The 72,089-nt window shown below is 36.8% G+C and overlaps 2 protein-coding genes across 8 annotated transcripts; one reads left to right on the top strand and one right to left on the bottom strand.

Moving 5' to 3' along the window:
* Positions 1-27,026: 27,026 nt before the first annotated feature.
* LOC148673348 (vasculin-like) lies at positions 27,027-45,853 on the bottom strand. 5 transcript variants are annotated; one of them, XM_088629717.1, is made up of 12 exons: positions 45,018-45,327; positions 44,169-44,337; positions 43,457-43,854; positions 37,590-37,704; positions 37,212-37,335; positions 35,225-35,445; positions 33,826-33,892; positions 32,836-33,017; positions 30,532-30,690; positions 29,772-29,971; positions 29,208-29,310; positions 27,027-27,515 (listed from the first exon to the last, which is right to left on the bottom strand). In XM_088629717.1, exons 4-12 carry the CDS (start codon positions 37,647-37,649, stop codon positions 27,363-27,365), a joined length of 1,269 nt encoding a protein of 422 aa, XP_088485843.1. In that variant the 5' UTR covers positions 37,650-37,704; positions 43,457-43,854; positions 44,169-44,337; positions 45,018-45,327; the 3' UTR covers positions 27,027-27,362. The 5 variants fall into 5 exon arrangements, with proteins under 5 accessions (XP_088485843.1, XP_088485841.1, XP_088485839.1 ...); XM_088629715.1 differs by lacking the exon at positions 45,018-45,327 and adding an exon at positions 45,713-45,853 and having other exon boundaries at positions 43,457-44,337; XM_088629713.1 differs by having other exon boundaries at positions 43,457-44,337.
* Positions 45,409-71,865, top strand: LOC148673347 (mesoderm induction early response protein 3-like). Of its 3 annotated transcripts, XM_088629712.1 has the most exons (14): positions 45,409-45,511; positions 45,866-45,986; positions 58,448-58,472; positions 58,792-58,937; positions 60,701-60,835; positions 61,664-61,784; positions 62,202-62,275; positions 62,568-62,640; positions 64,344-64,495; positions 65,640-65,721; positions 65,816-65,910; positions 66,523-66,650; positions 66,936-67,081; positions 67,708-71,865. In XM_088629712.1, the coding sequence occupies exons 4-14, from the start codon at positions 58,839-58,841 to the stop codon at positions 68,142-68,144; spliced, it is 1,542 nt and encodes a 513-aa protein (XP_088485838.1). In that variant the 5' UTR covers positions 45,409-45,511; positions 45,866-45,986; positions 58,448-58,472; positions 58,792-58,838; the 3' UTR covers positions 68,145-71,865. The 3 variants fall into 3 exon arrangements, with proteins under 3 accessions (XP_088485838.1, XP_088485836.1, XP_088485837.1); XM_088629710.1 differs by lacking the exons at positions 45,409-45,511; positions 45,866-45,986 and adding an exon at positions 57,451-57,699; XM_088629711.1 differs by lacking the exons at positions 45,409-45,511; positions 45,866-45,986 and adding an exon at positions 57,460-57,699 and having other exon boundaries at positions 64,347-64,495.
* The last annotated feature ends 224 nt before the right edge of the window (positions 71,866-72,089 follow it).

The raw sequence follows: 72,089 nt of genomic DNA, 5'->3' as shown, positions 1-72,089 counted from the left end.
AAAGCTAAGCTCTAGCTGGCACCTTTTTAAATCCAGGGTTGTTAGTCATTCATCTTTCTAGATCATCTCAATCATTATCAATCAGCGTAGTTCCACTCCAGTTGTACCATCACCACTCAGGAAAGGGAAGAATGGGTTTAAGGACCCTGCATGCTTTTTCTCCAAACTGTAAAATAGTCCGAGGTGCATGCCATTTTTTATGCTATGAGTCCCAAAGTAACTACAGCTATGACACATCACTGACAACACTGCAACCCCTCTCATCCACACAGGAAGTCAAAGTGCATAACAAAGTGAGCCAGTCCCAGAGGTAGCCATACTTTCCCAGGCCATGCTTCACAGATGAGGTGGTGTTCATTGGAGCATCTGCAATTCCTTTCTTTCTCCACACTTAAACCATTCTTTAGCTTTGTTATCTTTTAGGTTGATCTTGTTTTTGTTTTTCCATAACATTTCCAAAAATCTCCAGGCTCACCTTTAGACTTGTGAGCAAATTCTGAAGAACAGTAGCAATGATGTCATGGTTTGGAAAAAATGGTCTGTCTCTGGAACAGGCACATGCATCTTTATTGATGATGTAACTAGTGATGGCAGCAACTGAACAAATTCTGGAGTTTACAGAACTAAGTTCTGCTTCTCTAAAAGTAAATACTTCCATATGTATTTGGCAGCACTCCACCATGCAACATGAAAATGACCCAGAACATATTGTTACAAATAGGAGTTACAAAAATAGAGAATGTCAGAAAATGACTGAGCATGTTAGTCAATATGTACATTAAATTATCATAACCCCTAATTTGTAAAGATTTGTCAAACATATACCCAAGAGGTTCGGATAATTAGAAGCACCTGATTTTTTGTTCTTTGTTCTCTGGCACTGCTTTGGTGCAAAGAGTAATAAATAAAACACACTGGATTACAAAATTATTAATTAATGACAATGACACACTAAACAACACACAACATACAGTATGTATAAAACATGCAAGTTTACACTAGTTACAGACAAGGCATCCAAGAGACTCTTGTCCTGACCACCCCAGAAAGACCCCAGACTACTACAAAGTATTCAAATCCTGCAGGGGTCCACAACAAATAAAAAGCTGCCTTCTAAAATAACAGAATATGACCTACAGTTAAATCTCTCTCTGTAAACCTGACTGCTACAAAAAGAATAGGAATCTTTCTCCCTATTCTAAAAATGCACCTGTCAAGGTCCTCTTAAGGGCGCTCCAGCTCTTTCACATTTTGCTGATTACATGCACCTGCCCCCAATCCTGCCCCTCCTTATTTAAGCCTGGCGCTCTCACTATTCTGGGCTCAGCATTGGGAGATGGGCGCCCAGAAGCCCGCCTACCAGCAGGTCCAGGAGAAACCCGACGGCATAGGCTTCATCACGGCATCCTCGTCATCGTGTTTTTGTTCCCTGTCCCTGTCCCAGATCCCGTTCCAGTTTTTAACCATGTCTTGTCCCGTCTCAGATGGATCACCCTTTTTTGGACCATGGACTTCGCCCTGGATTTCCACCCTGGATCTGGACTTGTTTTCCTTGGCTACGCCTCCCGAACACCAGTTCACCATAGTCAAGCCCCCCAGTTTGTCAACCTGCCCTGATCCTCGTCGTCTCCTCCATGTCATTCTTCCCCACTTACTTCCGGATTATACTGTCTGCATAGGGTCCTGAACTATGTTTTTACAGCACCCACAACCAGAAGAGACTTTTTTTAACCATATTACTCTCTATACAGCAAATCAGTTATCTAAAAACAATAGAATGGGAACCTCTATTAACAAGGTTCAAATCCTTAACTCGAATCTGGTCATGGGTAATCTGGACAAGGACTTCTTTCCTTATTTTCTGTAACCTCCTTTCTCCTCGGTCCTCTCAGTCTTTCTGTCTTTTCCCATGTGTTCTTTCTTTTTTTCCAACCCTTGTCTCTCCGTACCTGCCTGTTTTTATGTTCCCAGACTATTAATTGACACTTAATCGTTTTCCTAGAATATAATTAACCAAGGTAAACCAGACAATCCCTTTGATCAGTGTTTCTCATACCCAGCACACCCAAGTAACCACTATAATTCTTTCCTTGCTTTGAAGCTCAAAGAACTTCAAATGTTTTATCCAGGTGTTAACCATTGTATCTAGATTCTTAAAGACATTTCAACAGTCATAATAGCTGTAACAATGTGTTTGATTCAACCAAATTATCCAGAAAAAAAGTAAAAAATCTCTCCAAGTTAATATCCAGATTCAAATCAAACTGAACAGGTTGACATGCTGAAGAAAAATGCTGTCATGAACACCTTGACAACAGACAAGAGACAACAGACAAGAACTCAAAATGGTGGCAGCAAAGCATCAGAAATGATTACACAAAGAGTTTAGTCAGCCCAATGGGTGGCTGATTTCATGCACCTTTTGCTTTAAAGATATGAAACCTTACAACTGAATTTTATATTCTGAATGTTACGACCCCAAGTGTCTAGGGGTAAAGGGGTGTAACATTTAGGATAATTCTTTTGGAAGCAGGTGGGTTTCGGTGAGGGACTAGGAAGCGTGATAAGAAGGGTAAGGAACTAGAGTGGTGCCAAAGGAAAGAAAATAACAAACAAAATGGAGCTGGCTAGGACAGTGAGGGAAAGCTAATCTGTTTACAAAAGAAAACCCAAAACACACGGTCTTTGGCGTCTTCAACACCCTAGCTAACCTGCACTAACTACCCAAAAAAAGACAAATGGCACTCACCCATACTAAACTAGTGTACTAATACAAAATCAACTAAGTGTGTAAAGTGTACCCAACAACCTAAACTAACCTTATATACAAAAGTAGTTCAGGTGGGTAGCTGCATCAGCATGCATAGGCTGCAAAGGAACAAGTAATAGGTTTATTCCATGCTGAAAAAAAGAAGAAAGAGAACACAACGTTTCGGCCGTGGAGCCTTCTTCAGGTGTGAGAGAGACAGGGCAGTAGGCAAAGGTAAAGTAGTGGGAGAACAAAGGTTGGGAGGGAGGAGGAGTGAGAGGCGGGAGCAGGGGACAGAAAGAGAGGCCAATCAAGAGGTGTGAAGTCAGAATGGGTGCAGAGAGGTGTGAAATGAAACTTCCAATGAATGGAGAAAATTTAAAAGAACAGTAGTCTGTCGTTAAGGGAAGGCAGAATGTGCGATCCTAGCTGCAGAATAATTTTAGTTTCGGTGGTCTTTCTGATGTATGAGTTCGGAAAACCGTCTTTGAGAACACAGACGGAGAGATTAGAGTGGTCGTGGTCGTCAGAGGTGAAACGAGAAACAATGGGCTTGGAGAGATCTTTAATCTTCACAGCCCTGACGTGTTCTCTGAAGCGGTCTCCGAGTCTCCTTCCTGTTTCTCCAATGTAGATGGCTGGGCATTTACTGCAAGAGATACAGTAAATAAGGTTGCTGGAGGTACAAGATGGTGTCTGGGTGATCCGGAATTGTCCTGAGGGGCCTTGAATGAGTGTGGTGGTGGCTGTGTACTTGCAGGTGATAAACCGTCTCACTCCTCCTCCCTCCCAACCTTTGTTCTCCCGCTACTTTACCTTTGCCTACTGCCCTGTCTCTCTCACACCTGAAGAAAGCTCCACGGCCGAAATGTTGTGTTCTCTTTCTTCTTTTTTTCAGCATGGAATAAACCTATAACTTGTTCCTTATATACAAAAGCACAAGTGAACCAGGAATACAAATAAGGGAAAACAAGAGTAATTCACAGAAGCAGGGTACAAAAGAACACAAAAGTAGAACATGTAACACTGGGGCAAGGTAATGACAAAACAAGGATGTACACACAAACAAACAAAAGTACAAAGAAACTAACAAAAAACCAACAAAACAACAAAGCCGAAGCTAAACAAAAATACACACACATAAAGAAAAACAAACCAACAAACGAAGCTGAAGCAATAACCAGAAGCGAAGCGAAGCGAAGCGAAGCGAAAACCAAACGGGACCGAAGTCAAACGAAAGGCCCCTCCTTGCTGAAAACCTCCACGTTATATAGTGTATAAGATGTGTTCTGATTGGCTGAGAGCTAATTAATGATGATATACTGAAAGTGTGGTGTAATGGTGGGCCAATGGGGAAGGGAGAACAATCAAGGGTCAGCAGTGTGGAACATAGAAAAAACACACACAGAACACACACTGGGACGTAACACCCCCACCCATAAAAACAAACATCTAATGTTAGATAGTGAATAAGATGTGTTCTGATTGGCTGAGAGCTAATTGATGATGATGTCATACTGAAAATGTGGTGTAATGTTGGGCCAATGGGGAAGGGAGAACAATCAAGGGTCAGCAGTGTGGAACATCACACACAGAACACACACTGGGACGTAACATGAAATTTACATAATATGAATGTGTCATTTTCAATTACTTGAAAATAAAATGAATCTAACAATCACATAATGTATGTAAATTGCTTGACGGTAATGAAACATCACAGTTTTTACATTGCTGTCTCAATACATTTGTATGCAGTTCCTTCTCTGACAATCACATTTTCTGTTGGAAAATGCAAGCTGTTAACATTTTTTTCTTTTTCTTTAGTTTTATCTCTACAAAATCTTCTTGAACAGAAATCACAACAGTATAAAACTCTTGAGCTGCAGCTGGACATAGACCTGAATTCTGATAAACAGCTTTAAGCACAAACAGAAATATAAACAATAGTAGCATCATTTGTGTACAGTAACTGTTTAGATTGAGCCAGATCCAAGTAGATTTTTGCCAGCATTTAAATATGTCAGAAAATTCAGCATGATAACCCTTACTCTTTTACAAGCAAACAGTTTTTAGAGAGTGAAATGCAAACCAATGGTACCAGTATCCACCCATTATCAGAAAGTGGCTTATTCCTGGTAAATACCATACCATCCCTGATAGGAATTGCAGGGAGCTAACTTACATGTTTACTTTTGACAACACTTAGGCTTAGGCTTTTTGGGGAAAGATATATTCAAAACTAGTTCTCAGATGCTACACAGTATAAAAATAAAACACTATAAACAACTTTCAGTTTTTTTGGTGTTCAGTGGGCTTAAAGGAAACTATTCAGCTCCAAACATCCAAACTTCTATTTTAGTTAATACAAACATTAGAGTGCCTTCATGCAGAAAATCTTCTCAAACTACAGATGACAGATTACTATAGGCTTTTATAATGTTTTTCCATTTTGTAGCCCACAAAAGAAAGAAATGTGAATACATGAAAGAAAACCAGACCCATCTCTGTAGTTTGATTTGTGGTGTTTATACTGTGGATTTGACAAACGTTCAAAAAATAATTACACTTCAAATTAACTGAAATCAAATGCATCACAAATGGATATAAATAACTGAAACCTTAGGCCTGTATAAGAAATAGATCAGGACAGAATAGTGTTGTATTTGCAAATAAATTAAGGCTTTGACATTCTACTGTTATTGCATTAATGCTGATTTAAAACAACTTCTTATGGTAAGCAAAACATTATGAAAATGGATGGTTTTCATAACTGTTGCAAATCAAAAACAAATTGCTTTGTAAATTAAGGTTTGAAATGAATTACAACTTAAATAAAGGAAGGCACTTCAATAAAAAATCTACTGATTTTTGTTCAATTTTAACTAAAGTCTCTCACTTCACATTACAAAATAGTTTTCATAATAGTTGTTTAGTAGTAGTAGTAGTAGTAGTAGTAGTAGTAGTTTTGAATTTCAGGTGATATACCTTGTTGAATAATCTGAAAAGCATATTTTTTAATATGTCTGTGTGTATTTAATCCAAGCCCCCACAGACCCTTTTCAATGTTTAGAATTCTGTGCCTTAATTGATGCTGAATAAACAACTAAACGTAAACTGTTATGAAACTTCAAACTTTCCAAACATAGAGTGATGTGACACTTTCAGCCCCCTCAGATGAATGTAATGTTTATCTTTTTTTCAGTCAAACATGATGACTCACATATCTGAATTGAAGTTCATGGAGAATGGTATTAGTTATGCATTTACTGCATTTACTATCAAAAATATGAAAAAAATGGAACTGTTCAGAATAATTGAGAGTGACCAGACTGAACTGGATGGAGAAGGTTCACTTTCACTTTTGATGTATTGTGGAAAGCGACCATTTCAAATGTATGGATGTCAGTTGCTCCAGCAGGCATACCTTTTCTGTCATAACTCAGCAACCATTAAAAAGCTCATCATTCTTACTGGATATGTTTCTTTAATACTCATGTTTGCAGTATAAGCCTTTCCTGGATGTGTACTCTTTTCTCTCCCATGCAAATGGATATGATTTTTTTTTCCTCGGCATTATTCATTATTCATCAATGATTTTGGGAACAGCTTTCCACATTATATCAGAGGGGAATCAGCAGTCCTTAGTTTTGGAATGGCTGAGGTATCTTCTTTAGGTGCTCCAAATACTCCATTCAGTATTTCCCAAATGGTCCCGTATGTTGCTAAGACTTGTACAATTTGAATTATGTCTCTTGTCATTGTACAAGATATGAATCTCTGCTTTGACCTAGCAATCATATCTTTGCCACAATGAGTGTGTAGTTCAAACAGTGACAACTGAGCCATTTTCTTCTGGTTTTCAATTTTCCTCGGTTGCATTTGGTTTACCTTGCGGTCATTGTTAAACACATCTTTTGCAATAGTGTTTCCCCACTCAGTGAATTTGTAAGCTCTAGACCAGGCAAAGTGGCATTAGGTTCTTGGTGACCATGGATCAGGGAAGGTCCAACTGCAGTTCAAAATCAAACACAAACAAGTTTGCAGAATTAGTTTATGGAGTTAATTAGTTTCTTGAATAATAAACTGTGGAATCACAGTAAATGTAATTCTTTAGCATTTCATACAATCCTTATTGTCACCTAGTATAAAGGTTTTACAGGTATTTTGATTAACTTTTAACAAGAGTAACATTAAAGTTATTCTACTACATTACCATGATAATAAATATTTATGTGTATTCAGAATAGAAATGTATTGCAGCAGGTAATGCTGAGAGAGAAAGATGCTGCAGGGTAGTTGAGAGAACAAAATGCCAGCAAATTTTAATAACAGGATTCAGGCAAGGGTGGGTCCATAAAGGACGCTCAGCACTTCCTAAAAGATGCAAACAATGTGTTTTTAATCCACAGGCCCAATTTCATTTAGAGAGTTCGTATCATAGCCTTTAATAATGTTTATTTTACCTTTTGTTACCCTGTAGATTTGATATTATCTTTAGAGTCTTTTAAACACTTACATGTGTAAATAACAGTGCCTGTTGAAAAAAAAAACTTGCATCCCTACAATCTTAATTAATCTATTTAAATTATAAATTTTTCTCATTATATTATCATTTGATTCTTCTCTGGTTTATTCCTATATAAAACAGTATAAATTATTTAAAAGATATCTATGGGAATTACCTATTAAAATTGGGTTTAGTTTGAGTATCACAAAGGTAATGATAGAATTATAGCAGGGAAGATCAATCTGGAGGTTCATCATTATAGTTTTATCACTTCCTTTGTTAGTGTTTCAACTCAGTACTTGTGAGCCAGGTGTTGGCTTCAGGACAACTACTAATTAAAGTGTCTGAAACTAAAATGACAGAAACACAGCATACAAATGTTACGAGAAGCATTATCAGGTTAATAAAAAAGAAAAAAAATAACATTAGCACCAGTGACAACCAAAAAACTATGATTGGCAGGTATGCCAAGTATACAATATATATGCAAGTGTTTAATTACAGAAAGTGGCACTTCTGCCTCGGAAACAGGATGACGTGCATATATTAAGTTATGTAAAATGCTTTCTACTGCATTAAATTTCATCCTGTTGTCACCACCTGGCAGATTAAAGCAGTTTTCAAAAGACGTTATATCCCAGCCCAGAAGCAGTCGTGCTACTCTCCCTGGAGAGATTACTGGTTTAAACACAAACACACAGGCCTGAAGAACAGAAAATAGCAGCCTGACATCTTTCTCCTCAGATAAAATTACAGCTCTGCTGAGGCTTTCCACTCAGACATCAGCATTCTTTGGAAGAGGGACACTAAGCATATAATGACCTGAAATGCAGAGACAAAGGATTAAGAAATAATTCTACTTATTCATGCTTTGAGAATGTATTTGAAAATCTTCAACAGGCTGGAAAAATGCAGGGCTTGCAGGGCAAGCAAGCACAATCAGTAACAATTTAGAGATGCCATTTCACAAAGCATGTCTTTGGGAGGAATCTGAAGCAGTCTCAATCAAAACTGGGCAAAGTCCTGGCAAATGATGTTTAATGTGGACAAGGGTAGAGTTTTATATGCAGGTAGAAAACACAGAAACTATAAATACAAAATGGGAAATGCTAAAACTGAAGAGCCTACACTACTGTAAGTGTTTATATAGACATATAGGATATTTAATCAAAATTGTAGACTTTTAATCAAAGAATCTTATGATTAATGGACTAGCAAGGCCTGATTAGAATATTGTGCATGTTTTGGTCCCTTTTCTTAGAAAAGACATTGCTCTGAAGGACTCTGGAAACTGCAGAAAAGAGCAGCAAGACACATTCTGAGGTTTTAGTTCATGCCGTACACTGACAGGCTAGAGGAGCTTTCCTCGTGGTCTTGAAAAGAGAAGACTATGAAGGGGAGCTATCCAAGTATTCAAAATCCTCATGCGCACTGATAAAGTCAACCTACCAGATGACTTCAAACTAAACTGAGACACAAATCACAAGCGACTGGTAGAAACAACATGGAACTGCACTGCACACTAAGAACATGTGGTATTTCCTTATTAAAGAGTTACTGTATGGGAGTGTGTGACTCTCATCTCATTTATAATCATTCATATGTTCACCCAGAGAAACAGAGAACAGGCAAATGCCACGCAGAAGCAACCTACAGTAAGCTGGAATAGAACCAGAACCCAAGAACTGTGAGGCAGTAGTGCTAACTGGCAGACCTGTAGAAACTTAAAAATGTGACTGACCTTTATCTCACTTTCGTTGGATTCATCATGTTGATTTATTAACATTTTGTTATAATCAGTATCCCTGTGACACCTCAACATAACATGAATGTGTTTGGCATTAAATAGCTGTGACAATAACAATGCTGAGCAATTCTATTTACTGCCATTAACATTTGATGTATTTATTATTCAGGAACCAATTACATTTTCAGTAGTCTACTGTGTTAAAGGAATTAAACAGTGCTTACTTTTTAATGAGAATTTAATGTGCTTGACGAGCAGTCATACCACATCTAATGTTTCCAGAGGCTAGTGTAATTTATTCATTGCTACAGTGCCTTCATTTTCAGCAGATGCACTGAGAAAATGCTAATTGCAATCTATGCAATGAACCTTGAGGAGCCTTGTGGTGCCATAAACAACTACAGAAGACAAGGCGGGACTCTATAATGAAAAGTGCCTTTGTATAGTTGCTGATGCTTTCTGTTTTTAAAATCAAAGCGATTGCCCATGGTGCTCTTAACCAATTTTACTTGCAGAACTAATTTCCTAATTTTTGTCAAGATTTAGCATAAGGAGGTTGGGACCAGAAGAGCCTGTCACATTGAAGTAGCTACAGTCCCACATGGAACAAAATATCAGCTAGTGGCCAACAATTCTTACGATTGTTGCCTCTGGTTGCACCTGAGGTCCAGGTGTGCCTTTCTAAGTAAAAGCTCTGGACTTGTCAGGCTGGAAGAGTACTGATTAGTGTTCTGGATTTATAATTAGAAGGTGGTGGGTTTAAATCCCAGGTGAGACGCTGTTGTACCCTTGGGCAAGGTACTCCACTTGAATTACTCCTATGACACTGAAAATGTATTTTCCTTTGGATAAAAACCTCAGCCAAATTAATTAGAAGTAATAAAGGCACTATTTTAGTGTTTTCTTCAGAGCCTGCAGTGACTCAGTAAAAAATAAAAACTTTAAAGAAATAACATACTAATAGGTTAATTGGGTTCTGGGAAACTTAGCCCTAGCATGAGTGCATGTGTGTTTGTGTCTGTCTCCCCTGCAATGGACAGGTGTCCTGTCCAGAGTGTATCATATCTTATGTACGTTTGCACACTATCCATATTTCAGGAAGCTTAAAAATAATAAATAAATAAATAAATAAATAAATAAATAAATAAATAAATGTTTTAGTGGATGTTAGATCCAGCACCTTTGGAAATTACAAGTTTGTGAATCCCCTTAAGGGGTGACTTTGTGAACTCCTCTGCAATAACAACATGGTATAGGAGAACTCCAGAAAGCTTAAGAAGTTGTACATTATGCCAGATGGTCTCACAGGGAGAAAAGTCCAACTATCATTGCAGCCATTTTCAGTTTTTAGTTTCTTTTCACATCTGTTTTGGCTAGTGACAGTTAGAGTGTGCACCACCCATAGCTCAGATGAAAATGGTCCAGTTAAGTGACACTTTTCAGCAGGTGTTGAAGTCGTGATATTGAGATGTTTAGTAGGGAGATGCATTCTGAGATCTTTGTCGCATTGTGAACAGAAGACTATTCTTATTCTTATTCTTATTCTTATTCTTATTCTTATTCTTATTCTTATTCTTATTCTTATTCTTATTCTTATTCTTATTCTTATTCTTATTCTTATTCTTGATAATACATAAAGCAGCATGTTAATGAATGTTGTCAAGATAAGAACTGAGTGGGCTTTGAATGACAATTTAAATATTTTTGGCCAAGGTCAGTGAGGTTAAATGGTACATCATGAAGTTACTCAGGTGGTTATTTCCTTTACGTAACTCAGCAGCCTATGAACAATACTCAATTTACTGGACATTTTCTATTTTTATTTTTCTCTCAAAGCAGTAACACGTATATGTGCGTCATCTGTAGCACAGTTTATTCCACAGTTGTCTGATTATGTAAGCAGACATACTATACTTTAACTAGGATTATGAAAACAGATAAAATCCCCTGCGGCCTTCTCCCTTGTGACATCTGCCTGAGTTGCCATTCTCTAGTGTAGCATTCTCCTGAAACTCCCACTACATTGCAATATAAACAGGAAAGTTTCACTCAGAAGAAATATGGCTCAGAGAATAAAATACAAATAAACAAAATCACTAAGGGTAGAGTCACAGAACTGGTTTACTGGAAAGTCACAAATAAGGAAATATTTAAGTCTTACGTTTTACTAGAAAATAGCCATGATTTACTTAATTGTCAGCCCTGCTGTGATAAAAGATACAGTACATCAAAGTAAGAGTCAGTTCCTTTCAATTATTCACCAGTAATGCTAAAACCTACAAGTGGAAAACTTTCCCTAATGTCACAGAAATAGTGTTCCAGTAGGAAGTTCTAAAGTACTGGCTGCCATTCTTTTCTTTGTTGCATTGTGCTGCTTTTTTAATTTTGATCAAACTAGATTTCAACCTCATTTTAAGTCAAATGTCTCAAAATGTGATGAGACCAGCCCAAATTAAAGGGGTTGTGGATTCCCATATTTGGTGCACACTGTATTTTCTTAAATTATAGAAACAAGTGAATTTCGATTCTCTTATGTGGGAGTGTTTCATGTACATTCTGGCTTCAAAGCAAAAGAAACAATTAGGGTTATAGAAAAATTAATAAGAGACAAATCCATCTTCAATGACCTGTAATAAAAGTATGTGGATGTCAAGTACAGTAACTCCAGTTAACATCACAAAAAGTAAGTGTGTGGTATTGAGATCAGTGGCCATAGTGGTTTAAATTACTTGACTTAAGGGCCAATAGTCTTTGGAAACCGTAGTTCTGGTCAGGAATAAAAACAGACATGTTATTCACTTTCTCAGTGGATAAGACATAAAACAACTGCAGATATATAATTTTAGATAAGACTGAGAAATACACTAATCGGTTTATTAAGTAGGTTCAGCTGAGGTGAGGTAAAATGCTTTGCTTTTTGAACAAAACAGTTTCCAAGTCTATATTTGAAAAAAAATAGAACATTAAATCAGAAAGAACACAATGTTTATTGAGTTCACTTCACTATTCTGTACACTTTTCCTTTAGGAATGCCATTTCTGCAGCTGTTTTTGTTGTTATACCACTGGAGGTTCTGAGTGCACAAAAAGTAGTTGTCATTTTTGTGTTTGTTTACTTTAACAAGTGCAGAAGTTGCTTACATGAGGCACCCTTCTTTTACTGAATAGGAGTCATTTTACAGTAATACATTTCATGGTGGAAAAGTCCATCTTTGAGTGTGGAGTTTATTCAAGAGCTGATGAATCACAGAGCATTAATTGAACACATTACATTATATTTCTTTTCATCCACTTCATTTACATTTACCTCAGTTACAGTATGCTTATCTTTTGTCACCACTGAAATATTAGAAATGTTTGATTTGTCCTTATTATACATAGTCCTTTTGTACCTGTAATGGCTACTACAGAATTAATTTGCTTTCTTATACCTAATTAAACCTAACTAATTACCTAACTAAACACCAGGTACCATTCTTGAAACCCAAACAGCTAAACAACATTTCTCCTTCTCTGTGTTAATTATTTTCATATTACATTTTATTCACCTTAGCTAGTTTGACCACAAATTGTATATACATCAGCACAATAAACCAGTCTATTGATCAGTCTGATTAAGTCTTACGTTTAACATTTGGGTGAGTCTTTCTGAGAAAACTATAGAAAAATCTAGAGAATATAAAAAGGCCAAAAACATTTGACTGCTTGTCAGAAAGTATAAAATAATCATTTTTTCCAGGTTCTGAACTGTTTAGAGAAGAGTTATTGTTTCTTACACGATTCTCCATTAATCATACAGTTCACTAATTTATACATATATGTAAACCTTTGTATATTTAGAGACCACTGTACATTATATATTTTGCTTTTGGTGCCAATGTTAGTGCATTTGTAGTATTAAATGTTTGTATCACTACATCTCTCTTTTTTACCATATATTAATTGTTTTAAATATAACAAGGGAAAAATAAACAGTCATACCATTTACCAACATCATAATAACACAATATAATTATAATAATGATATATATATATACACACAAAAACACTTCTACAATATAATATTATTGTGTTATGAACAGTGATGACTTTAGGAGCTGTCTTTGGCACTGCTGGGGAAAGGCTTCTCATCTTCCTCACTTATTCAATCTGTAGGAAGTGGGGAAGGGATGTTCAGTTCAGGGCTTTCCTAAGGTAAGAAGGATTCATACAGCTTTCATCACATTTTGCTTACAGAATGTCACCGTAGTCCATGTCCTCCCACCCCCTCACATGTCCAAAACATATCAGCCAGCTAGAGTTAACACCGGCAACAAAATCAACTTGACACAGGCCTTACCTAAGCACTCTAGCCTGGCTCCAATTATATTTATCTTATATACTGCTTCAGTGGCCTACCAAAAAACCCTGGTTGATCTGTGTACTGTAGATACAGTAATATCTACCTGATCATCTGATTGAGAAGACTCAGTGAAATGACTGAGACATTTGTTGACTTTGACACACATCATCAAGGAATGCCCACAGTCCACACCGGACTTTAAACTCTCAGAGCTCCAAATGATGGTGCTATAGTCTGCCTTGACCACTTAAACATACACGAATGACCTACAGTATATGGGAAATGGCTGCAAGACAAAAAAGAACAGGCTACAAAAAAGTCTAACTCTGGATTTAGTTTTGTATGAAACTCTCTGGACTTGCCAAAATTGTAAGCACGTGTACGCAATGCCGTGTCAACTTGGCCTGTTTAATTTGCCTTTAAGGTAAGGTTGTTCAGATCAAGGACAAAGTAATTTGTTATTTTATAAATGTTGATTTTATCTCTTATTTCAGATGTAGTACACAAATGCAGTTAACTGGCATAAATGAGTTGTATTCTGGGGGGCTAGAACAGCAAAGACTCTGTGTTGGAGAACATGTAATGGGCTCTCATTATCTGATTATGGTTAGCCTTCCCCAGGTGATGGCTGGACCTGTCCTCAGCTCTGCTGTGTGGCATGTGTGGGGCCTGTGAATTTGCAGTATTGTTCATGAAAGCCCCATCATTCCATCTGTGGTAACTCTCCTGAAGGCACTATGGATGTTCAAGGGAATATAGGTTTGAGGGAAGGGTCTCCTTCATCTTGGTGTGTTGGTAGACAGATTAGTAATGGAGAACTCCCAATGTGAGGGTATTAAAAGAAAGATAATGGACAAATACAGTATATGTTCTAGAGAATATACAGTATTGTTTTAGGAAATCATACTATGCTAATGTTCTCTTGCTGTCATGATTTTATGGCATTGTGGCAGGCCAGTAGTAGTAATATATTAGTTTTAGCTGACCTGCCACAAGGGGTTGTTTGGCCCCCAATCCCTTGCATATATATTCACATTTGTGAATTAGCATCTTAACTGGAGAAGGGTGAGAGTAACGTTCTCACTTGGGTTTCTATTATCGTGGGTTTAGTATAAAAAGAAATTCAGGAGCTAGTTAGGTTTTCAGAGTAGGTGTTCTTTTTTTAGTAAAGAACTTTACTGAAATAAAATCACTTTGCACAGCATTTTCCTTTCATTGTGCTTTGTACATTTGTTCAGGCCTCATGAGCCACCCGAGATGACAATCTAATCCTTACTGCAGCCCATAGGGAGCAACAGTATGTAGTAACTGTGTTACTATACATTATACTGTATCTTATGTACTATCACCAAATTCTCAAGTTAAATGAAACTTCAATAAAGAGTTGAATAAAATGTTGGTGGTAAATATGTTTAGTTTTTGCCTATGTTTTGAAGGTCTTCTTAATTTTATCTTCTGGTTTCCTGAATCACCAATCTTACTCTCTGCACAATCTCAAATTCAGTTTCAAAGGAACTGTTATAATGTTGGGGCTGTGAAACAAAGCTCTGTTTCTTAGATGCTATGATAATATCTGACTTACTCTGCTAATGAGAACAACTGCTGACATCAAACAACTCTAAAATGGTAATGTGGCTGGAAAATGTGGAATTATGTTTACACATTGTTTATTATAAATAATAATCCAGCTATTTGGTTTCTTGTGGAATTTTATGGATACACAATAACTTCTAGCATTTGTAAAATCAATATTGCTTAATCGCAACTCCCTGTTTTGCCCCATACTGTAGTTTATTTTTCATGGTTTGGTTCAACACAGCGTGACCTGCCTTCCACCCACCACAACAAACAGAATTATATTAAGAAACCTTTTAGCCTGCCTAGCTACATATTCTACAAAAAACAATGTAGGAGTGGAGTGTGCTAGCAGTGTTTCTGTTGTGCAAAACTTAATGCACTTTTACGGTGTCATTAATAGTATAAACAGGATATGATAGCTCCTAAAGAATTAGTAGAGAAATTATTTTTGTGTAGGCCAGAAATGTCAACATTTTCTCTCATGCAATTGCATGCCACATTATGCATTTTAAAGATTATTAACATTAAGAATAAAAACAACAGGATTGTTGCTAATAAAGTAATAATAAAATGATTCCCTGAGCTGTTATTGTAATTTTTTTCTGTTTTATTTTTTCTGCTGATTCACTCAGCCTTTAAAATAACTTGTCCCCCTTCTTTTGAGATTCTATTTGTTTGGTAATTTTTGCTTATTTACTGTCGTGTTGCTGTCTAAATGAAGATCAGTTTTTAGTTGCTTATGACCCCTTACAAACTCAATGCTTGAATCAGTAACAGGTTAATATAGCTAACAATAATAACAAAATACAAAAGAAATGTATTTTCCTGTGTAGACTTTGAAGTGCAAAATAGTTTTTAGCAAGGATCAATAATTTCTAACCCATAGATTCCATAAACAAGGCATTATTTGCAATGGTGTTAGTATGAACATATTGGTTTAACTGTCTTAAATCAGCAGTTTCTCCTACAAAAACGGACATAAAAACAGACATAACAATGGACAGAACAAATGGGGCTTCTGAAGTTGTGGCAATCCATTGCTTTCTAAGAAACACACATTTCGAGCACTTTATATTGTTGATATTAACATTCAGACCAAAAACTAAACTGTATATGAAATTAAATCTTGTATAGTATAATGCACTGACTGTTGTAATAACAATAAGTCTATCTTTCATCTATTATTTAATAAAACGTTTTTTTTCCAGCATGTTGTATATGATGTGTTATAATAATATGAAATTTTATAAATATTTCAAATATATTTATTATATATATATATATTTCTTTATAAAAGAAGATAAGTTTTAGAGAGTTTTAAAGAAGATAAATGAAATCTGTTTACAAGTGAATTGCTCAATTGCTTTTGACATGTTAAGAGCAGCACAAATGAATAGCTGTCATTTGCTGCCTCCTAGTGCTGTTGTTATGAACAATCTTTTACTAAACTGAGAAGGGAAAATATTACACTTGTAAAATATTAACTAGCTTCAATCAATCACTTTTTTTTCATCGTTTTCAGGGCTTCTGAATACCATATCAGACAATCTCGCAAAATCTTGTCACAGTCAGATGCTGCAATGCAAGATCATACAAAATAAATCAAGTTGCTGTTTAAGCCTATTGTTTTCAAAGGAGGCAGTGGGGCTGAATCTTATATCCCCTCTTGCTCCTTCTGACGATAGACTACAGCAGGAATAGATTAATAAATAAAAACACCTATGATTTCCACTGGTGTCAAAAAAACAACTGACTCATCTCAATTTTGCTCACAGCAGACATGTAGCCAAAACCACAATCAACCTGGAGACACTAGCTAAGAGTGTACAGAATTAACTACAAAAACCATGAGCATTACATGCTAGTCTTTTAATTAGTGAGCAGCATGATTTAATTAGTGAGCTGAATTAAAATAAGTGACAAAGCAAATGATTAACCTGCCATGACAATATCACCAATGACATCAACATTGAAAGGAACACAAACAGCAACAACAGAAACTAAACTAAAACATACAAATTAAACAGACTTTGTCTTAAAGTCATGTTTTAGGACTACATCTCAAACCTATACAATTATACTACATCTATGTGAATCTTGGAAAATCTGAAATATTGTAAATCAAATTACTCTTCACCAAAAATAACTATGAAAAGTGCTTAAAATCACATTCAAACACCATGTAGTAAAAGATTTTCTGCAGATGACAAAGAAAGCTAAAAAGCAGTCACAGAAGAAATGTACAGTATTCTGGTACAAAGTCTGCAACAATGTACAAGAGGTTCAGTGCCCTTGGAGGAGAGGTGTTCCTTTTGAAAATAACCTAAAGTATTCTATAGAAATCTTCCAATACAAACCTGTAAGATTTAACCTGTATAAGGGGTGGCACATGATAGTTGACAGTATATCAGAAGAATGGCTCAATGGGTGGGTTGTTCAGGTAAATGTGCCGGCTATCCTACCCTGTGTACCACCTCACTGTGTGACAGGATATACAGTAACAGCACAACTAACAATTCCTAATTGGGTGCTTGTATAAAATAAAATATGAGGAAACTGGAAATTCTGAATTTTGAGGAAAAAAAACTATTTGGTGATGCAAGAGGCCGGTACATGCTGTTGACACTAGCTTGGTGAAGTGAGTTGTAAGTATGAGTGGTCCATGTCTTTAGTCATCATTGGTATTATCATGTTGAATCTTCAAGAGGTTGAGCTGTTGTTGGTTTTACCAGAACAATGTCTTTAAAACATATATCAAACTCTGTCACAACATTACTATTAACACAATCTGGACTCCTAAAACTGGTATGAATGGTACCACTAATAAATTACATCATTTCATTTGCAGGAGCTTATGCAGTTATCAAAGAAAGTGAAAGAAACAGTGATGATTGCTTACTTACACCTCAGCAAATATTCTATGATTTCTCCTGCATGTGTGATCTCAATCCATCTAACCAAAATGCTAACCACTGCACCACCATGTTGCACTAGTAAAGGATAGAAGAATTTATACATCGGTTTGGTAGACAATTAATGCTTAATGTTTCTTACTTGATAATAATAGCATTCATTCCCAAAAGTGCATTCATGAACCTAAGAAATCCACTTAATAATTCTGAATATTCCACAGTTTCCAAAAATTAAAATTAGTATTTGAAACTGCAGCATTTTAGTCATGATTGTATTATTATTAATAGCAATGATCATAAAAAGAACCAGTTTAAATCTCAGAATCCCAACGTAAACATCCCTGGTCTCAGTTTGAGTTTAATTCATTTCACTGTCTCACAGAAGATGGCGCTATTGTGCTTTTAATAAAATTCTTTCGGCCTTTTCTTTTTACCATTGCTGTTTTAAAAAAGAAATGTCAATACAAGAATGCATACGAGCTCATGTGACTTTCAGGCTGCCATTTTCTATGTATCTGCCATTGGATATCGCAATGGTGGCTAGAGGTGTAAAACTTGATGGTAAGTCCGCATAACAAACCAGGAAGGAAAAAATAGCACATAGGGTTATATAAGAAAACATTGAAAATCAAGTTTATCATATGACATTAAATGACATAATGCAATTCATAATAATAAAATTAGAGCTGCCTTCAGAATGATCTCACCCCATCTACATTGTTACTGAGTGTGCAAGCACTACAGTCACTAATAAAGTTACTGTATGCTGGACAAAATTTAATACATCAAGTTTCTGTTTTTTCTAGTCACTTTTTATAAATGTATTGTAACGCTACGGGGTTCAGGCAGGCGTCTTTGCCGCATCAGGTCGGCCCCGCAACATCAGGAGCTCGAACCCAGGACTCCCGCATCATTCAACAGGGACCCAGCCCAGTGAGGTAAAGAGAGATCTCTCCACAGCCCAGTGGCTGTGGTCCTGCTATTACAGGGAAGGGTGGTGACGTCACCGCTCTGGTAAGCCGGCTCTTATACAGTGCCTGTCGGCCGTACGCGTAACAGTATTATTTCAATTAACTTTAGTCCATCTTAGTAAATATAAACAAGTTCTCAGTCTTACATCCAACAAACTATCCTTTACACAATTTAAACTTAAAGTTAAGTTTTACATCAGTATCTAATTAGGCACACAGATAAAGTGATTTACATTTGAAATATAGACTAGATTGGTTTGTTGATAGTATTGTTCCCTGAGATTACAAAATATTGAGCTCATGTCTTGTGATTTCATAAAAGGAAAGGTGTTTATGATTTGGTATTTTAGCTGAGTCAAAACAATCCAATTCAGTTGACTATGATTATCTGTATAAATAGCCACTCAAAACCATACAAATTCAATTCACACAAAAAAAGCTAAATCCATAGCCATGGCCCTGGTTGAGTATTGAAGATTGTTTTGATTCAGTTTGACTAATTTTCTTTATCCTTTAAGAAAGCAGACAGTACACCTGTTGTTATGTTACTCTGCAATTGATAAATCTTTATTTAGACTGACCACGGTCCCTAAGGAATGTTTGACAACATTCCTGACATTTGACAACAATCAGAAAAATCACCCTGTGAGGAGTCAACTGTGTTTAGGAAGGCAAAGGATTCCCTGACTGGCCCATGACTGGTCTGTCTCATCCATCTACATCTGCAGAGCTGCAGTGGTGACAGCTCAAGAAATTCCTGCAGGAAGTAGCCCTCACATCAGCAGGACAAGTGTAGCACGCCATCTGCATGAGAATGATCAGTATGCTCAGAGGGTATTCGGGGTTAACACATTGATAGACAAGCTACCAAAGTGAATATCTGAGTTGGAGGCAGAGAAAGTGAAGGAGTGTTTTATTCACAGATGAATGCTGTTTTGCCTTCAGCTAATTAGATGGAATACTGTGTATTAAGATATCATGATGAGAAATTTGGTGACCGGTTAACCCCTGTACCTTTAGTGCAAATTGAGGGTAACCTTAATTGATTTTCTACAAATGCAACAATGCAAGGAGACACATAACTATTTTGACCATGGTATACCTTCATGCAGATAACCTTGTCATGCTAGGATTTTCTCCTGACCTGAGCCCAACAGAACATTGGTGAGACCAGATGGGCAAGGCTATGAACAAGAGACAGTAGTGACCAGCCTGACTTTACCAGTTGTTTCCAGTTTTAAAACAAAGGCTGGGGTACTTCTCCGGATTCTGAGCATCAAAACAACCACGGTTATACTAATATAAGTAATATAATATAAGTTATAGTAAGTCATATCCAACCAAACTTCATAATGTTTTCATTCTCATAGGTCAGTTTCATGACTCATTCTTCTGGATCTTTCCAGACACTTTTTGACATGCATGTTGAAAATTATTGATGAAATCTGTTGGACCGAAGTATTGTGCTTTTTTGTGCTTCAGTGTAGTCTGACAAGCCTTTTTGTATACTTCACACATTTTAAACCAAGTTGGTTTTTGAATCCCACTTACTTGTTACGATGCAAGTATTCTTAGACTTGCTGTCCTGGTTGAAGCATTAACACAAAAATGAGTGAGCTACATCTTCTGCCAGGTCCTCCAGAAGTGAAAAAGTTGATAACATGTACTCTTCACTCTAAGTAAATTATTTACTTAAAATGTTTACTTCACATGTCAAATGAATGAGTATAAGTTATAAGCAAATCAATTTTATATTGGGCACACAATGTAATTAATAATCTTAAATAAGATGATTGCACTCATTTTAATTTTGATGCATTTCTGAAGTGCATCAAAGGTGCATTTAAAAAAAAAAACAAGAAATACTTCTTTACACAAAGGGCTGTAGGACTATAAAATATTTCACCCTGGCATGTTGTCAATGCCAATACCCTGGCTTCTTTCAAGAAATAGCTGGATGAGATCAGGTAGCTACTAACTACTAATGACCTGTTGGACATTACTTTGACAATAATAAGACTGGACCACATGTGTTAGAAGCCACTCACAAAGCCAGACATTTAGTTAATTTAATTGTTCGACTTTGTGAAATGATGTTATACAGTATGTGTGTCAGAAGCCTTCTGTTTTCAAGATGAAAATCACATAATTGGGTAACACCTGGACAGATGAAACTTATATTGACATATAGAAACAAAATATTTGATATTATCCTCATTAAGACAACATTATGTCATATTGATTTTTCTTCCCTTTATGAACACTTTCTTTTCAAAATTACTTAAAATACTGCTTCAGTGGCTGTGACATGAAACGAAGTCTGAACTCATTAAATCGTCATTCCATTTTAGAGCTACTTCTCTGTACACACCTGCACACCCAATTGGAGGTGATTTTAAGACACATTTTGAGAGATTTGCTTACAATTCGAGGAATTAACACACATAGTATTGACTGTTCAAACAAATCCCTTTGTAGACACCTAGTTAACTTTATTTGATACACACTAGGCATGTATAAAATAATTTTTACAAACTATCATCAAGGTTTTAAAGCTGTCTTTATGTTGAGCCCAATCTGTCTCTTTCTTGCCCTAAACAAACATGCAACTTCACTTATTGATAATCAGTTAGCATCCATAAAGCAAGCTAAATAAACTAAATGATTTAATCAGATTTCTTTAAAATGTTAAAGCTTTTACTGATTTCCATCGCCGTGCAGTGAATAGATGCAAATCTAAAATCCTTTCCTGTGTTAAAGTTTCTTGGCATTCAGAGACAAAGTGCCAAATCTATGGACCTGTCTAAGCACATTGAAGACACTGCAAGCTGCCAACAGTGGCCTGCTTAAGAGCTTTAAGATGGTTTATTTAAAGAGCGGTGTATAAACAGACACAAACAGCACTTTCACAGAAGAAAATGAATTTGAGTTTATATACCATGACAGTAAAAGGATTTCTAGGATTTCTTGTTCACCATCTACAGACACAGGTAGAACACATTGTCCAATGGACAAAAAAGGATGACGTTGAGTTCACCCCCAAAGACAGATACATTAGACTTCAGAGAAATGCGGTTAATAGAATCATTCATTACTTTCCATTCCACCACTAATGTTCTCACCACATGAAATGTTCACCATGTTAAATGGTAAACATTTTACTGACTCCAAAGCAAGACCATATAGACATTACGGAAAGTATACACAAACTGAAATGTTAATTGTGTCTACTATCATGCACAGCACTATCATGGTTTAAACTTCACACTTCAGGAACTTGAAACAGTGACATGACTGAAGGAAGTTAAATGCTGCAGCATATTGAGACACTCCTAATTCCAGTGATGCCAAATGGTAAAATGCTTATAATAGTTTCAAATGCCCAAAATAAACAGGAGCACAGTATTCAATCAAATAGCTTCTCAAGATTAAAATTCAAAATAAGTGATTTGCCATCACAATTATGTGTTATGTGTTTTTAATTATCCGAGTTATGTGTAGCTCCAAATGCTCTAGAGGTAGCGAGGAATGTCACCCTTCAGAATGCTCTGAACAGCTGTTTGAAACAGAAAAAAGGAAAAAACTCCTCATTCACAAAAAAGTTCACTATATAAATTATTACATACTGGGCATCATGGTGGCACATTGTTTAGCATTGCTAGCTTGGAGCACCGTGGGCCTGGGTTCAATTCCAGACCTCCCCGAGTTCACATACTGTAGGTTTCCACCTGGTCATCCGGTTTCCCCCAACAGTCCAAAGACATACTGGTAGATTCATGAGCTTATGAGAAAGTCGGTCCTGGTGTGAGTGTGTGTCTGTCTGTGTCTGTATGTATCCTGTGATGGACTGGTGTTCCATCCAGAGTGTACCCTGCCTTCTGCCCGTTGCTTGCGAACAAGGCTCTGGCTCTCCCACAGCCCTATACCAGATAAAACGGCTACAAAATGGATGGAAGTAGGACAACCAATCACATTTTTCACATGAAAGTTGGTGTCAAAGAAAAGTTTTCAAACATGACTTCTTAAAATCCTTGTATATCGAGTTTATTTACTAGATCATGTGAACTAGGTGTGCAATATTCAAGAAGATATGCCATGCCAGCATACATTTCAGAAAGTGTATGTCACACTATCAATGCATTCCTGAGTTGTTACAATGTCAATCATAATGTCAAAAGACATTAACATGCACAGGACTGTGGAAGGAAGAGGATTTGAAGTTGTTTTTTCAATGATCTCTAGAGAGACATAACACTGCCAACCTAAGGTAACTCTAGTCTTCATTTAAAATTTTCATACTTGACCTGGGCAGTTTAGAAGAGGCAATCACACTTAACCTAAAGATTTTAGGACATAGCAGGAAACTAAACCACCGATCAAAAATTCACACACACATTGAAAGAACATGCAAACTCCATGCAGATGGGTGCCAGAGATTCAATTCAAACCCAGAACCCTACAATAGTGAGGCAGCAGTACTAACCACTGTGTCAGCATATACGGCAATTAGGTGAACACCATAAACACGGCACTCGTTCTACCAGATGTTGCAACAGGAACAAAGTGAGTTCCTGAATTCTCCAGATTTGTCCCTGATTGAACATGTGTGTGACATGATGGACTTTTGTCTTTGCCAACTTATGAATGCACTATGGACACATCGAGACCTGTGATTTGGAATAATTTTCCATACCAATGTACAGATTCTCTGCAGTCCTAATGCTTATGGTAGCCATACATTAATGGCTGTGACTTGCAATTTCATGTCCTGCGTAGGGTAACTGCGACAAAAAAGTTTTTATTATATATTAACAGTCCACCACTGTGCCATTTCATGTTCCTTTTCACAGGTGCTTTTTATATATTGGGCATGCAGTAGGACCAAATGGGGTAATCATATTCTGAAAGCTGATTTTTAATATCTTTCAGCTTCTTTTCTGTTTTATTTTCACAACTCTCCAAATTAATTGAGAGAAGCAGGATCAATGCATTCTGCAAGATGCTTACAAGAAAGAAATACACCTCACTTGATAATTAAAAACCAAAACTAATTATCCACCTTGCTTCCTATTTGGGAAACCAATGTGTGTTTTGGTGGCTAAAGTGTCAAGCTTAAAGAAGCCCAACTGAATGTGAAAAGTTTTCTGAGCACATGAAAACAAAAATGAAGGCAGAACTACCAAGAGTGATCTTTTTATAGAATGTTTCAATTAAAACAGGATTTTCTGATCATAATCATTAAAATTCTCATGCACTTAAGTTGCAAGAGAAGAAAAAATTAAATGCAAATTAATTTGTCTTTGCCCAGTATTAGTTTGTCATTTTATTCTTGGAAATAAACTACTTTACAGTGATACTGAGAACAATCAAAGCACATTTAATGAGATGAATCAGGCCGTAATGACAGTTACGAAGATCAGATAAAGACAATCTTTGAATCAGTCTTTCCACCACCAAAATCCTAATAGAAATCCTAATAGAAAAGCATTTATATAACAGAATGAACAAAATTCAGAGAAATAAAAAACAATTTAAAACTATAAGTTTATTTTATGCACATTAAAAACAATCAACTTACCAGGCTTTTGACCCCTCGTATGGGCTTCATTTGCACCAAATCTTAAAAACCATAGAACAGTTAGTATCATTATAAAACTTTAAGGCACAAAGGCAACTTCTTTCCTGCAGTAGTCCTGTGTATATTAATCTGTTAAATGCAGAAGAATGTGAACGCAGTTCAAATGGGTAAAATTACTGTAAATGCATTTCTTTGGTGGGCGTTGTGTGCTGTCTTGGTTAAAATGTTTAACACAGTTATTGTCCGTTTGGCATCAGAAACTACCTGAACAAAATGTGGTCTGAGTCCTGCAGGACCAAATAGGTACATACTGTGAAACACTATCCTCATGTTCAAGGTGTCACCTTCAAGACTTTAAGTTCATCAGTTGATATCCCTTTACCAAGTGGTGCATATTAATTTACAAAATAATTTTGGTTTGTACACTTGTAAGAGATCAATAAATATATACAATATATCCATCTAGGTTTTATATCTATTCATGTTAAACCAATAGAAAATGTACAAGAAAAGTTTAAGAAAATTACAGACAACATTCCTTATCTGTTTTTCCCTTTCACTTAGAATCGTCTCCGCTCCTGTAGGCTGCATGATGTGAGCCTCACTGCTCTGCAGGCAGTTTCAGTGTTAACCATTAGATGAATGAAACATGAACTAGGGGACACAAGTGGAAACCATGTGGAAGTGCATTCATAACCAAGAACAGGGCACCTCTTCACCCAGAGGGTTATGGGAGTCTGAAACAAGCTACCCAGCCAAGCTGTTGAAGCCAATACCCTGACCTCTTTTAAGAAAAATCGCTGGATGAGCCATTAACTACTAACTACCAATTACCCATGAGATGGCCTAAATGGCATCGTCTCACATTCCTGTGAGAGGACGTTTTCTATAATTGTTAATTAGAATTAAGCTTCTAATCAAAGTTCACACAGCACCAGGATCAAATTACAACCAGGATCAAATTACAGACTCTAAGTAACCTAGCCAGTATTGCAATACTAGTCTTCGAAAAGGCGTGGGGAAACCAGAACGCTCAGAGAAAACCGACATACTGTAATATACAATAAGATATCGACTCCGCACAGAAGGACCTCATGTCCAGAAAATAATCCAGGAATCCAGGAGCTGTGAAGTAGCAGCACTAACTGCCACAATGCTGCTGTAAGCTGACAAGCACCATGTGTGTTTAAGTGAACATGGTGGTACTCCTTGCCAAAAGGGAAAGGTAACACTTTCAACAGAACTAGGAAATAGAAAGATCCAGAGCCCAAAGAACAGTAAAACCCAGAAATCATCAAACACAGCCGACCTCCTATTTAGAATGTCAAAAGAGAAAAATGTCACTATACACAGACTGAGCACTAGGAACTCATTTTTTCAGGTTTATGCTACAGTGCTTGTTTTTAACTTGTGCAGACCAGCAAGATTCTGAGATATTATGAATAATACCCTCTTCTTTGAGAAATATTATTCATAAGCCACTGACACAAATTTTCCGACAACTGCTCAAGGCATGGGTAGACGTAGAAACAACGCATTGGAGACTAACATTAATATGTTAAAAAATGCAGACATTTCCTAGCTCAAAAAAGCAGAGATAAGATGTTTTTTGGCCCTGTATCTAACCATTAAAAAGGTTATGGAGGATTACTGCTTCTATCAAAAAGAAGCCCTGGTATTTCTTTCAGATTATGTCGACAATGTACCTGTTGGAGTACTCAATTACGAAACTTGGTTTGGTCGTGCTATATGGCCCTGCAAAGGAAGAGGGAGTTTTCAGATTTGTGCAGGGTAATGGTTTCTATAGTCTTTAAAACACTGTTTTAAATTTTGACATTTTGATGCACAGTATTACATTACCCAGTAATTCTTATTCAATGGCTATTTACCAAAATGTCTTGGTCTCACCATTGCAGTGAAAACCTTCTAAAACCACAGTGGAAAATGCTTCTGTATTTACCATTGTTCAATCTGCCCTCATTTCAAATAAAAAAAGCCAGTGATTATTTTACCACAGAATAAAAGACACTTGGGATCAGCCAAAAAAAGAGAAGGCTGGGATCCTCAGTAGTCTGAGATTCTTAACCTCTATTTTTGTCTCACTATAATTTTTAAATGAAATAAACCATCACAATTGTGTTCAAATACCAGTTTGCAGCAACTCATTAACATTTCAAAAGGGGGTTCAGTCAATTTCAATACTTCTAAGACATTCACCTTACATACATTCATTTTAAGTCCAGTTTTACTGTGCGAAATGTTGACAGACACAGCATACAGTATGTGATTTTTACCTTTCTGTTACTTGTTCTTCCACACCTTTTCTAAATAGCTCCTAATAGACAAGGATATTTTCCGTTCTTAAGTTTGGATTTGTTTATATTCCTACATTATACTACTTATAAAAGGAATTATGATGAGATATATCTCGTTCAGCCATACCTGTAAGTAACTGTCCCAAGGGAGACATAAAAAAGAAATATGCCTTCTGATTAGTTTGCCATGAAGCTCAATTTCATTGTAATACAAACCGGAAGATTTAGTTTGATGGGCATAAAAAACAAGCTTCAAGTTGCTCTGATGCTCCCAAATGCACACATCTTAACATTTGTAAGCACAAAGCTCCATAGAACAGACAACTTTTAAATTGCAATCATTTTATTGATTCTTTCCAAAATGGATTCTTTCACATTGCAGTTGACAAGTTTGTTTGTTTTTTTAGTGACAAAAGCAATTCCAACATGAAATCCAACCCAAAATTCTCTTCTCTCTACAGGGGCCATTTACAAAGCAAAAAAAAAAAGCAAACATTCTTTCGAGTCCCAACGATAGCCGTATCTTCAGAAAAACGCTCCTCTAGCATCTCAGCCAGCTATTTTGCTCAAACTCAGACTGGAGTCCTTTTATTTTCCTAACTGCTGAAGCTCGCTCCAGAACGGATTAAAGTGAAGTCGCAACTGTGGCAATCCACACCTTTCAAACTTCGTCATCCGACGTATCGCTGCTGCTCGTTTCCGTGTCGTCGTTCTCGGCGGTGGGTTGGAAAGCGTGGTTTCTCCAGGTTCCGAGAAGGTCATGGGGAAGGCCGTTTTTTAGAAAACCATTCTTCCTAAGGCCATTTTTCTGCAACTGATGATAAAGAAACAACATGAGAGGTTAGGCAACCCTGATCACCTACAGTCACAGAACAGTTTTCATACAGAGGATGGGACCAAAGCTACAAAAGACACGGCTATCTGATGGTGTCAAGACAACTGCCTGCCAGCAGTTACTTGGGTTTACTTCCTGAAGTAAATGAGTGATATACAGTAATCATGTTTAGCACACACAGTTGCCAGACACTGAAACACGGGGATCTACAACTATTGTTCTGGAGAGCCAAAATCCACCAGGTTTTGTGGGGCACTATTATCAATGCTTAGAGATATTAAGTAATTTAGAGATCATTTAGGACTAAAATCTATAAATCATGAGCCCTCAAGAGCCAGAGTTCTCATATATGAACAGATTGCAGTAAACTCCCAGTTTAACCGATCAGCAGGGGGAGGGAGGTTTCATCCAAAGAATGTAACTGAATGAGAAGAATTATTTTTTATTTTATGAAATTTTCTTATTTTAAGAATCGCAATCAATGTAGTCAATAAACATATTTGTGCCTTTATTATCATAAATATACAACCTCTTTATTTAATTTCCCATAAATAAGATGCTTTAGTGAATTTTATACATACAACAACAATGCTCATTATAAGCAAATGACCTACCCCAATAGGGAACTGTTTATTTTCCTGAATTTCTAAGCTGTGTAGTACTTATTTTATTGCATTTCATCTTTATTGTAGGAATAGCCCGGCATTTCTGATTTTAGACAAAATCCTCTTTAGCAGATATTGTTGGTTTAATCTATAGTCCGTTTAAGCAAAGGTTTACTGTACTAGCTTGATTCATCAGAACTTACAGATGTCACCAATTTTTAAAAACAGAATCTGTTATATTGGATTTTTTGGATAACTGGATTGGGACTCTGCAGGAAGGGCTGGCAAACCTTTCTATAAAACAAACGTAAGTATAATTATCAACACTGTTTTCTCTATGGTTTCCTCTATTAAACCTTTGCTATTTTTTCTACTAACTTCATTTTAAAATGTAAAAAAAGTCAATCACAGCTACAAGAAAATGTATTCTCTATTCCACAAAGCTACAGTACATACAAACACCATCACATATAATTTCTGTTTTATATTGCTTTTTTAGAGCATGTTATTGTTCATGATATGCATACTGCTTCTTTGTCCTTCTGTTTGTTTCTTTGAATTGTTTTGATGGAACACAGATATCAGTATGTACTCTTGAATGCTCCCTACTTACTTCTATTGATTAGATAAAGTAGTAAACTCTATCATGCTGATACATCTTTGCTTCTCTGTATGCTACATTTGGAAATGAACTCTTAACAATAACTTTCAACTATATACCAACACAGAAACATTATTACCCTGTATTTCATGAAGCAGTGTCTAAATTGAGTGTTGTTTTCTACATACACAGAATTCATAGCAAACCTAAAAGGCACTTTGATGTTTAAGAAGTTTAATGATGTTTTTGTCACAGACTATAAGAACTGCATGCCAGAATACTACAGAAGGACAGATTTCGAAACTAATTTATTAAATGATGGAAATTAAGTACAAAAAAAACTAAGCAGAATTTATTACTCAGGGGTGTTCTAACTTCTTGGGTGACCTCCATGCTCTACACAAATTCCTCAAATGTCTGAGCCAACTAGATGAAATTCAACCAAGTTACACAGCGCACATGTACCTGTTCGCTTATGGCTTGGAATTCCCTCATCTCATCCTCTGTGAGGGGAGCACAGGTCTCGTCATTCTCATTCTCTTCCTGCCAGCCCATCTCTTTCAGGAGCCTAGGAGAAATAACCCATAATAACCATTTCTTCTCTTCTTTGTTTTTGCTTTTCAGCTCAGAATATTCAGGAATACTGAGATACTAAACGTGATCATAAAGGTTACAAAACAATTCTTTCTCTAAATACCTAACTTGCGATGTACAAATTTAATCCCTGTGGATTAGCACTGATATTTCTTAAATAAAAATATAAATATCAAGTTTTTTCTTAAGGGGTCCTCTTCTTTTTGTATTACACACTTCCAAATCTTTGTTTCTCAGGTTTGAAATTGTAAACGGAGCAACAGCAACGCTAAAGCAACCATCCAACAGGACGCAATAATAACTTGATTTTTTTTTTTTACAAAGAATTAAAATTCGATGCTGCCAAAAACAGGATCAATTTATTTTAACCCGCATGAAAACACACTATTAGCCTCCTTTCACGATAAGAGTGAGAGTCCCTTGCTGGCTAAGCACCTGTGCTCTGCTTCCAGTGAGCTGGACAGCACATCCGCCTGGGGAAACGCCGGGGAGCAGATGACCTGCTGGGTCATTCCTGGAGCTGTGCCGTTCCCATTCCCATTCTCCCGGCGGGCAGCAGGGTCATAGGAGTTGAGATTTTCATCCCTCTGCCGGAGGCTGTTGTTGCCGTTTTGCATATGGAGGATTTCGTTACCCTTCATTTAAAAGACATTGAGATGGCAGAAAAAAAAACCTGAAGGTTTCTCAGGAAGATAGCTGTAGTTCGCAGTTTATCTCAGCTGTTGCTTGTTTTCCATTTTTACACACATTTGGAATCATGGGTCATGGGATCCTTACATGCTGGAACTCATCAAATGCAGAGTAAGAGTTGTAGTAAGGGCAGAAACCCAAAGTGCAATTAGAAATCACAAGGAAGCCCAAATATGACATGAGGGTGTAGGCCCAAGATTTGTTTTAATCTGGGTTTAAGTTTAACTTTGTGAAAAAGGCAACATTTTACATTGCAAATGTTTTTCACAGGATTGCCCATGACCATGACATTCAACATCTGCATGTTCTTTGTTAAAATGAAGGTACTCTAAATACAAAAAACAGTACACCTTAATATCCTTCAAGCAGTTTTTGCATTGACTGTAATCAGGTCAGTCAGTCTCAGATTCAGAACCCCTACATTTATGAAAGAGTGATTTTCTGATAAAGTAAAAATCACTGCAGTGTTAAAATTACTTTAACTCACAGACAAGACCAGAAATACCTTGCACTGACTCCTGTCATCAAGATCTTCGACATCCCCTCTGTCCTGTTTCAAAGCTTTAAGGAATTCACTCTTCTTGTCTGTTCGCACCCGGGTCAGTTTCATTAAACGAGGCTGACTCATTTTGTCCACAGGTGAAGAAGAACTGGAACGGCTGCCCTGAAGAAAAATAGTTTTCATTGCCTGCACTGACAGCAAGACTGAAGCTCCTTAAGTTCAACTGAAACAGATTTTACAAAGGAAATGCGTTTTCACTTAGACTAAATATTCCACCAAACGTGAAACCTTCAGATTGTACCAAAAAGATTTTATGGAAGCTTCATCTACATTCATGGAAAACAAACTATATTTTTTTTACTGAATCTTTAGAGGGGCAAGAATCCTAAAGAGAAAGATTACAACATGTAATTACAGCTTACATGTCCTTAATCATGAAACAGAATGCTGTTTTTGTGCTTTTCTCATTTACCACTGGTTCAAAAAAAGAATTCTACCTGTAATTAGTTTAGTCGCAGCTAGTACTGTGCTCTTCTACAACTTTTCTCTTTTTATTCTTGAACTGTGCTGTTCGGACAAAATCAGATGCTTCTACTATACCAAGTAGTACACTTGCAAGGCAAGATTCCAAGATTATCTTGGGAGTGTTTCTGTTCTAGAACTGAATTAAATTAGCATGTATTACCCCCATGCTTTTAGGCTTGTTTCACATTTCTTCTGTTTTTACTCACCCACATTTAGCTAACATCATAAATTATCCAATCCTACTAAAAATAACGTCCCATATTCATTAACACCCTCCAGTATTTCGCAGCTTAGAAGAAAGTCCAATTTACGGCTAGTTTTAAAGCAATTAAAAGAAGTAGTGGGGAAAAATTTTGACAGTATTTTTTTACATAACATTTTTAATCTTTCAAAAATCAAACTTTTTTGAGCTGAGGCAGGTTATCCTATTACAACTACAACACACTAAGTATCAAGTGTTGAAATCACCCGTCATCCAGAGTGGTTGAAATTATTTTGGAGGTTTACATACAGTACATTCAACATTCATTGCTTTCTGACTCAACAGGTTTTGAAATTTTGATTATTTTTCATTCTTTTGTGACCCATTTTCAAGAAAACTGAACTGGTTCATTTTCTGTTATACAAACCTTTTGAATTATTTTCTCATGACTTCACTATACGAACCAAAACCTTACACCTCAGTTAACCAACGTATTATTACAACACATTGGGCGATCTTTAGGTTGCTTCAATCCAGTCAGAAATATATTACATTTAATTGTAATCTGCAATTTGACAAGGAATGGTAGTAACTTATCAAATATAATTTAAGGAGTCTAATTCACTTTTGGCCAAAAGAAAATGTGATGGCAATTTCATAACTATACTACTTTCTTTCAGGTAATTGAATAAAACATAAAATATTATTTCATTGAAACTAGGAATGCACTGATATGGAATTTCTGGGCCGATAACGATAACCGATAATTAACAGCTTGCTGTGGCTGATACAGATACCGATGACCGATAATTTTATTTTTTTGCATTTTAAAACGACTTAACGTCAGAAGTCCGTATGTTGGTTGTGAAGCTAATGTCTCTGATGATAGCTTTGATAAGGCTGTGTATGTGTGGCGACCAGAAAAGCAACACCAGCGGCTTGGGAGAATATACCAGGGTTCCAAATGCTCAATTAGTTGGCGGATTCCTCGATCCTTCACAATCGAAAAGGGTTAGTCATCAAGTGCCATAAACTCCATGATTTTGTCGCTGATTGCTTTAGCCTTCGGACCATCCTTGGCAAATGTTCTGCGATTTTCAAATGCCTGTTGGATAGGCAATCGCTGCACTTGCTACTTTTTTTTGTTTTCTTGTTAATGCTAGCTGCCTCATTCTTTAAACAAATCATTGGAATGACAAGCTTTCAAATTACTAATTAGATTAGTGGTACGGAAACTCTCTACTTTGTTTCCTCCTCGCTGTACTTCGGCTGAACATTTGTTGCAAATTGCAATTCTGTTGTGAAAAACTTCCACAATCTGACATTTTCATTCTGCAGTAACTGTACTATACCCAGTGTAGTGCGTCAGTGCGTGCACATAAAAAAGAACTAGCTGCACAAACAAAAATGGGGCGCCACATTATCAGTTGTAATTATCGGCTTTAAATCCAATATCGGACAGATGATAATTCAATTTTCCTATTTATCCGAGAATAATATATCGGCCTCCGATACATCTTGCACCCCCAGTTCAAACAAATCTGGTTTTAGACACAACAAGCATTTCCACTGGCCAATACCTTTACAGGCAGAGCAGATGGCTTGGGCACCAGGCCCTTGTAGACAGTGAGGCCAGTGCCATTCTTCGAGGAAAGATGCTGGGCAGGACAGGTGGCAGGATATGCAGAGGACTGATCTTCCTTTGGGATTCTCTTTATAACCATCATTTTGGAAGTTCTTGATTTGGGGTTTGGTGGGTGTTCTGTTTTGAAACAGAAAAAGACTTTTAAAAATCATTTAACTATTCATCCTTGAAATAGTCTTTCTATTGATTAGCAATAGTAAACTGTGGGCAAGAGATTATTTAAAGCTTTGTAACAATGAAATTAGGAACAGTATTCATCATTAATTCTGGATCAATCTTAGGAATTTTTCCTTTCCCGGTGGATCAGAATTCTGCTCACATTTGCTGCAACACTACGGAAGTACAGTAGCAGAGACATTGTGCAAGCAAACTTCCAGCTAAAGTGAAGAAGATACCTTCTGACAATCTTTATGACAGATGGCATGCGTGACCTGAAGTATAATCCATGGTATATGGTACAGCAGTGAACATACATCTATGACATCTTTCTCATACAAACAGTTGATGTTCTCACAAAACCAAATTATGGTTATTGTCGGCAAAACTGTTCAGACAGTGACTGACACGGAAATATTTTACAGAGTTCCAGAATCGCTGTGTAAGACACAGTGCCTCCTGGCAGAAGCAGTTGAGTTTCAAGCCACAAGTGCGGGCATGACAAATAGTTGGTCACTTAATTTGTTCAAAAGAACCGTAGCCACAAATAATCTGAAAGTATGAAATGCATGCATGAAATTCATTTGCTGAAATTCTGTACTTCAAGAATGGCAACAAAGGATCTACACGACAGAGTACTAGGACAAAAGATGGAGAATATAACAAAAGATGCAAATGCAAGAGCTAAATGAGTAAAAAAAAATCTTAAACTCTAAAAACAAATCATTTTCTTGCCTTTATTGAATGTTGAGCAAACATAATGGCTTACCCCACACACCGCCGGCAACAGCTTTGTTCTGGTTGAGCTCTCTTTCGGACTCTGGATTAAGAGATGGCTGGAAGACACATGAAAATGGACTGTAGTTGGCATTAAGTGCACTTAATGGAAAGAGAAACTTAACATTTCTAGTTTCCTGGTAGTGTACCTTATTATTGCCACTCTGTACAACTCTGTCCAAAACCTATGATAGAGCAAGATATAGAATCATCTGGAAGGACAAGCAAACAAAAAAAATCCTTACTTTATATTCCCAAGGATCTCAAAGCAACACACATATAGAAGAGGCCATTCAACACATAGAGCTCATTGGTTTAAAGGCAGCAGCCTTCCAATCAGGGAATCAAACCCCATTTTCCCACAAGACAAGTGGGGATACTCACTACTATAGTAACAAGGATTACTCCAATTATACTCCAGCAGCCACTACACCGACGTTCAGGTACAGATGCATGAACGCTCCACTACTTTAAATTTAGGGAGGACACATTTTCTAAGACCGTATTTCGCCAGAACACAAAGGAATGGAATTTCTGGTTCATCCGCTGGTCCACTAAAAACCAGGTAGCTGCTGCCAGTGGTTTCATTAGAGATCTCAAAACCCAGTACTGAACAGGCCAAACCTTAAGTTACCAATGAGGTCAGGCACACAAGGTGATGACACTACTGCTGAATGCTTTAAGAAGAAAGCAGTTCATTTTTTAAGCAACAGCTTTAAAGTGTCGCATGTAAAAAAAGAGGTGACTTGTTGCATAAAACTAAAAATTAAACGTTTCAAGCGGTTTAAAGTAAACAAAATATATATTAAACTATAATGTGTCAATGTTCCATCCACACTATAAAATGCCTTATATTTTATATCAATAATACGCTAGATTAAAATGTGACTATAGCACTTAAGACTACTCACTATCTTACAGTAGACAAATCAGAGAGGTCTGAATGCCTCTGTAGCATAGGCAAAATATGTCGATTTTACACAAAACAGTATCAAATATAACATGACTTTACAGATAAGCAGAATCAGAAGACACGTATGCTTGCTCCCCCCTAGACATTAATTAACCTAGACTAATGACTAATCAGCAGCAGTTTTAGATACACGCTCTTAAAAAACCTGTGTGTTTTTAGTCACCAAGCTTTTGCTTTCCAAAATTAAAAAGGAAGACTGAAAAGTGAATACACGAGCTAAATGTGTACAAGTTAGGCAATCACAACCCACCCGAGAGACCATGAACTAAAGTTAGACTTGCAGGTATGAAAACAGCGAGTTGGAACATATGGCTTTTGCACCCATGGGCCCAAAACCGATGCCGCGAGCAAACTGAGCCGCAGGACATGTCAAACAGAAAATACAACCTTCACACCTAAATGCATTTCTGAGACTTACAAAATCTTCAGCCCCAAACTGCTTGCGCGTGTCCCCTTCGTCTCTCTTCCCATGTCCATTCTCCCCAGAGCCATTCTCGTTCAGAAGCTTGGTTTTTGCCCCGTGGCAGGCGCCAGGCCTGGAGCGGGAATGACCCCCAACACGGACGCCCCCGCGAGTACCCCCACTTTCGGCACCACTTCGTCCTCTCCAGCCGTTCTTTTCTTTCCTTCCGAAACCTCCTGCAGGACAGCATTCACAAACAACGCTCAACAGCCGCTCCAAAGTGGCTTATCCAGCAGATGTCTTTCACTGTAGTGAAGAACAAAATCCCACGGCCTAGACTGCATTTCCAGATTCTCAAACCCCCAATGTGTTTTACAATCCAGTTTATATCCCACTTTTTTTTGTTTCTAAATCAAATTTCAGTCTTGCCCTTTATGCTGTACTGGGCTCCTTCATTTACTCTGACCTGCTGCCCACAGCAAGAAAACGTAGGATGAATATGTTATGTGATGTGAACAAGTTAAGAGCAGGAAACAGCATAAGCGCTGGGAGCTGCAAAGGAATTAGTACTGGTTAATTCCACTTTGAAAAGTAAAAAAAAAAAGATGAAAAAATATTTCAGCTCTGGGTTCTTCTTCAGGTGTGTGGTGGAAAGAGGGAAAGAGAATAAGAAAGCAAAGGCTTGGGTATCCTGAGCAAAGGAAAGAATATGAGAATAGCAGCCACAGCACCCCGCAGCTCACAACAGGAAGCCCACTGAAGCTAAGCAGAAGTGAGCTTGGTCGGTACCTGGATGAGAGACCTCCTGGGGAAAAACTTAGGCTGCTGCTGGAAGAGGTGTTAGTGGGGCCAGCAGGGGGTGCTCACCCTGCAGTCTGTGTGGGTCCTAATGCCCCAGTATAGTGACAGGGACACTGTACTATAAAAAAGGTGCTGTTGTTTGGATGAGATGTAAAACCGAGGTCTTGACTCTCTGTGGTCATTAAAAATCCCCGGGCGTATCTTGAAAATCGAGTAGGGTTGTAACCCTGGCCAAATTTCCCCTAGGCCCTTACCCTAATAATCCCCATTTATGAATTGGCATCATCACTCTGTTTTCCTCCCCACTGATAGCTATATGTGGTGAGTGTACTGGTACAATCTGGCTGCTGGCACATCATCCAAGTGGATGTGACACATTGGTAATAGTGGAGCGTTTTGAGTAGAATGTCCAAAGTAGGCAATTATTATTACTATTAATATCTAGTGCATGAGGTATTAGCAGGTGAAAATAGTGGAGTAAAGAGATGGAAATGTAATAGACAAATACAAGGAAAGTGGGGAAGGCAGAGATCTGTAACTGAATGAGGGGATTTAGAAGACAGTGGACTGGAAGCCGGGGGAAGGTGAGAACCTAGTTGAAGGATAAATTTGTCTTTCTGGATTGGGAGTCTTTGAATCTGAGTGAATCGATGCAGGGAGAAAAGCTAGCATAATCAGGGCTGGAGTGGGTAAAATGAAGAATTTTAAGCTTGATCTTTGATCTTCATTGCTTTGACTGACTCCAGAAAAGGGTCAGCCAGTCTGCTTCTTGTTTAGCCGCAGTAAATGGCACGGCATTTTCTGCAAGAGACGCAGTGAATGAGACTGCTGGAAAAGCTCACTATTCTTTGGATGACACCCTCTTGAAGTGGTCAGTGGGTATTAATGAACAGCAATACCAATCTATAGCAATAAAAAGCGCCTGGTTTTAAAAGTGGCTGTGGGTGTTTACTAGAACTGTGGACGAGAAGGTGGTGTAAATCATATGGTCAGCAGTATGAGGTGATTGGTGGATTTGGAAAAATGTTTGGTTATTACACCTGAAGCATAAAATGTTTAGCACCAAACCCGACAGAAATAAGTTGTATCAAGACACTAAACAACACCAATGAAAGGTTCTACTGCTTGTTCAAACAAAAGTGGAGCAATTATCACATCTCTTAACAGAAGAATGCCTATCACAAATATAAACTGAACATACCTCCTCCTGGACAACCATTGGTTGATTCAAACCCATCTGAAGAATTATGTCGTCTGCGATTCACATCACTGCGGTTGTCCAGACGCACAGAAGCTTCAGGCAGCTTCTCACAGTTCAGAGAGGGCTACAGAACAATACAAATGTGTCACACTTTTTTAATTCTTGAGTATTACCATAACATCACAAACAAGAAATATGAAAGGATTCAGTCTAACAAACTTAACATCTAAAGTCCTGAAAGTAATATACACCAGAAAGACCCAAGGGTATTCAAGATTTCTATTTCACATTAAAACACGTACTCGGTATTATGCGATTTCAATAGCTGCGGGGCTTAATTTTAAACTATTTTACGTAATAGAACCATAAAAGCATTACCTTTGATGATGGTGGAGTAGGAAAATTAAGCCAGGCAGGAGCAAAATCATGCTGCGCCATTTAGGTCTAGGTCTCCAGAACTGAGGATAAGGCATTAACACCTCATCGCAAGTCCCTGGGAAAGAAGAGAGAGTTACAGAGCTCAGAGCTTCTGAGAGAAAAAGAAGTGTCTGCTGTATGATGATGCATAGCAGTTGCAGTACCTTGTGAAAGAAGACTAATACCACCTGGCCTTCTTAACAGTAAGACTCCATTTAATAATAAATCTATTAAAATTTAAATATTTAATTAGAGATGGTGACTACACTACTGCATTATAGAACAGAGAAATACTGCAGGGCAAACATTTTGCTTGAAAAGCCATGACCTTTCACTTTAAAGTTGTTCAATTTAATCCTATATGAAGTGAAGAGAGCAGAAAAGGTGATTCAAAGGAAGAAACCAAAAGTGAAACTATCTGAATACATCTACTTTAACTTAAACATCACCTCTTCAAAAATAATCTTGTTTACTGTATCCTTATTTCTGTTTTTGTTTTTTTTGTTTCCCACAGGTTTGACATATCTCATTACTATGCACTTTTCTCATATTCATAAAAATGAATGAATATGTAGGCCGGATCTCTCCAGATCCGGAGAGATCTGTCGTACAATGGTGATCTGTCAATTTTTGAATAAAAAGTTCGGACTGATTAGATTTGCGGCCTACAAAATTTAGAATAGGGAAGACGTGTTCTTCTAAAACACTCTACGGCAATTTTTGGTGTAGCTGAAAAAAGACTTTTATAAAAAACAGATAAAAGAGTAGACAAGGAGTAGAAAAAAATTGCCGTTTAACAGGACACGAAAGACAAAGAGAAGAACTGGGTACTGTTCCTAGTCTAATTTGAGCTCTTGTATCAGGCTTTGATACTCTCTCAGCAGGTTTCTGAAACAGTGGCTGCACCCAGTATCACCTTATTGGGGAGTTTTGGCTTGGACTTAAGTAGTTCATCATCACTGCTGGGGCTAGATGGAAGATACCTTTGTCATTTTTTCTGCTGTGTTTGCACACCCAGTGTGCAATGAACTTCACAGAATACCTTTTTAGATGACAGGAATGAAGAAAAAAAAGACTGGACCTATCATTGAAGAATTGAAGCTGAAGAATTCATTCAAAAGAGAAATGTAGGAACACAAAAAACATAAGCAAAATGGAACTGTTAGCAGGGGAAAAGACATAAAAAAGAAATTCCATTACCTTTAGGGGAGCTTTATCTTAAGCAGTGTTTTCAACTCTTAATCAGTTGTATTTCATTCCAGCTGGAGTTGTAAACCTAATACTTTGTTTTTCTGGATTTTAGTTTAAAACCTGGTGATTTGGGGTTTGTTGAATTTAAAAATAACTAAAGGCTCAGACAATTCACAACTCAAGTACAGAAAAAAACAGTAATATCCAAGGTTCCCCCAAATAGGATTTAAAGATACTGTATCACAAATATTAAATGCTAAAAGAGCCAAGGTGCACTTTTTCATATAATTACTTTGCACCAGAGTGTAAAAAATACAGAAATCTAATTTAAGGTAAAAGGAAATATCATATCAAACCAGCTTAGCTTTAAACTACTTATTAGATCACTGCAAGTCACTTCTGGAAAAAAAACTGTCAATTACTTTTCCTACATTCATCTCAAATTGGTTTGGCTGATGCAATCTAGTGCAATAAGCAAGCATCACTTTTAATAATAAACTCTCAGAATCTGAAATTATGTACCTCTAGAGTTAAGCTATGTCTCTTTTTGTTATGGTTCGTGAATAGAGGGAAACCTCTGAATGTCTAAAAAGATCATCAATTACTTATGCCTGTATTTCTCAAACTTGTGATCAGTTGCCTGTCTTCTTCAGTCTTAGGGGACCACTTGGTGTTGGAAAATCACCAAATTAACAGACGGAGAAATTAAAAAGGCCACTGGCCTAAGTGGCTCTCATGCAGTGCTGGGAAATTGCTTTGAATTACATGACACACCAACCTGTGCTTTTGCAACAAGGTAAATGCGACTGAGCACCCTACTACAGACTTGCACTATATGTCGTGCAGACAAAATAATTACTGGCATGTACCTGCATAGTAACACATTCCTGAATGAAAGATGGACGGATGGTCCTAAATCAGTATTCTATATATTTTCTAGTTACTGCATGCATTGAACATCAGCTGCTAAAGCAACACCTATCAAACAACAACACAAAACAGTTCTCAATATCATAGTACTAACCAAACTTTTACTTTACCTTAACCAAAGCAGATTAACAAGGTACTGAAGGAAAATCCAATACAGATCATACTTAAATATACCCAAATAACAACAAACAGTGAAGAGACAGATTCACAAATCATTTGGCCAAAACTTCACTTTAACAGGCCAGTTGGACAGACTCAAATCACGTTTTCTACGGATTCATTCTGTGCCACACGCTGAATACAAGCCAGAAAAAACAGCATTACGTGTTAACATCTGACAATACTGTATATAACAAGCACAGTCATATAAATGAGCAAATAGGGCAAAAAATAAGAAATACTGGCCCTATATAAAAGTAGGAGAGGATTCTTCCGTTCAAATTTTATTTAAAAGCAGAGAATAACATAAGCTTACTATGAGTGGCGAGTAAGAGTTCACTCGACTCACATTCATTAAATATAAAAACGGCTTTTTTCTCCTCATTTCTCCTCATAGCAAAGACACAGCCTAGTCGTTAAGAAACGGTATCTTATAATGCATGATATTATCCATCCATCCATCTATTTTCTAGCCACTCTAAATCCAATCCAGGGTCGAGGAGGAGCTGGAGCCTAATCTGCCAACCAATGGGCACAAACCAGCGTACACTCTGGATGGGACGCCTGCCCATCACAGGGCACACACAGACAGGCACACACTCACACCAGGACCGATTTTCCCAGAAGCCTATTAACCTACTAGTATGTGTTTGGACTGCGAGTGGAAACCGGAGCTCCCGGAAGAATCCCACGTGGAGTCAGGGAGAAGATACAAACCCAGGGCCCCAGCGCTGTGGAGCAGCAGTGCTAACCACGGTGCCACCCTGCTGTCTCCCATATGATATTATACATCACTTAATATCATAAAAAATTACCAAATGAGAAGAGGCCTTTCCTCCCATGGAGCTTGTTTTGTAAACCTCATTTTTAAGTTTAAAAAAAGTCTTACGTTTCAGGGTAACCTTTCTAGATGCTCAAACCTTGTTCTGAGCAATGGAGTTTCAAACTACCACTTCAAAACTCTATCCATCCATTTTTTTAACTGCTAAATCCAGTATAGGTTCATCGGGGAGCCAGAGCCTGTCCCGGCTAGCAATGGACACAAGACAATATACGTCCTGGACAGGACACCAGTCCATCACAGGGCACACACAGACACACACTTACACTCACGCCAGGGCCAATGTTCCCAAAACAATTAACCTACACTGTACCAATGTCTGAAGTGTGGGAGGAGACTGGAGCACCCGGTGGAAACCCATGCAAACACTAATAGATCATACAAACTCCACACAGATAGCACCCCTGGTCTGGAATTTAACCCAGGGCCCCAGTGCAGCAAGGCAGCAATTATATCCACTGCAGCACCAAGATGCCCCCACCTGAAACACTGGTGCACAAAAACGAACAATTACTCAAATACTATTAGTACTTCAGAAAACTACTGTCTATAACTAACATATAAATGTTAGAGGGACCAGATTCTAAATACAGGGTTTATTCTCTGTATGACACTGCACAACAACAGCCAAAATAACCACCTGCATTCTAACAGTACCAATAAGACAAAGCAAGCTCCAAGGCAATTTAAAGCAAATGAGTATCACCTTTAGAGAGGGAAGAGTACAGTTGAAAGTACCTCTTTATAGAGCTGGTAGAAAGCAGAATAAAGAATTCAGTGTAGACCAACACTACTCAGCAAATTCTTCCTACATTAACAGAATGTCTTTAAGTAATTTGCAAATAAGACTAATCAGTAACATTGTAACTTTAAAATACTATTTTAATCATAATGCCCATTACGTTGAGAGAAGTTTCATGAAAGCACCAGAAGATATTTTGGAGATTCAGCAGTCTTAGCAATCATTAAACTGCTTCTTATTAAAAATCTCTGTCAACAATCACAGAGCAGTCTTTCCTTTGTGTGTGATTAATCCGGTTTCAAAAGGAATTCTTCACACTGATGTGCTGCATGGATATAAAATATGCCACTCAGACTTTACAACCAGAAACGAAAGCAGAGATGTGTGACATTAATGCTGTGTCATCCCCCTCTTTGAACCATCTCTGTAGTGATTTATAATTCCCTTGAGCACAAAACATAAATATACTGATAAATATTCTATTTAACAATTCAAAATCTAGGATTGCACTTCCAAGCACATATTGTTTTTGAACAAAAAAAAAATAGATATATTTATATATTCTTTAACATCAGTCCAAACACCAAATAATAAACTAGTCTATATGAAAACACTCAACAAACATCTGTACACCTTATCCATCCACATATCTGAACAAGTGTTAGACCTCTTAAACTGCTTGGTGCTCAATTCTAAGTACCCAGGATCCCAATGTGTTACCTTACACTTACACTAAAAAGAATTCTCCTTCAATGTCTTACTATAAACTACTGTGACTTCCATGTACTGTACATGCTTCTCTTTTAAATGAACTAATTCACAGTTCTTAAAATGTTCAACACTTGTTTTACACAACACTCAATTTCAATCAACAGACTGCACACTGTGCTGGACCGCTTCACAGGATTTCTTAGAGAACGCTAAAGGCCTAGAGACTATAAAATTGACAACTATCACAATTTATTTTACAGTAGCTATTCATATGATGCAATACTATTACCTTGCCAGTAAATGTTCAGATGCACAAAGAAAACCTGCTATTAAGCATGGTTTATCCAAGAACATGTGCCCTACTCCTACAACCATTAGAATTCAAAACTGTGACGAACACCACAAGCCTGATAGCAGGAAATTAAAAAGCTAAAGTAAGCAAACCTTTCTTTAGTGAAAATCCCTGGGATCTCAGGCTCCCCAATCTCATGCAATCTTTAACCACCCTGAAGATAAATTTTAAAAAATCTCAATACTTCAATTTACAGCATGCATGATCCAGCACCTGTTTTTTTTTTATTTTCCCAAACGAGAGCCAGACGCCAATGGGCACCAATACAAAACATGCGGTGACAACAGGGTTACGGTCTGAAAACACAGAAAGAAGTGAAAGTGCACTTAAGATCTGTCCGCCCACAGATTTCCTTTCACAGAGTACCATCTTTTGGCTGTACTCTCAAACACTGCAACCCTATGATGCCAGAAGAAAAACATCGCAGCTTTACAGTCGAAATCATGTGGCTTTCTGCGGACAAAAACTGAGATGACGTAAAAATGATGTCTGCAAAAAAAAAAGATTTTCCCAGGATACCGCTGTTATGTCCAATCACTAAAAAGTGACACTGAAATTTTCTGTTATTTCTTCTCTATCATTTTTCAGTTATGACTACCACCAATCAACGAACACAATAAAATACCGACCATGACAGAAGGCGCTATTACTTCCCCTATGAAAATAAAGTAGGTCTATACCACTCACATATATACTTTTTTAATATCAATTACTGGCAATAAGGTAATAGCGAGGTTTGCTTAATATCTTTTCCATCCATAGACCGACAACATAAGTCAAATTAATATCCGCATGTGCTATAATTGAATAAACAAGTATATTCCCACTTTTAAAGCTTGCGATCCATTAAGGGTAAAATCCTTAAAAAACAAAGCCGAAGCGTTCAGTAAGATGTTACTAACCAAATGTTGAGGACTGTACAAAAAGGCGTCTCTTGTCGTCAGACTTCCCAAAAGCTCCACGTTTCTTCCTTTTGTCTTTAGCAATGAAAAAAAAATACCAACAATGTAATAATCCCGGTGTTCTGCCTACAGATTTCTCATGCAGATCGGGTCCTTTACAATATGTACACGTAATCCTCAATCAACTTGCCATCTTCTTTTGAATAATCCCAAATCCCAGAATGGAAGAGACGGTTTAAGGATGTCAACGTTAAGCGAATTAACGTTTACTGTGCCCGATACATCAGTGTGTGTATAACACTTTTCAGGAAAAAAAGAAGGGGTTGAGGCTCAGGATCAGGCGTCCCTTGCAAAAGTTATCAAAACAGGAGACTATCTCGACACCATTCTCGCACTACCTACAAAAACAAAGAGAAAATAAAAAAAACACATCACAAAAAATGAGACGACGGCTGCTACTCTCAATTGCCCTCATCTATAAACGTGCAGCATAACCCGCCGGTAGAATAATCTCGAAGTGTTTTTAATCTGTCATTATTTAAAGCCGATTCCGGGCAATTCAAGCCAAAAAATCTGGAAAATCTTTCGTTCCAACTCAGTAAAGTGCAACTACTGACTCATATTCTTCAAACGCCAGTCTCAGAAAACCTCTTGGACCAAGTGTGTCTCGTCAAGTCCGAGTGTAAATGTCACGATATTTAAAGATACGGACTTCCTATTTCATCTCGGGATTCTCAGGGCCAGCAGTCCGTCCTTCGGCATATTTGGCACACACAAAAGCCGAGAAATGGGCCATTCGTCGTCGGGTTTGGACTCCAAATAAACAGCAGCTTCTTGACAGTGTATTATTAATGCAGATCAACGGGCAAACAGCTCCTCGTCTGCAAGAGAAAGAATACGAAAAAGGTTAGTGGATCTCCAACACGCGAAGACTACACAATAATAGTTACAAAACATACCACCAACTATCCAAAATGTTGCTCTGTTTTTATTTTCAGCGAAGCGTCCGGTTCGTTTGGTGTTCTTTTTTAATGACATACGAAAAGGTGACAGTAAAAAAAAAAGCGATGAGCAAAGCGCCCGACAGTCCAGCCTGAGTCCCCAATCCTGGTCCTGGAGGGGTCGGTTCTTCCGCGGGTTTTCAAGCTCTCTTAAAGCAGCAGCACCCGAAGAAGAGAGAGGAGATATTAAAGGGGTGCAGTTAAGACGGTACCCATCTGATTTAGCTCGTTCAGAGCGGAGCTGGAGTGAAAACCCGCACCCGCACCCACCGGCCCTCCGGGAGCAGGTTTGGAAAGCCCCCGGTCCAGACAAGGCAGCTCCACGACCGCGGATCGCCGCAGCGGCGCGGGTGACGACCGTCACACTGTGCATCGCATGTTACATAATGGAAAAATAAAACACCAGCGTGGGACAACTGCGCACACAACTACAATGAGAAAATAACACTTGGTTTCTGTTTGCAGTCGTCTTTAAACGGGCTTGCAAATCGATCATCACCGCCGCTATTTTTTACAGCTCGTCAAGAAAGGGCTTTTGAACTTCTTTACAGTCCGCTTACCTGTGGCAAACCTATTCCACTAGTTCTCTCCCGATGGCCCTGAAAATACTTACACTGGTACCACTTCTTAACACTGTCCAATTACAAGACACACTCATTAGCCAAAATTTAGCCTCTTCCTTTTTTACAATTTCCTATCCACTTTCTCAATTTGTGAGCAATACCAGGCGAGCAAGAAAGTTCCCCATTGTCAAGCGTTATCCTTGGCGTTCCCGTGCACCATTGCGGAGGACGGATTTGTTTAATACGATCTTTTTTCTTCTTTTTATTTTTAATTTTTGCCGCTTTTGCCCCTCTCCTTCCCAAAATGGCGTCGCTATCCGCAATGCTTCGCGAGAATCTCGCAGGCGCCCGTGAATTGCTCGACCCCTCGGCTGTCAGTGTCAGGAGCCGGAGCTGTCTTTCATCCCTGCCTGCACGGGCACAGTTAGTGGTTTTCTCTTATTTTTCTTGCTCCAAAGTGAGACGGATGCTTTATGTATACAATTATAGTGGTATGTATCATTTATTCATTTACATACGTATACATGTACATACATGACTTTAATCTATTTATATATCATTTAATACACTTATGCTTCGTATAGGTGCGATCCTGCTGATTTATACTGTAGTGAGCAGTATTACCAAACAACAAAGAAAAACGCAACCTATTTTCACACAGCAGTGGTAAAATGTGTTGCTACAGAAATTACCTGTAGTTAGAGAACTAACCGTTTCTTTTTCCTAGGATCATGAATTGATTTACTTTGCTATTCCATGTCAGAAATGCAACCTCCTAACGGGAGAGGAAGGAATTGTTGAAAGCTGTTAGCGTTTAAAGCAGCATGTCGCTCGCACTCTGCCAGGGGAGAGACAGGAGAACCTGAGCTTTTTCAGTGCCGGAGGAGTATGAGGACGTCACGGCAGGCTGAACAATGACCTAACGGAGGAACGCCTTCTGCCCGTGTGTGTTACGTCATTGGAAAGGTAAGGGGGTTTCCTGCAGTGAGCTGTAATTCGCTAGAAGGGTGAACCTCTTGATGTGCGTTTGCACTGAAACTCCGCTAAATGTCACTTGGAATCCAGCCTCAGTTCCTATAAAATAAACAGTTCACTATCATTCTGTTTGACGTTTCACGCAGTTTAACTGTAAGGTGCTGAATAAATACAATGCTCTTCATTTTAATACGTTAGAAACACAAGTCTCAAGAAAACTATTAAAAGAACATTGTATTTTATCGTGTTTCCCAGACACAGTTCTTGAAATGTGGCGCACTTATAATAATAACAACAACCATAAATCGTCATTTAAAGAATTGCATATTCTAGACCACCGAGAAAAGGAAATTGAATATACTGCGTATATACCCCTTGTTTTGTAACGCAAGTTGTTTTTTTTTTAATCTGTGCTAGTCCGTAGCCTCACTCTCTGCTATGCTTCTCCAAAAGTTATAAGTTGCTTGATCTTTGCTCCGAGATGTCCATAGCAAGGTTATCTTTGTGCTGTCATTATCATCCTTGGTAAAAATAATATTACTACTTGGTAATTTACTACATTAATCTCAAATTTCATTAAGAAAGCTCTCCATTTTCCTGCGAAATATGATGGTTATGATACCCCCCCCCCTCCCCCCACAGCTAGTGTTTTTGACGTTGAGTGCTTTTCACAATGTCATCTGTTTTTCCTAGCACTAAGACAATGTTGATTGAATGGATTTTTGAATTAGTGTTCCTTAATTTTTGCACTGATATCATCTTAGAAAATGCTTTTTGTTCTTTGCATTGTTGTCTGGGCCAACATGGAAGACAGTATTCCTCACATACAGTGAAAAGCATATTTTTGGGATACTGAAGAAATTGGTAATTGAACACAATAAATGATATTGGTTTAATTTGGCTAAAAAATAATACCCAAGAACAACAGCTGAAATTCTGTATTTCTTAAATCAAATCAACTCTATATTATCTTATATCAAATCTTTTGGTCTAAAATACAAATTTCATTAGTACACAGCAAAAAAAAAAAAAGAGATACATTTCACTACACTGCTCCAATTCTTACACTTTTCATGAAGAAACAATATGTAGATGAAGGGACAATATTTTGCGGAATATCTCCGTCTACCTAGACGGTCAAAAGCGAATTTATTTACTTTCATTAATTTAGTTTTTTGTCTGGTTTTAAATTAAATCGGCTGTAGAAGGTATCAGGTCTTCATGCATTTTTTCTTGCCTGTGAGCAAAATCGTTTAATGATCGATGAAGTGTTTTTTTTCTTTTGTTGTTGAATTTCAATTGCTGGAGAGATCTAAATATTAAGATAATATAAAGTACGTAATATTATTTGGAAATTCAGACTAATCCACTGAAAAATGTACATCAAATCAAACCTATTAATATTAACTTACACAGCTGATGCCAAATTAATTTATACCCTTAAAAGAATCTTGGTGAAAGCTAGTATTAGCAGAAAATAATGAAAGTGCCCATTCAATATTTATTGCATGAATAAATTAAAACAGAAACTGCCTGTAACTGCATTTTTGAATATTACACAAGGATATCTATGCAAAATAACTGTATAGCATTCTAAATACCCAATGTTAAAACTTATTTACATTCTTCAAATTTGTCATACAATTCTGAAATGTAAGCCTCTGGTGTTCTCACTCATTGCCAGTTTCAAATAGTCTCAGAAAGTTCAGATAAGTTTCTAGCAGCTGAGTAAGTGGAAGTTGTACAGTATATGGAAAAATGATCAGAAATCCCTATTGACAAGTGCCTGAACCTATAAGAAGGTTTATCAAACCAAGAGGAGGTTCAAAGAAATACTGGTTGCTGATTTTAAATTTTAAATTCATTTTGATTTTAGCATTCGGAAACTTAGCAAAATTATTTAGGACAATTGTGATTTTTTATGCAATACCAATCTTTCATATATGAATTCATATTTCATTGGTTTGTGCAGCAGATACTGAATGCCTCTGTTTTTCTAAAACTAGCTTTCAATTGCATGGCATTCAACAGATGAATAAAAATAGAGCCTGGTGTACTTTTGAATTCTCTATTATAATAATAATGATGGAAATACAAATAATGTCAGCAGTCATCTAGTGTTCATATTAATAATATTTTAACATACAGCTTATAGTAAAAAGAATTATCCATTCATGGAATATAAATTCAGTGGAAGATTGTTTAATGACGTCTGACCGCCTTGTTTATTGTAAAGACTAAATTTACCTCATGGCTGGATTAACAAAAGTAGAGGGAAATAACTGAAACCCCCCCCAGATCTTCTTATTCTTTAGTTTATATGTGGCAGTAAAACCTTTGTATCTCTTACATTGTTTTATATTAATTTATATTTCCAAGGAAACTATATTATTTTCTTCATGAGCTGCTAGCATAATTCTCATGGGGTTTTTTTTCTTCAACTGAATTGTTACCTCCTTTTTAAATTCTGAAAATGACAGCCAGGTTCTGTCTAGTTACTGCCAGGAGAATGGCCAGTCAGAATGCCTTTTTTGCTTCCCCCTCCCAAACCATCTCACTTATTGCTATGCCAGCTTTCAAACTGGGATTCTTTCTCTTGAGTGTCAGTTTTAGTTTATTTTGTACACTGTAACATCTTTCCTGCAGTTTAATATCTGACTCATTCTTATCATGAAGGATCATCAAGAATTAATCATACTTATACTGTATAGCGCTTTTTATCCCAAAAGAATCCCAAAGCCCTTTAAATGTATCAGAAGGGGCACTCTTCACCCTCCCTAAAGTGCACTATCCACTTGAGTGATGTGCAATAGGCATTATGCACCAGCACCTTACAGCAGAACAGATCAAGTAGAGGTGTAAAAACTGCTTCAGCAGTAGAATTTAGGGCAATTGTTAGGTAGGATAGGCTGTACAAGCCCAGAGCGAAATTTAGCCAGGATACTGACACCCTTATTCTTATGATAGGCGTCCTGGGCAAACAGTAGCAATCATAGTAAGAAGGGCAGAAATTCATAGATAGGTATTCACTTCCGGTTCTGAATGAGAGGGAACGCTGGTGCGTTTGGCTGTCAGTCCTCTTGCCTCTTTTCATTTTTTAATCTTCTTTTTTCTTCTTTCTCTGTCACCCTTGTCTTTATTTGTTTTAACCCGCTCTATGTTGTTCCCAAGCGCTTTGAGAAGCCACCTTTTAAAGGTGATATATAAAATAAAGTTTATTACTATTAGTAGTAGTATAACGCAGTATGGGGCCAAGATTCATGTACTGGTATTTTACAGTATGGCTCTTTAGTTTTTTCATGTTTGTTTGTTTTTTTTTTCCCAAACATAATTTGCACCCCAACATTCAAGGGTACATGTCTGATCAGAAAGAATGTAGTCCTTGAGAAGGAAAGCTAATTAAATACAGGCTTGGAGAATTAAGTGGATGTAAAACACAAAAAGCGGGGCTTATTTCCACAGCATGAAAAAGTTTTAAAATTCATCCTGTTATTCATGCATGAAGGACATACATTATATAAAAGTATGCAGTGCTAACATTTATACAGAGTTGCTGTTATATTTATACAGTCTTTCACCACAGACTGTTCCGCAGACTACAAGCAATGTTATACTCCTTTCATGACAAAGTCACTTTCCTCTTTTGTAATTTTCCAGAACATAACACAATTTTATTTTGGAATTAATTAAACTGAAATATAACTTTTGAATAAATAAATCTTCAGTGACACTTTATAATCAGTTTGGCATTCATCCTAATTTATGGGTATGAATATGAATGTCCCTTGTTCTTTTACGATTTTTCAAGAAATCAAAGTGTCTTCTCATTCCATCTCTTATACTCTAAAAGTCAGAGCACCCATGGTCAGCTTTGAAAAAGGATGAAGGTCTAATTAATATTCATACCCTGAAATTCTTAGGGACCACTACTGCTTTTATCTCCCACCCTAATTTGGAAGGAAATGTGGAAGGATGGGAGATAAAGCATATCTTAATTCACTGGTGCATGCTGATTCACAAGTTCTTACAACCTAGCATTTCTGTTGCTGTGGAACAGGCTGTGTGAATCTGATCACAAAGATAGTACAGGATGATATTTCTATCATGGCAATGTGTTATTTACCTGTGCTCTTACCGATCAAGGCCTATCATTGATGGACAGTGTTTGGCTATAGCATTTTGCCAAGTCAGAAATTGCAAGTAACAACATGGTGACTTAGTCATACCTCATGCTTATTTAATGAAGGCAGTGTACTCTTAGTAAGTCATATTGGTTCCTTCACCAAGAAGCTTGAAATTCAACATATTAACACCTCATCACCTCTCCCCAATAAACTCTCACACGGATGAAAGCAGTTAGTGCTTGTGGAGCCAAGTGACTCGAGTGTATCACAGCCAGGCGTGAATGATCAATTCATCAAGATAGGCCACAAGTACTTGAGTAATCAATCTTTGTACTTTATCTCTGTCCAAACATACATAAATAAATAAAATGATGAGTTCCTTTCAATGTTCAGTTTTTGATAATGTACTGAACATTTTTACTAGTCTCTTTAAAAACAACAGAATCAAAATACCTTAAGAGCATTCATTTTACAATAAAATATTCAACTACAGTATGTATTAACTATAAATTCCAATTCCTGATGTAATATATGTACAGTGTGTCTCATGATCACTGAGTGAAGTGATTTCCGCTTAGATTGTCATCCTGACTTTTGTAGGTATCTCTGTCCCACAAAAGATCTCTGTCCTGAAAAGACTTCACACTGCATATGAGAGGATAACAACTAGTAGGTTTGGGAAGCACTTATACTAAGCTTATTAGCACCATGGAGAAGACAGATGCGCCTTAATATGAGATAGAATTGCAGTTCTGCAAGAAACTTTTTTTGTGTTAAAAACACAATAATAAATTGGTGGACAATACTGTTGTTGGTCAAACACTGAAGCTTTAAGCACAATCCCTCAAATGCTTTTAGACTGTGCTTACATCAAATACATTTAAAATTTGGAATAACACTTCAAACTGCAGAAAAGAGAGAACAAACTGTATTTATGTGTCTGTTTGCACAGACATGAATGTACAGAGATAGGGGAATGCCAAACAAAAAAGAAAAACAATTCCAGGATGGCACACCACCCATTGTACAGTTGGCACATTGCTGGCTTGCTGTTTACTGTTACCAAGAAGAACAGTAAGTAATCCAACAGTTGGTGTAAGTATTAATGTCAACGTAGTCCGTTCAATGTTTAAAAAGTAAGCAAAAACCTATGTATAGTGCATTTTTTCTGCCATTTCCTATGAAGAATAAGCATACATTTAGAAAGCTGTGTCATTTCAACTTTTCACAGAAATGATGAAAAAGATATGCCTTCAACCCAGGAATGCTCACTGACAAGGTGTTCTAATTCATCTGATGTTAAAGCCAATGCTAGTTTGAATGGGTCAATATTATTGCATAAAAATTGCAAGAAATTGTATTAATATAGTTGGCAATATTGTCCCCCCAGAATATCAAGTTTTCTCATTAAATACAAAACATTTTTTCTCTGTGGCACTTTTAAGCTTCTGTAGATTTAAACATTTCATCAGTTAAAAAGATTAAACATAATCATAATCATAATTGTTCATGTTTATTCACAAGTGAAGATTAAATGCTGGTACAAAATACTACTAGAAGCTGATAAATACCATTTTGTTAATTATGATAAAGCTGAAGACTATGGATGCCTGTTACTGAGCAGTAGAGCTCATTCTGCATTGCCAGTAAAGGCCATGATTAGAACATATTAGATACTGTACTTCGTCAATTATTTCTGAACATTAATCGTCTAAATAAGAACTGAATCTTTCTTAGCATTCATACTAACTTTGATGAGAGTACAATATAATGTTTTGGGGGGCAGTTGATATCCATTCATGATTCTTAGTCATGTTTCAAAAGGCAAAAAAATGAAGTTATTAATTCTGTAAGGTCACTTCATCATAATAATAATCCTAAAGAGCTGAGGCATAATTTTAGTCATAGCTTTTCAATGTCTGCTACTGTACAGGTTGAATGAATTCCCAAGAATCCAGTGAAACAGTGGGTTCTGTGCTTTGTTGTCGCCAGAAGCCAGTTCTGCTTGCTAAAGTGTACAATGAATGATTTCTTTTCTGTCTCATTAAATTTCTAAACAGCAGCTGGAAGTAAATCACTTTTACTTATGTGTTGTGTGAACATCAACACAGCACAGTAGACATACATTTAATTTTTTGTTCTCACTTGTTTGCTTGGGGCAGACAAAAATCACATTTCGTTGAATTACAAAACATGTATACATGTTTTTTAAGGTGAATATTTCTCATCAGAACTTCAATGCTTTTTGAACGGCATTGTATAGTGTAATGCAAATGTCTTGATTCATTTTTATTTATAAGGATAGTTTTTTTTTTATAAATACATTTTTGCTAATTCTAAACTACCATTTGCTTGGGAGCTGCTGCCATTATTTATTTGCAACTGGAAAGGTTGCATCACACCTAAACCTGTACTAAATGGTACCTCAGAGTTTGCACCAAAACGTTATACATTCACTTTAGTCCATCACCACCTGCCTGACAAAAAGCGCCCTATGACACTATCTGCTCTTATGCAAAAACTGTTCAGCCAGGTAACTGCAAACTTGGTAGCTATCATTCCAGTGATAACACAATTACAATACGGTGAAAAATGATTTTTACATAAACCAGTATTGACCCATGACCTCCATTTTATTCTTTTGTTGCCATACCACATACAGCTCCTGAAGAAAAAAAAATGTTGGAACAATTAATACAAAACTTTGTTGTCAAAAGGAGATATTCCTGACTGAACTAAAGTTATAATGTAATTTTTATTCTTAAACCCCAAATTACCACTGTTTATAGAAGTACCTACACGATGGATTAGAAAACGTGTAGGTTCCATCACACTTCAACTTCGTTTAGGCTGCAATACCTTATATACACTCGCAAGAAGTCATCAGCTGCTTGAGAAATACGCTCTAAACTGCTCTTCTTCAAAAACAAGCCAGTGAACTCCAGGTTAGTGGAGTTTATATCATATGGTATGATATACATCATATATCACTAGCATACCCTTAGTTGACTGACAGTTCAGTAACACTGTTCATGCTCCTTGCACTTTTCTAGCTATAAACTGGTATTATATGAGCATGTATGTCTCCTGTAATTACCACCGTTTTTAATGATTGACAAAATTAGTGATTTATAAATGATGTCACTAATCTCTTTAAGACCCCTAGAGTATATGTCATCTGGATATGAAGATAGATTAGTTTTGTTTTTAATTTGTCTCATATATCATTTTCTCATATTTCAATATTTTCTATTGTTATTTGTTTATTATCTCCTTGGTGTATACAGTATATCTGTAATTTACTTTGCCACTACAATATTAAGGCTCTTTAATTACTCTTTACCCTTTCTCATTCTATTAAAAAAAGCATTTAGTGCTAGGGTGGCATGGTGGGACAGTGGTAGTTCAGGTGGGTAGCTGCGTCAGTGGGTAGGCTGCAAAGGAACAAGTAATAGGTTTATTCCATGCTGAAAAAAAGAAGAAAGAGAACACAACGTTTCGGCCGTGGAGCCTTCTTCAGGTGTGAGACAGTGGTTGGGACAGTGGTTAGCATTGCAGCCTCGCAGTGCTGGGGCCCTGGATTGAGATCAGGACTTGGGGTGCTATCTGTATGGAGTATGTTCTCCCCATGTTTGTGTGGTTTTCCTCCAGGTGCTCTGGAGGCCACAATGCTAACAACTGTGCCTCCATGCTGCCCTTTTTCCGACCCCCTCCATCATTAATTTAGTTATAAACTGTTGTCTATTGTTATAAACTATTGTCACTCTCTCCATGGCCCTGTGATGGACTTGTCCAGATGACTCAGGGGTGAGCTTCCCCTTGCACTGACCCTCACCAGGGTAAGAAACTCATTGGTAACAGTTGAATGCATGTAAATTAATGTACTGTTGAGATAGCCAAGTTAAACAATTAATTACAGTCATCGTATGTGGTGTAGCTTTAACCAAGATTTGGCACCAAACAAAGCACAAAACAGACCTATGAAATAGTGGTATCTGGTTGTCTGCTAGTGTGCACCATGCTAGGCCTGATACGGTTATTCGTGCAGCATGAATGATTAATATCTGTGCCCTTGTCCTACATGGAAACCTATTAAGCAAGCTATATAAGCTAGGTTCTACACAGTGGAAACCCCAATTTTCAGCAATATTCAAGGTTTAACATACATCACTTCAACATAATCTTGAGGAAGAATCTTCTTGTAACTAATATATATTTTGAAAAAACTCATGAGGGTTTATAATTAGGTTGTGTTATTGTTAAAAGATGCACCTTTCAGAATTAGAGGTATATAATCACAAAGCCTTCTAATAATAATCATAATAAAGATAATTGTGTTGTGTAAACACAGATGCTGACACGCAAGTACAAACTGTGTTTGTTTCACAAATTCTACATCATAGAAAACAAACAATTTTTGTTTTCCTTGCTCCATTAAAATGGCTATTGTGACACCTGTAAGGTTGCTGGGCTCTACCTGGCTGATTCTCTAGGGGGTAAATCCTATAATTGGCCTTACATATACCTTATCCCTAGAGAAATGCAATTACAGCCCTTTCTGATTAGCTTTTTCTACTACAAACACAACATCTGGAATGTTAAATGGGGTAGATACTATACTTTATCCTAGGCCAATAACAGACTTCCAATACAACTTTACTTTATATTCTGTTAAACTGTATAAACCTATATAGTTCCCAACAATGGTATATCCGAACCATTAACAGTCATAAAATCATACAAAGTGAATGCATGGTAGATATGTCTGGACAATAAGTGGCAAACTATTCTTTAACAAACACATGGAATGGAAGAATACAGGTAACAGGTAACATCAGAGAATTTGGAAACCAATACTGGCAGTAAAGATGTGTTTCTTCAGGAGAACTCTTCAATGGTGAATGAAGTTGTACTTGATCTGATATAAACTGACAAAGCTTACTAAGAAAATTCAGCCTTGTCCTGATACTAAAAGCACAATAACTACATGAGCCCATTGATGTGTTGTTGCAAAATGCACCCTTCAGAACATGGTTTTTACACACTCTGATTGTGCAGAGCAAATACAGTGCATGTCAAAAGCAAACAGAAAACGCTTCAAAATTACTTTTGTTGTTTTCTTTTCTAAATTCACTTCACTTCTTTATTCAAGTGCCTTAGTTTGTTATAAGGATTTGTTCCAACAATTACATTGTAATAATGGAAAACTGAGGGGAACAAAACTCAAAATTAAGCTTTATTTTTCTCTGTTAAAATATCGACATCAAAAGAATGTGCTCTAGATTTATGTCTCTTATTTTAGTATCCCGTGTTATTAAATAAATTTGAAAGCAGGTCTTGGCCTTTACATTTTTCTGATGAGGAGTATAAGGAAAACACTGTTTATGCATCATCGACTAATATTTTATCGTATTGCAGGAAAATAGAAGTACTTTCATACAAGGTGTGTGTTGTCACTATGGCTCTTTCTGTCAATACATTAATTGATGCTACTGTCAGACCTAGAGGTTAATTTATTTTCATTGATAATTCATTGAGGACTGTGAAAATGCTAGTAGCCCTGTGTCTTCTGCTTATTATGCCTGCTGAACTCTTTACTATTGTAAAAATGTTTATTGAAGTCTTTAAGTAATTGTAAGATTTTAATGTTTTCTGCTCTTAGTTCTCAGTTTAAGACTAGGGTGCACTATGTGTAATTCACCAAAAAAAATGAAATAAAGCCATTTATTTTGTACACAACGTGAATCAAAATTGGTACTCCACCACAGCCTTACTAACATTTCCTAACTGATTATGAAGTAAAGGTGCAAAGACAGAACCAAGACCAAGAGTGGTAAACTCTATTTTGTGGCATGTATACACCTATTAAAATTATACTGGGATGAAGAAGTAATATTGAGCTTTAAAGAGAATCAAACATGAATTCTGAGTAATACTGACAAAATATGAAGCCCCAGTGCAGTTTCTGACTAATGACATGATATGAAAATGTTTACTGATATTTATATCAATACAGGAGATGCTGGATTAAAGCCTACAGACTTTTCTGAAGGACTGTATGCATGTACATATTTGTTTGTTGTGTTATAGAATTCAAATACTAAAAATATGAAGACTGATCAATTACAAAATGGATAAAAGCAGAAAAAGCATACAAATAAAGAATGAAAAATGCTCTTCATATGATGTTTAATGCATTCTTTTAATGGTTATTTCAGAGGCACTTAGACTTTGGTTTCAACCATAAAATCAGCAGAATATCAAACTGTTTAAGTCCTGATGATATCTGTCTTTTAAAATACTAAACTCCCAGGTTCATCAAGAAAATATTGGATTTACTTAGACTAGGAAAACAGTTTTTTATTGTGATTTCTAAATGTTAGGGCACTTTTTGAGTGCCTATACAAGGTTTATAGAATTGTAAAAGTTTATCAAATGCAACTTCTTAATGGCTTTACTCAACATGTAGCCTTTCTTTAAATGAATTTAGAATTAATAGTCTGGGTGCTCCAGTTTCCCCCAGCTGTCTAAAGACAAACTGATATGCTAATTGGCTGGGGTGAGTCTTCCTGTTTTATTTTGTTTCATTAACTGTTTTATTTTCCTTTAGGCTTTTGAACCTAAATCTGTTAAAGAATGGCTCCTTCTTATTCAGCCTCTGAGTATAATAATACATAATTTCATAAGTTTTCCCGAAAAAGTAGAGTATTGCAAAGCTAATCCTCTGCTAAAAGAAAATTAGGAGTATCAAATGCCATATTTTAATTGTGCCATTTTCTGTTATTCTGACTGAACAAAACGTTTTATAAATGTTGTCATATAGAGGCTTTGTTTCCTGTGATGCAAAGAGCACCTGTAAAAAGCAAACTGGAAAATGCTGGTGGCTGGTGGCTTTTTAGTGTTGAAGTTGACACATTCTGTCCATCTTCTAGACCAGGAGTATCCAATCATAGAGGGGCTGGTGTGTGTACAGGTTTTTTTCCATTCCATCTCAGCTCTTAACAAGCTAAAACGTTTTACTGGCTTAAGCCGACCAATTTAACCAGCTTGTACCAGCTCTTCGGGTGTTCCAGTTTTAAAAAGACCTTGAAAATCACCAGAAGCAGAAGTTATCTTACAATGTAGTGTACTTATTATGTTCAAAGTGGAGTGAATATGGTTGTACAATATTAATTCTATTATTTTCAGAGCATCTGTTAAATGGCGTTCTCTTCGTTCACTGTTAGAAATACCAATAAATATTTTTTAAAAGTGTCGAGGGAAAAAGTACGTTTAATATGTGCTATGTACTAACTTTTGTGAGTCACAAAAAGTTTTCACAAAAAGTAAAGGCAACAGGGGTATGTGTTAAGTATGTTCCAATTTTCTGACATTTCAGCCTTCCATTAAGGAGCCTATTGTTTTGTAAAAAGGCTAAATTAAAAGTCAAACACGCAGTCTGGAATGTACTGGTTCTGAACAGCAAAATACAGTCCAGTCACCGTGAGCAATGTAGCCGGGGCCGCCGATTGGCCGGTTGTGTCTATCCGGGTACCCGACTGGAGCCAGCTTATTAGCCTAAAGGTACCAATATGGCGGAGGTAAGGAGGAAAATAGGGAAGAAGCATCAGCTTTTAAATGGCTATTTTTTAGTTTTTTAACGGCTACAATATGGTTATGTTGGCTCGATTGTGTTTATTAGACGTTAATGTGTTAGTACTTTTGCATCGGTGGGTAAATGAGCGGAATTGGTTGTGAAAATTAGATGTGAACGCAAAGCGGGATCCTACGGGACTAGGCCGCGGCGTCCGTGTGTATCTAAACACAGATTGTAAGAACTGTTTCATAAGCCAAGAGGCAGGAAAAATATAAAGGAGATCGCTTTTAGAAAATTTATTTCAGTTATAGATTGGAGAATATGTATGTTGTGTACTTAGATTTTTAAAAGCGCTTGATCCAATAAGAAATTGTGTTGACCGTGTAAAAACCAAACGTTGTTTATATTTTGTAGCCCAGGCTCTGCCTGATGAGATTAATAGCTGAGCGCTGTGATAGAGAGGTGGTAGCGTAACAGTAATATCACAAGCTTCAGATCGGATTTTTTTTACTCGAAATATGTGTAGGCAGCCTTTTCCTATATTTTTTTGTATTTAAAACGCGATGCTTAGCGAACTATACCCACCCCCCCCCCTCCCTCAGGTAACGGTAAAGCTGACCTCGCCTGTGCTTCGGTTTGACGACGTGATGACAGGGTATCGCCGAGTTGCCGATATTAGAGATTTATTAGGTGTCGGCTCTCGGTTAGTGAAGGATGTTGTACTGATCTGTCCTTTTTCCTTCCTGTTTCAGGCTTCCTTCGGAAGTTCGAGCCCAGGTAAGTCGTCGTCTATTTTCCCTGGCCCTGCGGCAGCAGTAGTTACATTTTTTGGTTTTGCGTCGATTTAAAAATGGTGATACATTGGTGTTACTTTACACAGCCACTACGAAATTTATAACAGTTTTATAACAATAAATTTTAGGCGCAGTCCCTAATGAAAAGCTCAATCTTTAATCGCGCGCTCAGTGTGTCGTTTTTGTACAGTAGATTTCGTGACCTACTTCAACTAAGTTCATAGATGATGTTCATGCTTTCGTTGTACTTGCGCCAATGTGTATTGCATTTTTAAATTACTTGTTTGGTTTTCATTTGTCAGTTGGCTCTTTGTCCTCGGAAGATCATGACTTTGATCCAACGGCTGAAATGTTAGTTCATGAATATGATGACGAGCGAACTCTCGAAGAGGAAGAACTGTTGGAGGGGGATAAAAACTTCAGCGCTGAAATTGCTGATTTGGAGAAGGTAAACTTTTTAAATCAGGATTTTTCCTGTAATTGGTATCGCATGATCTTGGGTTATTTTTTCACTGTATCAGCTCTTGATTTTTATTATTTCTAATATACTGGTCAACATAATACCATTACCATTGTGTGATAAACTTAGATCTATTGACCCCTTAGAGCTGACACTTGTGATCCTGGGAAACATGGTCTTTCAGAGCACAAATCCAGTGAGTCTTATAGGTCACCTGTTTTGAAAGATAGGTAATGTATGTGAAATTTTGATGGATTAAGCAAGTAATCTGATTGATTAAGGGAACTTGTTCTTGAGGGATGAAGAGTATTTAAATTTTAGTCCTATATGATCTCTAAATTCAGCATATTGCCCATTTAGTTGATCACAATGGAATTACTCCATATTTAGAAACTGGTGATTTAATGGTGGCCTATAAAACCTGCTGGATTGGGACTCTCCGGAACAAGCATTGAGATTCCTGCTTTAATAATAATTATAATTAATATCTGGACACTCCACTCAAAGTGCTTTACAGGTTATGGGGACTCCCTTCCACCACCACCAATGTGCAGCCCCACCTGGATGATCCGCCAGTACTCTCACCACACACCAGCTATCAGTGGGGAGGAGAACAAAGAGATGAAGCCAATTCATAGAGGGGGATTATTAGGAGCCCGTGATTGGTAAAGGCCAATGAGAAATTAGGCCAGGACACCTGGTTACACCCCTACTCTTTTCGAGAAACGCCCTGGGATTTTTTTATGACCACAGAGAGTCAGGACCTCGGTTTTACGTCTCATCCGAAGGATGGCGCCTTTTTACAGTATGGTGTCCCCATCACTATACTAGGGCATTAGGACCCACACAGACAGCAGGGTGAGCGCCCCCTGCTGGCCCCACCAACGGCTCTTCCAGCAGCAACCTTAGTTTTTCCCAGGAGGCCCTACATCAAGGTACTGACCAGGCTCACACCTGCTGAGCTTCAGTGGGTTGCCGGTTGTGAGTTGGAGGGTGATGTAGATGCTGGTATTAGAGTGAAGATATGACATGTTGGGAAGAAATAAAACATTTTATAGACAAATTTATGATCCTTTGGTTTGAATTAGATTCAATGATATTGCCATTCATAACGAGGAGAATTAGTAGCTTCCTAGTTTTAAAACAGTGATGGCCTAATCAAGTCATCAGGAGTCAGTCTTCTTCAGGTAATGTGGGTCTTTCAATCGCTGGATTATGATTACAGTAGAATAGGGTACCTATTCCAAGTAATAAACTAAACTAAGTAATCAAGATCTGAGATGGAAGGAAAATCAGAATGTTGGTCGAAATGTGAAATAAGTATAGTGTAATTTAACTTTTTATAGAGTGATCCATTTGCATTCTATATGAAAAAAGTTTTTCTAGTTCCATTTGTTCCTACTCAACAAATTCATACAGTTAGTCTTTTATGAATATCACATCTTATTCAGTAGAAAGTTCTTTATTTTGTTCAGAAATTGCCCATTTGTGTAAAAGTATTTGTGCAGAAAATACACGTAGCCACTTATAGCCCATTCAACTGGAAGACTGGGGTCTCTTTCATATGGCCTTATTTCATTACAGTATGCGGGTGGGTGGTGACAGAGACAGCATAGATCAAACTCTGTATCCTACATTTTTCCATGCAGTGCCCTGCCTTGTGAGCTGTGCTGCCTAGCATGGTCTCTTGTATGCATTATATGTGTATATTATCCGAATTGTTTGTAATATTAGTGATAATGTTTTAACAGGAGGGCAATATGCCTTTAGAACAGCTGCTGGCTATTTATCGATATGAAGCATCTGTCAGCACTGTTGCGGGCTCGAGTGTGGACAGCTCCTCGGGAGAACTCGCAGATGATCTGCCAGATATGACATTGGATAAGGTATGTAGTGTAATATTATTTTCAGTTGTTTGTTATTTTGTTTTTTTTTTGGTACAACTCTGTCACCACACAAAGGAGTATGAGGATGTGAAATACATCACTCTTCTTTTGACAAGCTGGAAGCCCTGCAAATCTTTGTCTGCTTTTAAGATCTAGTGTTCCTTTATTAGTTTTGTAAAGCTTATATTTATGAATTATACAAGAACGCTTACATTTTATAATTAATACCATTTTAAAAAGTCCTTAATTCCATACCTTGTCTACCTCAGGAATGTCTTCTGCCCTGAAAGCGTTATTGAAGTATATTGTGTAAATGAACACAGTACACACAATACAGACATGAAGTAGAGCTCTTTAAAACTTAATTCAGCAGTACCTTTTAAAGACCTTGAATTTGTCATAATCTTAGGTAGTTTTGTATCCTTCGTAATATCTAAAATGGTAAAAGTATGAATACATGATACTTTATGGGATGCATGAAGATCTTCTCAAACCTCATTTCTTATAAAGACAAGTGCGTGTCCAACTAGACAATGACTAGGTAGAGAATAGTTTGTTAGTATAAGGTATTACCTGAGTGTCTTAATGCTGAATAGAAATAAAAGTTATGAATGATATCTGATTTAGCTTGAAGTCACAAATCGGATATCAGGTTTATGACGTCTGACAGATACTACATTGCAGTTCAATGGTTTAAGTGACAGCTCGTGCTTTCATTGAAAGTTTTGAGTGACTTTTAATAAGATTGCTAAAGTTTAAAAATACTCTCCTATATAACCGATATACTGATATTAGGAACATTAAACATATATGTATACTTTATAACAGGAAGAAATTGCTAAAGACCTGTTATCTGGTGATGATGAAGAAACACAGTCGTCAGCCGATGACCTGACCCCATCCGTAACTTCCCATGAAACCACAGATTTCTTCCCAAGAACCCTGAGATGTAAGTAGAAAGAGGGTGGGATACTTACAGATTGTGAAATGGAAATGTTTTGAACTAAGTTTCCTGGTACACATCTGTGTGTAAATATAGGCTATACCTATTTGTTACATTCTATTTGCATGTTTAAATGAATTCCAAAAGCCATGGGTATTTGTTCAAAAACCTAGATCGTCACAAAGATATTCATATTCTTAAAATGTAGAACAGATGCAGATGTTGAATTTTACAAAATGAGTCAGTCCATTTTGCTTTTTTAACTCTTGCATTAATTAAGAATGTGTGTAAAAATACTCCCTCATTCAATGGAATATTAGACATAGATGCATAGATCACATTAATTATATCCTAATGCTGTAAATTGTTTTATTTAGTTGGTAAAATGTCAGCAATATAGTAATGCTTCTTGTGCCTTTCCAGCAAACACTATTTATGATGGCGATAAGGAATCTGAAGGCGAGGATGAAGGTGTAAACCCCGAAGACTCCAGAAAGGTATGTTCAATTTATGGTAAATCAGTGACCTGAACTGTTTATATACTGTGAAAAATTGATGTTCCTGATGATTGTCCGAGTAACAGTTGGTGCTTTTGTCATTCTATGGATTTATATTTCACAAAAATCTGAATCTGTCACTATAGCCACACCACCGTATATAAAAAGTGGATTCTTTGTAAATGTAAACTGAGGTATTTGAATCAATAGTATGTTGTTTTTAATGCCTTTCAGTATATATAAGAAATCGGTACGGTCTTGACATAACCTGAACTTATTCTATTGCTTGTAGGAGATAATGGTGGGATCCCAGTACCAAGCTGAAATTCCCTCTCGACTCGGCACCTATGGCGACGAAGAAAAACGTGAGTTTTTAAACACAACTGTCCTAGTTTCTATTGAAGGGCTGCAGTTTGTCCCATTAAGTCAAGTATCATCTCATGGCACTAATTTTGGACAAAATTGCCGGCTACTAATTTTCAGCTATGGGCTGCATTGAGAGAAAAGAAAGTTTTCTAAACTGGAGAAACTGAAATAGATAGACTATTAGGTATACTATAGAAGTAATGCATTAAAACTCACATCAAAGAAGAAAATGCCCACTTTTCTTTATGTGCGCATTGGGGTTGGAGACACATTTTGCAATGCAAGGCTTGAAACAGGAGACTTTATATATGAAGGGATGTCTTTTATTTGACAACAAGCACAAATGGAAATGTCTGTAATGGACTGGTAGTGACTGGCCTGTGTGCCAGAAGAAATTTTGCTACCACCATCTGGTGGTTACTTTTGGTATTTTTAAATATTTTTACTGTAAAACAACCATTCTGTTTATTATTAATGTTAATAATGTGCAATGTTCTTATTCTGATTTCCCACATGTGCCTCAGGTATTTTGCCTTATTTAGAATTCTTTGAAAGTGCAGTTATATTTTATGTTTCTATGCACAAATACTTTTCAGTTAGAGACTTTCCAGCCTTTGATAAGGTAGCAAATTATGTATGTGTTGACTTCATGGTTGAGCAATTAACATTGGAAATCTTTTATATTTTGGATAATAATGTTTTCAGCATCTAGCATTATTTGAAAGCAAAGACACCATTGTATAGAAAATATATGATGCTTTGCATAACTAGAATAACTTAGTCATACTGTGTTTTTAATGCATGAATTACTACTTCCTGGAACTTCTCATGCTATAGCATTTCTGGAGATGGATCTGACAATGTTGCCAGTGTGGTTTCTCTAATTGATGAAGCAGAACACATCCTTGTCCAGACAGCTTCTCTCTGATGGGACACTCTGTCAGAAACAACCAAGCAATTTTCCTTGTTAAAGATAGTCATCTTTATAGTCTGTGCATTTATAGAAATTATATCTGAATGACTTTTTAAATGATTCATGTAATCCCTTCTCATTGAGTGTGCTATTTTTATGAAATCACATGAATTGACCTCATTTTGTTGTCCCAAGCAACAATAATACTCAGTCAACAGACATATCTTCTCCCTATTTAAGATGTAAGCATTGGGCACAAACGTAAATTATGTACATTTAAACGTTTTGCAGGAGATGTAAAACTTTTTATTTCTCTTCATTGCGTTTTTTTTAACTATGACTTCAGTGATGTCTTTTATACAGTTAAATCCTGACTTCTCCAGAGTTAAGAATAGCCATTTAATTTTCACTTTTCATGAACTGTTGGAGCTAAATATTGTGATGTAAGTTAAAGGTCTGTAGTCTTGGTTTGATTTTTGTTATTTTGTTATTCTAACGCATATCTGAAGCTTACAACCACACCTCTAAACCAGTAAGGTTTTTGAGCCACTCGGAATTGCTGCCAGAAATCTTTTTGTTCTTCCAGTTTTCTTTTCAATTTGGTACTTTGGAATATAAGTGTTTACAGGTACCCTAGGTACACGAGCACAGTGATTGTTTAAAATCGCTGAAAAATTTTGGGACGAGTGTTTTGCAAGTGGAAAGAGAAAATACATTGACTTCTTGTTTGAAAATGAAAGTATCCCAGTTTTAAATAAAAGCAGACATAAAGTGTGTGACTGTTCTCGGCAGCGTATGAAGACGAAGACCAGCTCCTCTGGAGTCCCACTGTCTTGCCCGAGAGTAAGGTGAAAGAGTTCTTGTGTGAGGTGGCCCTGCGAGACCTAGATGAGAAGACAGTCGGGACGATGGAGGGAAGCCACATTCGAGACAATGAGCAAGTACGTACTGCAAGCAAGATACTCCCTAAAGTGCCAGATAGGTCTCATTACAAGAGGCAATATGGTGATGGTACTGTCATCAGAAGATGCAAACAGCTTAGTATAAGGGAGTGAATGTGATACTGAATGGCAAACAGTTTAAAAAGAACCACCCAAATCAAATGTGTGCTTGGGTAGGCTTGAAGTTAACAATGGTCACCTCAGCACCTTTGAAATATTTTCGCAATATTCTTTCCATATTGGCAGCAGCCAGATATCACTAAAATGCACATGAACCTAAGAAAATGTGTTAATTGCCAGAGAAGACTTGAGTTATTCTTTCAGTACTAATATCGGTAGCAAACTGATACAGCAGCCCAAATTAAATCCACCTTATTTTACACTCTACAATGAGTGAATAAAAAAAAGTGAAATTGGTTAAGTATTTAATGCTATTAAGTCTTCAAGTCTTCTGTTTTCAATATAGTAAAATTAGTGGCATTTGTTTTGGACGCAACTGTATTTCATATTGTGTACACTGATAAGAATATTCTTGAAAATCATTTTTAGTTGTCAATCAGGTTTACTGCAGATTGTGACCCCACTCATGATGCAAAATATTACTTTCTGCATGACCTGATCATTTGACAAATTTGATAAGAATTCACAGGGATACATTCAACACTATTGCCACGATCATTATTTTTTATAGTGTAGACATTGAAAATAGTTCAGATATTTTGTCTGATTTCAGTAGACCCCACATAATTAAGCAAGTCAGTGCAGAATGCTTTATCTGGTAAATTTAATATACAGTAGACTCTTTGCCTCCTGTTAAAGACTACATGTAAAGTAAAAATAAACTAGAAAATTAACAAATGTAGAGAGAAAAAATATTTGGTTTTTATAATATTGAAAATTGGAATCCTGTATTTTTTTAAATACAGGCTGTCAAAGTTTTATGGTACTATATAGTGTCAGAAATTTATCCAACAAATTTTCCACCTACTGCCAGTTTTTTACTATTCAATTCCTTGATTTCCCTTCAATCATTAATAGCTTTTTTCATAATTTTGAAATGTTAATGCAGTAAATGTTTGTAATAGTTAATCTACTGTTAGGTTTGTGTAAACATTCCTAAAAGTGTTTTTCTTCTATCCTTTAGGCTTTGTATGAGCTTGTGAAATGCGATTTTAATATCCATGAAGCCCTTGAAAGGTATCGGAAAAATTCAAAGTCTTCAAAGGGTAAGTTAAGAGGATTGCATGTGAACTTGCAGTATTTAGTATAAGTACTGTTTTATTCTAGAGAGTAGCATCTAAGTGATATTTTTGTTTTTAGATGAAATGCTTCCTTGGTCTGAAGAAGAATGCAGAAACTTTGAACATGCACTTCAGTTATATGAGAAGAACTTCCATCTTATACAGAAACATAAGGTGGGTTTTAATTTTCTTGTAAAAGTCTTAAGACAAAAACTTTTGTACTTATTTTTGATAGGATATTTTTAATTTCTTTGCAGCAATAAGTTACACCAGCAAGTATGTCAGTGTTTGAGAAATGCTGTGTAGTGTAGTATTTACTTTTAACTATACTGAAATATACTGCTACCTTAAACTGTTCCAGAGCATGTTATTACATTATTCAATGTGTATTTATTATTGTGCATTATTTTGGTTTACTCTTAACATAGCCTGAGAATGTCAACTGATATAAATCCAAAAATCATCTAATGCAGCTAATACTTTTGAATGTTTTTAAAATTTTAGAGGCAGATTTAGGATATGTGACGAATTGTAGCTGCTGTTTAACTTTTTCTTTTACCTAAATAAAGAATAGTTTAGTAGCTAGTTTCACACTGATGTGTAGTTAGGAGTGAATATCAGACAGGTTTTCTACATTTAACATTTTTTGTTTCTCACAAATAAATAAAATAAATCAGACCTCTTTCCCATTAGTTCTCTAGTATTTCTTAGGATTTTGTTATAAATAAAAATAATTCAGTGAATTTTCATATCACCTGACCTACTGTTTTTCTCTTTCTTCTTCAGGTTAAAACACGAACAGTTGCTGAATGTGTTGCCTTTTATTATGTGTGGAAAAAGTCAGAACGTTTTGATTATTTTGTCCAACAGAATAGGTTTGGAAAGAAGAAATACAGCAGCTATCCTGGTGTAACGTAAGTGATTGTTCTTTGGAAAGTACAAATTGTAGAAGGGCTTTAGCATTTTTTGTTTCCATGTTTCAATGTCATTACATTAGTTCACACTTCTAAGAATTTTGTGAAACTGAAGGAAATTTGTAAGTGACGAGCCTTTTGACTCCTGACAGCTGAGTTGTAGGAATCAATTCACTCTGCTGTTCAGTATATTTGACCTCATGCATTGTGGTAGGTGCCAATTCTAGATAAAGTGTCAGAGACAGAAGGAGGGAAGATTAATCCTGTTTTCTGATTCTCCTTTAGGGATTTGATGGACCGCCTAGTAGATGAAGCAGAAGGATTAGCTGTTGACAGCTCCTCATCAGTGTGTTCCAGCAGTGGGAGGATGGATCCTACTCCAGATCAACAGCTGAGCATTCTGAACTCCATAACTGCCAGCGATCTTACAGGTAACAAGAAACTGGGGCTGAAAATGAATGCTTCTATTGTGGCTCTCACAAGTACTGTATTTCTAGAGGAGAGAGATTGGGGAAATGAGCCAGATAAATCTTGTCACACAATTCAGAAATCTTAGATGTGGAACATCAGCTGTAAAAAAACAGGGATCTTGTGTTGCAAATAAGGGAAAATTGACAAACCATCAAAGCACTGCATTAATCTAATTTTGTAGATATCTGAAAATAGGTTGAAACTCCAGAATTTGTTCCAGAAATTGAAAGTTTTACTCAGATTTTGACAATGATATGAGCTGTTGAGATCAGAAGGGACATGTGCTTCAAATGTACTAATTTGTTTAGCCTTGCCTTATAATTACTGCTCTGAATAATCTTATTGAAAGATAAAGGTACTTAACTTAAATAGTTTTTCTGCTCAGTTTGCTTTTTGTAGTCATTTATTGAATAGGGAATGTGGTATTTCAGTGTCCTTCGATTACAACTTTAAGATGCCGTCAAGAAAGACATTGCAAAAACATACCCCAATGTCATAAAGTGAGGAGGGAAGGTGTATGTATAAGAGGTTTTTTATTTCTGGTGTCTATAGCCTTTAAACTCATGTTCTTAACTTCTCTTTCTAGCTCTCACCAATACTGTGGCCACAGTTTGTAATCCAGATGTGAACTGCCTGGATTCCTACAACTTTCCTGCATTGGACAGCTTGCACAGAGGAGCACTCAATCATGAGGAACCTCTCAATTTCTCCGCCAATGGCGACACCGACTGTCTGAACTTGCTTGATGCAGGGTTCTACCACTCCGATTTGAACCAGATAAACATGTGCAGTGAGGAGTGTGAACGGCCTGCAAAGAGGTTGAAAATGGGCCTTTCTGAACCTTTCATCAACGACGTCTCTGTGAATAACCTTGGCGTAGACTTCGAGAACCACGCACATCACATCACGAGTGCCAAAATGGCTGTGTCTGTGACTGACTTTGGTAGCTTATCGACCAGCGAGTCAAATGGATTCATGAACTCCCACACACTACATCAACACACAGCCCTGCAATCCGAGTGACTAGCAACAAGAAAACACGACCATTGAATTTGATGGCATAGCCATCAAATGTGTACATATTCTCATTCACTGGAAGTTTGAACTTTTTTTTTACTATGACATCAGTGATGTCTTTTATCGTATAGAACTAAATCTTGATTTCTCAAGAGTTAAGAATAGCCATTTATTTTTCAGTCCTAAATTTGGAAGTGTCATATGTCGATGTTCATAAACTGGTGGAACTGAATATTGTGGTGTAAGTTCAAGCTCTGTAGTCTCGGTTTTTGTTGCTCCTACAGGCATCTCTTAAGCTTACAGCCACACCTCTGAACCAATGACAAGGTTTTTGAGCCACTCAGAATGGCTGCCAGAAACAGTTTTTTGTTCTTCTGGTTTTCTTTTCAATTTGGTACTTTGGAATATCAGTGTTTACAGGTACCCTAGAGACTAGACCCTGGCTTATGTAGCATTTTGTATAAGAGGGTCCAGGCTTTTATATTCTAGAAATGCACTGAGAAGTGCAGAGACTTTCTTACACGGAGCCTTTCTGTATACTAAAAGGAGCACTTCAGTTTACACAATGACAATATTTAGTTTTTTTTTATGTAGGCAGGTACCAGGACTGCATATGAAAAGAAGAAAACTTTTGAGTTTTCTAAAAACCAAATTTGAGTGGTTGCCCTCATACTGAAAGTCGAACTCCACTGCCAGATTGCTATTTCACAGTGTAAAATTGGCAAAAAAAAAGATTTTAATATTTTATACATTTTTTTTCAAGGTCAACAATAGATTTGTGAAACCAGTGTAAATGTTTTACAGTGTATCCTTAAAAATGTTCAGAGGCAGCCAAAAATACTGCTTTTAATTTTTGCTACTCAACTCAATTGGTTGACTTTCGGTCAGCGTTGAGGTGATAAAGTGCAGTTCATAATGTTTGAAATAGGGAATTTGCTACGAAGTATGAATAGTATACTGTAAATACGCTGGCTGCTTTGTAGGCTCTGAAGAGAGTGAGATGAACATTCAACTGTTTAAATATTTCTCCAAGCCTGTTTAAACAATTATTCTATCTGAAAATGACAGCAACAACTGCAGCTCATTCTGAAATGCTTATAACGTTACTTGTATCCTTTCCTTTGTATTTTGTCATACTGTCCTTTTGCAATTTTGTGGTAACGACATCCATCTTTAGATCTTATCCATTAAAAGTGTTTGGCTTGAATGAAATTAGTTGTTAGTGGATAGTTAGAGGGTGGGTATTTATTAAAAAGGACGTTATGGACTGCACCAATGTCATCCCAACTTTAGCCTTAGCCTTGTTTGTACTTTTTAATGCTTTTCTAGCAAATGTACAGTGAAATAAATTTGCTAAAAATAGGCACATTTAACTTTTCTTAATTTGAGATGTATGAAAAAATCTATTTTGACTGACTTGAGTACTATTTATGTAAGTTAAACAGTGTGCATGTACATCTTTAGTTCAGTAGGCTTGTCATGGTGAATAGTGAAAAACTAGATGTTTTTATCGTACAAATCAACGTTAACACCTAAGTACACACAACACTTAACGGGTAGCCTTGGCTTGTTGCCAGTATTATGTCATGTCATTTTCTGCTTTGTCAGCACCTTGTTACAATGTGTTGTGCAAGTCTGCATTGTTAATTCATATTTTCCAATGCTGTAAAGTGATTACAGTTGAATAAGATGTACACAGGAGATTATGTATTTTAATTTAGTTGATGGCTAGTCTTCTCATGCTCATGACTGAATGCCTTTTCTGGAAGCTCATAAGATCAAAATCATGTCAGTTGGTAATTAATGCAGTACTAGTGTTTACTTAATTTATCTATGCATTTGAGATCTAAAGTAAGATGGAGTGTTTTCAGGTATAGAATTTTGAATGTCGGCTTACTAATAATGAATAATGGGTTGTGAACCATTGGAAAATCTTTACTTCGGTCTAATGATGCAGAGAATTGATGGTTACTGAGTTTATCGTCATTGGGTAGTTTTGAAAAGTCAGTTATTTGACCTCATGAACTTGTGAACTTGTGTTAAGACAAAGATTTCTTTTAATTCCTTGTTATTATAAGGCAATAATTTGTAAATATGTACAGACTACCTTTTTAGGTTGAACTGACTTTTTCCCCCAACATTTTGCAGCAGAGCATTTCCATGCATGCTAGCTGTGTATTTTCACAATTGTACCACTAAAACAGCTTTATGTATTTAGCTATTTAATGTTGCGTTTGCTTTAAAAGTTTATGCGTTTGTTCCTGTAAAGAACCTATTTAATACAGCATCTATTGATTTATTAAAAAGATGTGGATGCGCACTTTACAATCTGTCATCCATGGTTAGTATCACAGATTCTGCTAGAAGTACAGATTAAGCATGCAGCTGCCCACTGGAACAAAATCAAAACTTTTGTTCTGAGAATTCATCTTTAACTGTTACGTGTCTCAATAGTTATTTTTAGTATATTGAAACTGTTTAATTGCAAACTGAAAATGCAGGATATCTCTCCTGTCACAAATGTTTATTATACCTTAATGCATTTGAGATGGAAGTAACGCAGTTTGATTTATATCTGCTGTTTTGCATACTGGATCAGAGTTTCCCTTTTTAGGCCCATACAAAGTGTGAAGGAATATTTATATATGCAGTATTATGGTGTGCCACATTCCAAATTATGCATTTTTACTGAATGTTAAGGCAAGATTTTTGTTTAAACACTAAAAATAGGATAACAACTGAAGCTAAGTGTGTATGCAGATGTCTGTATTACAGCCTTTTAAATTTTGGCTCTTTTTTGTCTGTCTGATACTCCATGGACAGTTAATTGCTGTAATCTGTGCCTAATAAGGGCCTTCCCACCTGCTATTCACAATAGGGAAATGCAAGCCAGATCATTAATTCATTGCTTTGTACAAATGAAAATACAAACAACAAGTGGAACTAAAAACAAGGTCATTAGTAACTTAAACTAAAATATTTGTATGAAGTTACTGAAGAGTGAATAACCACTTCATGAGTACCTGGTGCTGTGTTGATAGCAATACTTCTAATTTTCTTCTTTTTGACAAGCCTTTTTCTGTTCATTCTATCATAAGTTTTCCCTCACATCAAACTTACTTGAAGGATGTACATTAGTATCAGTTGGCAAATACTAAAGTGTGTACAATTGGGTCATTTAGATTGTGCAATTTATTTTCCTCTTGTCTTTATGATTGGTTCCTTAGCAAATCTAGTGGTGCAGTGGTATTTATTTTATCCAAAGTTTGTAAGAAAGTTCTAGGTAAAATCAGAATGTAAACTATTGGCAATTTCCATGTAGGGAAGTAATGTGTATATTTTAACCACACCCCATCCCTGAAATCTGTAAAATGTGATATTTTAAAGAAATCTTAAGTATAAAATTGTTTTGTAAACAGTATATTAATTTCTATATTTTTATTTTATTTTAGAATAAGAATTACCAACAGCAACACTGTTGTTGTGAGAGTTATTTTCTTGGCCATGGTTCATATGAATAAGAAACCTACTTTGTGAGTAAAAATATAACCTGAATTATAGACAATCAAAACTGCATTTAGTATCAGAAATGTTCAAGAGGAAATCTGTTTTTAATATTTGTACATAAACACTGAATTTTTTTTTGTTTTGTTGAGCATTATTTTGTATTTTCTGTTGTACTTTAATACCTGGTGTACAGATCCAGAATAAAGCTCTGGAAATCTTACGTGTTTTCCTTCCACATTTTCACTGGTGTATTTTGCTAAAATCTTTTAAGTGTCAGGGGTCTGTTAACCAACTAGTAATAGTATGAGTAAAATATACTCCATATAGCATGGATTAAGGTTCATGAATGGTCTTGCTATGCAATCATCATTGCATTTTAATATGACTAAGTCACACAATGTTTGAAGGTTAAGTGTAGCTTCTCCTTCAGGCATATTTCTCATG

Source organism: Lepisosteus platostomus, chromosome 4, assembly GCF_059453375.1.
Source record: "Lepisosteus platostomus isolate fLepPlt1 chromosome 4, fLepPlt1.hap1, whole genome shotgun sequence".
Lineage (NCBI taxonomy): Eukaryota > Metazoa > Chordata > Actinopteri > Semionotiformes > Lepisosteidae > Lepisosteus > Lepisosteus platostomus.
This window is presented reverse-complemented; position numbering and strand designations above follow the sequence as displayed.

Excerpts from the sequence above, each read along its gene's own strand:
- LOC148673348 (XM_088629715.1), bottom strand. The coding sequence starts at position 37,649 with ATGGCGCAGCATGATTTTGCTCCTGCCTGGCTTAATTTTCCTACTCCA. Across the intron at positions 33,018-33,825 it reads TGTTGCCGGCGGTGTGTGGG|AACACCCACCAAACCCCAAA; the intron begins GTAAGCCATTAT and ends GTTTCAAAACAG. Across the intron at positions 27,516-29,207 it reads TCCAAGCCATAAGCGAACAG|TTGCAGAAAAATGGCCTTAG; the intron begins GTACATGTGCGC and ends CTTTATCATCAG.
- LOC148673347 (XM_088629710.1), top strand. Across the intron at positions 58,473-58,791 it reads CTTCGGAAGTTCGAGCCCAG|TTGGCTCTTTGTCCTCGGAA; the intron begins GTAAGTCGTCGT and ends TTCATTTGTCAG. Across the intron at positions 64,496-65,639 it reads ACATTCGAGACAATGAGCAA|GCTTTGTATGAGCTTGTGAA; the intron begins GTACGTACTGCA and ends TCTATCCTTTAG.